General features: G+C 49.8%; 1 protein-coding gene across 2 annotated transcripts; it reads left to right on the top strand.

The window, feature by feature from the left end:
- Positions 1-23,513: 23,513 nt before the first annotated feature.
- Positions 23,514-66,843, top strand: Steap3 (STEAP family member 3, metalloreductase). Of its 2 annotated transcripts, none has more exons than XM_005397680.2 (5): positions 23,514-23,670; positions 47,555-48,054; positions 49,586-50,113; positions 57,016-57,180; positions 63,909-66,843. In XM_005397680.2, the coding sequence occupies exons 1-5, from the start codon at positions 23,583-23,585 to the stop codon at positions 64,188-64,190; spliced, it is 1,563 nt and encodes a 520-aa protein (XP_005397737.1). In that variant the 5' UTR covers positions 23,514-23,582; the 3' UTR covers positions 64,191-66,843. The 2 variants fall into 2 exon arrangements, with proteins under 2 accessions (XP_005397737.1, XP_005397738.1); XM_005397681.2 differs by lacking the exon at positions 23,514-23,670 and adding an exon at positions 27,870-27,967.
- The last annotated feature ends 4,108 nt before the right edge of the window (positions 66,844-70,951 follow it).

The following is a 70,951-nucleotide window of genomic DNA, read 5'->3' as shown; positions in this document are numbered from 1 at the left end:
CAATGTCATACTAAATGGACAAAAACCGAAAGCTTTCACTCTAAAATCAGGAACAACACAAGAATATCCACTGTCTCCACTCTTATTCAACATATTCCTGGAAACTTTAGCCAGAGCAATTAGACAAGAGAAAGAAATAAAAGGAATAATGATAGGAAAGGAGTAAGTTATATTAACATTATTTGAAGATGACATGATACTCTACATAGAAGACCTCAAAAACTCCACTGAAAAACTGCTAGATTTAATAAGCAAATTCAATAGCATAGCTGGATACAAAGTTGACACTCAAAAATCAATAACCTTCCTGTACATGAATAACAAACTCACTGAAAGAGAAACTAGGGAAACAATACCTTTCACAAGAGAATTCCAAAAAAACTAAATACCCAGGAATCAGTCTAACAAAGGATGTAAAAGACCTCTACCTTGGAAGTTACTTTGAAAGAGGAGATTGAAAAGAATATCAGAAAATAGAAAGATATCCCTTGCTCTTGGGTAGCAAGAACCAATGTAGTGAAAGTGACCACTCTTCCAAAACTGTTATACAGATTTAATGCAATTCTGATGAAAATTCCAACAGCATATCTCACAGAATTAGAAAAAACAATCCTAAAATTCATTTGGAATCAGAAAAGACTTAGAATAGCAAAGGCAGTTCTGGGCAACAAAGGCAAGGCAGGGGGTATCACAATCCCTGACTTGAAATTATACTATAAAGCTATTGTGATAAAGACAGCATGGTACTGGCAAAAATGCAGACCCAAAGATCAATGGAACAGATTAGAAGATGCAGAAACCATTCCAGACATACTCAGCCACCTTATCTTTGACAAAGGTGCCAAACGCATTCACTGGAAGAAAAATAGCCTCTTTAATAAATGGTGCTGGAAAACTGGCTCTACACTTGCCAAAGACTAAAATTGGACCCATATCTTTCACCATGCACTAAACTAAATTCAAAATCGATCAAAGATCTAAATTTAAGACAGAAAAAAAATTTTAAAATTAATACAGAAACATTAAATCTACTGGAAGATAGAATAGGTAAAACTTTTTTTTCTATATTTTTTATTTTAAAAATAAAAGGAGGAAAACATTAACAGACAGACAACCTTTTACAAAATAGCAAAAGAACAGTACAGACAATACAGAGTTACAAACAAAGTGGCGAATAGGTAAAACTCTTGAAGACATTGATATAGGCAAAGACTATGAGTAAAACTCTGATAGCACAGAAACTATCACAAAGAATCAACAACTGGGATCTCACCTTATTAAAAAAAACCTTTTGGACAGCAAGAGAAACCACTGACAGAGTGAAAAGGTAACTCACAATGTGGGAAAGAAATGTTTGCCAGCTATTCTTCAAAGGATTACTGTCAAGAACATATTAAGAATTCAAAAGTATCAGACCTCCCAAATTTAAAGACCCAATCCAAAAATGGGTATCTGAGATGAATACACACTTCTCAGATGAAGAAATATAAACAGCAAATAAATATATGAAAAAATGTTCAACATCACTGGTCATTCAAGAGATGTAAATTAAAACAGCTCTAAGATTCTATCTCATCCCAGAAAATTTGGCTATTATCAAGAAATCAACCAATAACAAATGCTGGTGGGGCTGTGGGGAAAAAAGAACCCTTCTCCACTATTGGTGGGAGTGTAGACTGGTGCAACTATTGTAGAAATCAATGTGGATATTCCTCAGAAAACTAGGATTGGAGGATTCCTTTGACCCAGCTATTCCCCTGTTGAGTATTTTCCCAGAATAATTAAAAACATTGTACCACAGCGATATATATGCACCCATGTTTATAGCAGCGCAATTTGTAATAGCTAGATCTTGGAAACAACCCAAACGCCCATAAACCAAGGAATGGATAAAGAAAGATGTGGTCCTTTTATACAGTGGAGCACTACTCAGCCATAAAGAAGGATAAACTGGACAATTTTAAGGGTAAATGGATGCAATTCAAGACCATATTAATAAGTGAAATAAACCACATGTGCAAACATCATATTATCTCTCTAGTATAAGAAGCTGAAAGAGTAAATATGATCCAAAATGTACAATAGATATTGCAAAATGGGAAGAAACTATTCAAAAGAAAAGGGATATTGTGATGAGGGAAAGGAGAAAAGAAGGAAGAAAAAGCAAATATATAGATATAGATATAGATATAGATATAGATATAGATGGTAGTTAAGATAGTTATACTACTGATTTCTCTTAGTTCATTGAAAAGAAAGATTTGTGGGCTGGGGATATAACTCAGCTGCACAAGCACCTGCCTGGCAAGTGCAAGGTCTTGTGTTCAATTCCTGGTACCAAAAAAAAAAAAAAAAAAAAAAGGAAAGAAAGATTTGTGCTAATGTTGTTTGAATGAATGCTTATACCTTGTACTCTGAGTAACTAACTTAAAGACAACAATATGCAATGTATTAACCATTGTTATCCTCCTACTATCTTGTTTTGAAATTTTGTTTTTTTCCCTCTTTAAAATGAAAAGAATTTAAAAAAGAAAATTCTGGTATTCAAATTTTTTGTTTCTTAATAATTATATAAATTCTTTTTTTGTTGTTTTTTTTCCGGTACTGGGAATCAAACACATGACCTTGCACTTGCCAGGCAGGTGCTGTGCCACTGAGCTAAATCCCCAGCCTTATATATAAATATATTTTAGTCTATAAATATTCCTTGAATAAGTATATTTTAGTCTATAAATATTTCTTTGGGTTTCACCCACAGGTTTGCAATTTGTATTTCTCTTCAATTATAAGATTCTATATTTCTCTGTTAACCCTAAAACTATACTTTTTTCTAGTCAAGTTAGAAGTAATACTATTACTTGTATAGGTACAGGTGAGGGTACTGATATTTTTATTGATTTTTAGTTTTCAATTTTTATGTGATCAGTAAACGTAGTTGTTATGTTATTGCTGTTAAGGTTTATTTGCACATTTGGGGGTGACAGAGTTTTGGAGCACAGTGTGTAGTTAGTGTTAGTAAATGGCCCTTATCTACTTGATAAGAAAGTATATTATTTTCACACATATTACTAAAATTAAAATATTATAAATACCATCTAGTTTGACTTACAGGTCTCTTACCTATTTCTTCCTATAAACATGTAAACATTCTTGAAACCATGAGGGTCCCCTCTCTTGTTTTCACATCTAAGTATCTATTTGGTATCTTTTATGCCTTCTCTATCATTGTTTCCTTCTGACCATAGCCCATAAAGGGGAACATTCTGCCCATATTCATTCTGCCCTCTAGAAACTATTGGCTTTCAGACTGTCCAATCCAAGAACCATGCTCTTCTACCATGCCACGTAGACATAGAACCCCTTGGGCCGGCAGCTGTCCCTGCGTTCTATTTAATGACCATGAGAGATGGCAGGTCCCACACACGGAGGATGCAGGGCTGTGATGGATAGATATGAGACAAGAGGGTAACAGGAATTCAGGGAGATACGAAGGATGGTAAAACTTCTGTTTTAGGGGGCAGGTAATAGACAAACAGAAATCAGTCAAACAACTCTGTGACCAGTGAGACTGATTTATTCAACAAAATGCCAGCTGATTGTTTTAAGGGAAAAAAGAAAGGACATACCCAGATGCTAAACTCTGTCATGGTGCAATGCCGTCAGCTCTGAGTACTGAGTTGGCCTTGGCAAGGTGACTCTCTGCTGCTCATCGGCTGTGCGACTTCAGACAAGCCACTCTAGACATCCATTTGAAAAATGGGGCAAATCATAACTGTATCACAGTTTGCACCTTACAGTTCACATATTAATTATTCAGAACACAAAAATCTAGAGCTTCTTGCTCCATCTGAGAGACTTCTGTATTCCCCAGTGAGGTTCAATGCAGGAAGCGCAGTGACTTCAAAGCAATAAAATGTGTGTAGACCCCAGGCAAGCAACTTCTCTTCCTGCCAAGGACTGCAGAGGTACAAAGCATCGGCAGTGTTAGCAGCAACAGTGGTCCAGGCAAGGAAGAGGCAAGTCCCTTACACCTGGCTTCAGGAGTCCTGGTACCAACAGGGCTCCTCCACCACAAAGTACCTTCAGTGGACCCAGTAGCAGAGAGCCACACTGAGCATTAACAACACCAACATCATTGCCTCATCTTGCCTGGAGCTAAAGAGCAAGGGAGCAGCCAGCACCTGAAGAAGCTATCACGATACAGTCCACCCCTTGGAGACTGTTATAATTTGGCTGTGGTTTGTCTCCCCGGGGTTCACTTGCAGAGACTTTGTGCTCAGCAGGACAATGTCAAAGGTGGTGGGCAGAGTCAAGTTGACACATAAAATTAACTGTCACCACAGTTGTCTCTCTACATCTAAAAACTGGGAGGCATAACCTTTCATCAGACCATTCTTTCTTTTTCTAGGAGAGATGGCTGTGAACTCCAGGGCCAACTAGGGCCTCAACTCAGGAGGCTGGGCTCTCAGAAAGGAGACACATTCCTCCTGGCACCCTATCTGTACCTCCCTGGTGTGAAACAGGACTCTCTCTTGTGATAGCAACAGGAGACAACGGCACTGGTGTGGTCCAGGAGAAACTAAGCAGGGGTCACATTCATGCTAAAGGGCCAGGAGAGGAGGTCCTATGGTGAAGCTTTCAACTAAGGGGCAAGTGATCTTTAGCAAAACTCATGGGAAGCACCAGATTCTGACTCTGTGGACAGCTGCTGCCGGGGAGACAGTGCTTACACAGTCACTGGCGGACAAGCATTCACTATGGCATCCTAGTAGCAGGAAGAAGGGCTCTACACATGCTGATGACTCTCGCAAACTTCCTTTACCTCTAGCTCATTAGTTGTACAAAGCCACAGGCACATTTTTTTGCATTTTTCCTTCCTTATTTTCTTTGTTTGTTTTTTCCTTTTTCTCTTTTCTTTTTCTTTTCCTAGAAGACCAATGATATGTTTTGATGAACAACATCAAATGGAAATGGAGATGGGCTAAAGAAAAATTGATTCTATAGAAATCCTCCTTTTCAAAAAAATCCCCCTTTTCATTACTGGCTTGATTATTCACATTTCATCTCCATCTTTAAGTAAGTTGTTTTGCTCTCAATGTTTAACAAAACAAAATGAAATCCTTGTATATCGTGTTTAGAGAATTGCAATGGTTTTCACATTGTAAAACCAAGGACAATTTTGTAAGTCTTTCTGCATGTAGCTATTTCATGTAGGGTAATCTGTGCTTAGGTAAGGATAGGGCATATAATATTTAATATTTTTTTAGAGTGGGAGAATTTAATCCAGGGCTTTATGTATGCTAGGCAAGGGCTCCACACTGAGCTACATTCCCAGCCTGAAATATGGCATTTGGGATAGGTTTGCTTCTAGTCAAGCATCTACTTATTTAAAGTTTTTGTTTCTGGGGATTTTGTTTCTGCAGCCGTGGAGGAAAATCCAAGAATGTATATCTTATTTTATTATATTTTTTTGAGACAAGGCTCTTACTTTGTGCTCAGAGTGGCCTTAAACTCATGATCCTCCCTGATAATCTGAGCAGCTGGGATTACAGGTTATGTGTCAAGAGACCTGAGGTTTAAACAAGTGAACAAAATAAGTCAGTTGCTACAGATACCCATTGCTTCCAGTACATCTCTTTCCAATGTAGTGTGGAAGAATGAGTATAGCCCTGGACAGTTGATGAACCTGGGGAGCTGCTCCTGACTTTTTAAATCTTTTTAAACATATCAGGTGGCTAACGCAGAGCTTGCTGCTGCAAAGTCCTAGAGAAGGACAAGAACAGCTTTCTTCTTTTGGTGCATTTCACAGTGAGGTGTGGGGAGGGTGAGAGGTGGGAGCTTAGGCTATACCTGCTGGGGTTGTTGGAGCCCAAAGCCACATGGTCGGCTAGGTTGAAGTTGTTTAACCACTAGGTTGAAGTTGTTGGGTTTTTGTTGTTTTTGTTTTAGCAATAGTGGGGTTTGAACCCAGGGAGCTCTAAGTTGCAGCCCTAGCCCTTTTTACTTTTGAGACAAGATCTCACTAAACTTGCCCAGGCTAACCCCAGACTTGCAAATAGAGTTCCCTAACCTCCTGAGTAGCTGGGATTACAGGTGCATACCACCATGCACAGCCAGGTCAGCATTTGGATGGAACACTATGGGTTCTCTATAAAGGATGGGGGCGCCAGAGAAGGAGAGGTTGTCATCCATCCTCCCCTTCCCCGCTCCACCTGAAAACCATTCCTCCCAGCTCTGCATGCTGGACAAAAACCCCAATTTTCTGTCCACTGGGGCCCAAGGAGGTGCTCTGGTTTGGTGAGTGTGCTGAGGGTTGACCACAAGGATGTAAACTGCAGAGGTCAGGAGACAGGTCAAAGGATTTGCAGGCAAAAGCATGTGCTGCTCACACACCCCACCTCCAGCTTCCCCCTGTCCCAAGGCCCCTGCCCAGCAGGTCTGTATCAGCCCCAGCCATTCCTTCCCAGGAGGGAAGACATTGGGCCCCAGTGTCATTCAGGACTCACTGCAACTGTCCTTCCTTCCCTCACCTCCTCCTCCAGGAAACATGAAAGACATTTTTTTCCTCCTCCTGCTCAGGAGACAAAGGCTTTTGTTTCTGCAGCTGGTAATTTCCGGTCCTTTTCAAGGCGGAGTTTCTCGTTGCCCTGATCTTGACATTCTTCTTTGCCTGGCTTCTGCAGATTACTCAGAGAACAGGGCACAGACAAGAATAGCCCAGGGAACAATTCCACTCCTTCTGGACAGGGATCCATTTTCCAATTATTTCTTTATCCCATTTACTTAATGACCAAATCTAGTGTCATCCCATATTTTACAGCCATGATGAGGGGAAATGGACCCTGCTGCTCTGAGCCTGGAGTGGCCCAGGGAAGCTTCCAGATGCCCCCACTCCACGTGCCTGTGCACCTGCCACTGCCTCCAGGACCAGTTTCTGTTTCCCACATTCGGTTCTTCTTTGCCCAGGCACTCCGCTCCTCAGAGCGCCCGGAGGAATTGTCTCCCACCTCACAAAGCCCTTCTGGCCTTGCTCTCCCTGCAGTGACACCTGCTGCCCATGACTGGCACTCACCACGGCAAGGTGAAAAGAGCTGCCCAAGAGCTTTTCCAAGTACTGTGTCCTTTAGTCTGTGAGGCAGCCACAGAAGACTAGAGAGGGCAACTGATCCCTCCAGCGCCACCCAGGGAGCAAGTGAAAGAACTACCACTGAGCCCAGCTCAGACAGGAGAGCGTGTGCTCTCAGTTACTGCCCTAGCTAGGCCCCCTAAGGCCAGCAGGGACCCCCAGAACCAAGTCCAAGGTTCCTCACGACCTTGACCTCCTGGATCTTCAAGCAACACTTGATCCCCATGATCCGTCCCTCCCTGTCCCTGTCCTCTGATTCCTGCCTGTCTCTCTGTCCCTCTTCTACCCACACCACCCCTAGACTGGATCTTCAGCCTTCTCTCCCTCCACATTCTCCAGTTGGCTGTCTAGGTTCCAACTCATTTTTCTACCCCTGACCTTGCTAAGACTGAGTGTGCAGTCCTCCCCAGATTCTCACCATTAGAGGTATGCTTGCAAATCTTCACCCTTCTTCCATCCTGTCCCTTCACCAGAAGTTGTGCCATGCATGGTCACTGTGTCCTGATCTCCCTGCCCACTCAGACTGCAGACCCTAGACTTCCGATCTGCCAGACTTTGCACTGCTGGGCTCAGCTCCCCATACTTCTGTCCCATGGATCCCCATTCTCTCTTATACTTAGAAGATGTCCTTGGAAAGGTATCAGGAAATGGGGCTTGCCACCCTCTTCAGGAGTCTACAGCTTCCTGACAGACGTCAGCCCCCAAACTGTGCCCTCTGTGCTTAGCCAGCCAATCACATGCCATGCACGGGGTGAGCACTTAGCTCAGAAGCCACTTTCATGGATGCTGCACCCCATAGCTGTGCACTTTCTCCTCTGTACTAGCCTTGATACTCCTGCTGTTCCACACCAGGTGCTGGGACCGTTGACGAGAACTCATGACCCTTGCTCAGGAGTTCTCCTGTTTTATTGGAGAAAGTAAGTTGATTGGTATGCAGACACGCATAAAACACACAAGGCGTGTCCTAGGTGGGGTTTGCAGGCAGGGAGAGGGCTTTATAAGGGCAAGACCAAGGCAAGGTTGGGCAGAGGAAGAAGTCAAACAGATGCAGCCCCAGCACAGGCCTCAGCTGATCTATGAGGAACTCCAGAGCTGAGTGGCCCTTCAGAGTGTCCCAAACTGAGCCAAGTGGAATGACCTCTGCCACCATCTCACCTACTAGAATATGGGCTACTCCCGGGGGAACATGAGCTGGGGAAATGGGAACCTCTGCACAGAAGGGGAATCTGAGTGGCTGTTACAGTGTCCACCACAGAGCACATGCAACGATGACCAAAGCAGGGGGCTGGCCAAGTTTAAGATGGAGGAAGATGTAGAGGGAGGCAAACATTGGCATTCAATCTCCTCATGCAAGTACGTGTCAGGTTGACAAACTAATTCCTTTAAAGACTCTCCTGCTCACAATGGCTACAATTTTCTCTGCACTTACTATGGGTCAGGCCCAATGCTAAGCTCCTCATATGCTTAGTGTATTTAATCTTCACTGGGACTGGTGAATTAGGTAATAATATTGCCCCCGTGCTACAGAAATGGAAAGTGAGGCTTAAAGAAGTGAAACAGCTTTGCTCAAGGTCCCAGAGTAAATAGAAGGCTAAGTTCCCTCTGCCCTTTCCCTCCCCCAGTGAACTCCTTTAACCTTCTAAAGCTGAGCTCAATCCCATATGTCCCATTCAGCCTTCTTTGTTCCCCCTAGGAAGACCCAACCCTCCACTTGGCCTGCAGAGAACAGGCTGCCTGGGCTCCACACCTTGGTTTCCAGCTCCTTAGCCATCTGACACAAGGGCAGCTAGGAGGATCCATCCAGACCATTAATATTGCTTTTCAGCTCGGCTTCCAGGTGAGCTACACTTCCACAGCAGGTGGTCTTGCTGGGATAAATGGTACTTCATGTCCCTTATTCTGGATTTGAGCTTCGCTTATACCCCTCTCCTTACAACAGTAATGACATTCACTAGGGGAGCTGAACCACAGTAAGGCTCCTTGAACTTGTGGTCTGCTCAGACCATTCCATCTTTCTCTCTTGTGCCCTGCAGAGCTGCTTCTCCTTGGTCTGAGCTGGGCCAGCTGGTCATCTGTCCTACCCAGAGACAAGGACTGGGTAGATCTCTAGGTGCCTTCTGACCCAGCAAAGATAAAGGAAATAGACTAGGCCTCAGTGTCCCTTCTGCTGTGAAACTGCCAGGAAACAACCCCAGCCCCGGAGATTGTCAGGGTAGACAGAAATTTCTGTTTTGTCCTTTCTGAGTGTCAGAGATCAGGTTCCCCAGCAGCAGCCCCTGAGACAAACATTCATGTGACTAATTGAGGGCAGGCTCACAGGAGAATAGACAAGGAGATGGGCAAAACAGGAGAGGGAAAGGGAAGAAACTAAAATGGACATGTGCCAGGCAACATTGATCCCAGCCTCAGCTCAATAGAAATAATCCCAACTTAAAGTAGAGGAGCTGGGCTTTAGTACCCTAGCCCTGGTCAGTCACTAAAGGCTTCCCCAGGAAGCTGCCGGCTCCCTGGCAGCCAGGCCATCCATGCGTGCATGTGGGCATGGTGCCACCAGATGCCCAAAAGTGGTCAGCTGGAGAGAGACCCAGATGTGAGTCACCAGATACTTGGAACCAGGAGCCAGATGCACAGAAACAATGAAAGGGATCTGAGAGGACCCTAGTAGCATCCCCTTTGCTCCTGTAGATATTTTTGTCACCTCATTACCAAGAAGTACCCTAGGTCAACTTTGAGTTAACTGTTCTGTGTTACTCAGCCAGCTAAAATCAGAAGTTGCTGAGATACCCAGGGATACAAGGCACCCACTGGAGGGGTTCAGAAGTCTGGACTCATATAGTCCATGGAGCTACATTTCCTAGAAGGAAAGGGCACCAGGGCTGGAGAAGGTTGGATTCCAGGAAGGGAAGAAGAATTTTGGAGTCTTCCTCAGGGTCTAGGAATAGAAATTTAGAGACTGGGGATGGATCTTCTCAGGTGGCCAGAACACATGGCTCTTTTTAAACCTCTTCCCAAGCAGAGAGCAGATCTCATGGAGGAAAGTTCTTATGGATGTTGAAATTACACCCCAAGGATTCCAACTTCAGTGAAGACCCACAAGCAATATCCTATCCAGGGAGCTGAGGGACCCCTTCAAGCCACCAAGGGGTCATCTTCTGGGAGAGATGCTTAGCAGAGACACCAATGAGAATGGCACAGTAGGGGGCTTTTGCCCAAGTGCTTAATCAGGTCAGTCCTGCCCCAAATCTGACAGATACAGATTTTTTATCCATCTTGACAAATGGGGGCTTGCAGCTACTTTGATTTGATTAAAAGTAAGTAAAATAATGTGACATTCTTTCACCCCCTAGCAAGAACTAATCCTTTCCCAGTGCTCTTCCAGCAGGGAGAGCATTGCCCTGATGCTGGCTCTTTGTACAGCTAGCCTTCCTTCCCAGAAGACCTCAAGCTCCTTGGGGGACACAAGTGTTTTCAACATTTCTATAGCTCACGTGAGGCCTATTTAAGGCCCAGAACCCGGAGAACCTGCAAGAAGGTCTCTTATGGTAAACCTTCTTCTGCATCAGCACATGAGACACTGAAGTGTTGTTCTTTGTTATCATCTCCTACTTTCCCCTCACCTCAAAGCCCCCAAAGCACACATGAGCAGTTGTCCATAAATGTTGCATGAAAGAAGAAATGGTAGGGTGTACACAGAGATGGATAGGATGGAGAGATGAACAGAGGGATGGATGGAGGGATGGAGGGATGGAGGGATGGGGGATAGATGGGGGGACAGATGATGGGATGGATGGAGGGACAGACGGTCAGGGCTAGTAAGCAAGTGAAGGAATGCTTGTCTCCAAGTGGTCTATTTGGGCCAATGCTATTTTCTGTTGGCTGAGCAATGAGCAAGCCACAGGGCCAATCAGTTCCAAATGCAAGCGAGTGTGTGTGCGTGGCCTGGGGAAAGCTCCTGCTGTCCTTCCTTCACCCTGACAGCTATCACCCTGAGGGCTAACAGAGGCTCCTGAGACCAATTCTGCCATCAGAAAGGAAAGCCCTAGCACTACATTTTGCATTCAGAAAATTAACATAGCACAGCGACAGAACTATGGGAGCACCTCTGCATCCAAGCACCAGGTGCTGATGAACATCTGCCAACTTGCTTGCACCTCTTGTACCCAGTCACCCTCCTTCAGTTTCCCCTACATGGAACAAGAGCAGAGGGCAGGCACAGAATGTGTAGTGGAGAGGCCCAGGTCTCAGGATGTTGGGTGATGGTCAGACAAATGGATAGACAGAACTTTGGGGGACCTGAGGGAAGAAAGGACCTGTCTTTTCTAGGACAGCTGGGAAAATACCACCTTGTTCTCCTTGGCCTGGGCAACCTGGGCAGCAGGCACATGTCCAGCCTTCAGTCAGTTGGATGCTCCCCAAGAGACTTTGTGTGCAGTGCCTGAACAGCTCAGGAGTCCTGCTGACTGAGGGGCTGTCCAGCCCCTGGCTACCGAGACAGCAGAGCCAGTAGTGTTCACACTGGCATCCACAGTGTCCTGCTCAAGCAGTACTTGCTCCCTGACCCCAGCTGTCTTTCAGGTGCCTGGGGCTCTGACCTGTTTCTCTTCAGGTGCCCTGAATTCTGTGAGAAGCTTGTGTCCTGCTGCAAGCTGACAGATTTCAGGTCTGTCGTGGTAGAATCCTGGTGATTACGGAAGGGGAGAGGGGAACATGATGTTGGCCTATCCACCCATGGCACCTGGGAATGGAAGCCACTTTCAGCTCAGTTCTCACCATGCAAAGCAGCCTCAGCAGACTTTACCATAACTCATTAATGCTTGTGCCCTCAGTACGCCTCCGCTATGACACTTGTCCCCTGAGCAATTAAGGACCTGCCTACTTCATTTGCTTGTGAGTGTTTGGAGGTAGTCCATGTTTCCTCTCTCTGTGTTTTGGTTTTTGCACCTTTGATAGAGGAGTTTGCACAAGATTACCTCTAAGCCTACTGGTAAAGGCTGATGGCTCTATGGGCCCATGCATTTGACCAACCAGCCAGTCATCAAGCATGCTTTTGTGCAAGGCTCTAGCAGGGTTCCATATATGCATGGGGAAACTGAGGCCCCAAAGTGGAGAGCTAAATCCACTGACGTTAAAGAGACAGAGCCAGAGTCAGGAACAGTAGCAGACTTCTGTAATCCCAGCTACCTAAGAGACTGAGCCAGGATGATTTTATGCTCAAGGGCCCATGAATGGGCCCTGTGTTCAATCTTCAGTACTGAAAGAGGAGGAAAAAAAAGTGCAGGATAGGGGAGGAGTGTTTACTGCAGAACTTCAAATTTTGTCACAAGAATTGATGTCCATTCTTTAAGTGGAGCCTGAACCTTCTACATTTCAGCATTTATTTGCAGATCAATATCCATTAATAATTGGAGAAGATGGGTAAAGATTTTAGCAAAGGCCCCCAGGTCTTCCTGGATGTGTCCAAAATACCGGGAACTCTTCCTCCAGTGGTACCCTCACCAGCAGAGGTGCTGGTTGAAAGCTGAGCTTTTCCACCCCCATCCTATGCCCCATCCAGCCCACGTTCACCATCCCCAAAGTGCCTAATGGAGCATCACTCAGCACATGGCCACCTTTGGAAGTCACTTAACCTCTTCTGCTTTTCACTGTCATAAAAAGGCTCACTTGTTGAGCAAATAAATAAACAGACCTCAATTTTCTTGTCTCTAAAGCAGAAAGTTGGACTAGAATTAGCCAGAGGATGTTCGAAATTCCTTCCAAGCTAAACACAATAGCATGCATGCCTATAGTCCCAGCTACTCTGGAGGCTAAGGCAGGAGGACTACATCAACCCATGATCCTAGTAGTTCAAGCCCAACCTGGACAACAGAGGTAGATCGCTCTCAAACAAAACATAAAAAAAAAATAATGTCTTCCAGCTCTGACATCATCATCCATCCTTAAGTGGCTGTGAAACTGGATTAGACAGTCTTCTCTGGCCTCACCAATTGCTTGGCATATCCAGTATTTGTTCCCAGCTGGATAATGAAAGAGGTGGCTGAGAACAGGGATTGCACTGTTACTGATAGGTGTCTGTACTGTGTGGTCCCACTTGGTCTGTATCATGTGCCTCTGCCTGTCTTATACCCCCTTGGCCAACCTCTGACCACAGCCATGGCCCCAGAAGGCCTTCACTCCCTCTGCTGGCCCAGGGCTTCTGTTACACAGCAGAGCCTTTGCCAGGGACCTCTGGAGGGGCACAGGTATTTGGGCTGCAGAGTAGGGAGACAGAAGCCTACACACTCACTAGAAGCTTCCAGCCAGCAGGACAGAGATCAGTTCAAAAACACACTTAACTTGACTTCTTTTCTTTCTTCATTCAACTCCTACAGAGAGCAACTCAGCTCCTTGAGCTGAGCTCTCCTCCCAAATAAACTACATGCATGAATGTACACATGTGTGCACGCACACACACATACACACAGACGCATGCACACATCCTTTGGGTTCTAGTGTGTGCTGCTGGGAGCTTCAGCAAAGACAACCACGAGAATTTGAGATTGGGCCAGAGAAGAAAAAGAAGCATAAGACTTAGGCTATAGGCCTCCACCAAGGAGGACCTCCCAGATGCTGAGTGGGACCCTGAGAGCATCTGCCTTGACATGGAGCAAGGAGGGAAAAACCGAAGCAATAGCTCTTGGACAGTTTCCAAGGTCTTCCTTGCCACCAGCGGGGCTCCACCACTTCCCTCAGCCCCAGAGTGTACCCACAACAAGGCTTGTGCTCAGGAAAACGCTCACAGAAGTCTGGGAACACTGGGGACACTGACTGGCACGTGGGTCTGGGAATGGCTTCTAGAAAAATGTCCCACACTTTTTCCAGAAGAAAGCTCCTGCCTGGCTGGTGTTTCTGGAACCCCGCCTCTCTCTGATCCTCCCTTCTCCCTGGTTTTGAGCTCTGGCTTTTTGCTTTTCTTCCCTAGCTTGCCTGAAATTCCAAATCCCTGGTACTTTCAGATGTAAGTCAATTGATGTCCTGTGGGGCCAGCCCCTCTGCTCCAGGCTGGGGTTGGGGAGAGGAGGGAAGTCTGCCTTCCTCCGTCAAATGGAGGAAGGCCTGTCCCAAGAAAAGGAGGTTCTGCCTCTCTAGCAGAAATTCTGTCTCTGCCAAAGCCAAGTGGCTCAACTTGCAGCCTGTCTTTTAAAGTAAAATTACTTTGGTCTGGGAGTGTTGTTCAGTGGTAGAGGTGGTGGCCACCTCAGCTAGCATGCTCCAGGACCTCAACATCACAAAAATATAAATAAACAAATATGTCCCTCACTAAAGAAACAGCTACCTGTGCCAATTCAAAAAAAAACAGGGGCCGGGGATATAGCTTAGTGGCACAAGCACTTGCCTGGCAAGCACAAGGTCCTGAGTTCAATTCCCAGTACAAAAAGAAAAGAAAAGAAAAGAAAAGAAAAGATATAGGCCCATTAAGTGGTAAAGCTGGGATTGAGGCTAGGGCTGCCACTGAGAGTTCTCCAGGCCTCTGCCCCGCCACCTTCTGACGCTAACATCTGAGGGCTGCAGAGGGAGGAGTGTGACAGGTAGCGTGGGCACCTCTCCTGCTGAGTCCACAGAGAACCAGGGCGAGCCCGCCTGTGCTCCTCTCCTCTCCAGGGCCCTGACCAGCTTCCTGCAGTGCTGCCACCCCCCTCAGACTCTGGCGGCTCACCCACCATGGCTCTGGTCTCTAACTGTACAGGATGTAACGGCTGGGAAGGAACATGGGAAGGTTAAGGGAGAAATTCAGTCAAGTTCAGGGTGGGACAATCTTTCCATGTCCTGGCTGGAAAAGCCCATAGATTTCATGGGCGATGGCCTTCCCAGTGTTCAGGTAAAGAGCTAGGAATAGACAAGTGACTAAGTCAAATGTACCAGGCCTTTTAGGGAATCCTGAGTCCCTGTAGGACATAGGGTGAAAACCTCTGGCCCCACTATACCAAGTACATGTTCAAAGAGAGAGTATGGCTGGGACAGTCCTCTACCTATGCCTCTCCCCCACCAGGCTCCATTGTGCAGAGCCCAAAAGTTACATCCAAGCCAGCCCACGGTAGCCCTGATGCGCTCCGTGATGCACAACCTGACAAGGGCCGCAGGCAGGGTGTGCAAACTTTGATTTGCAACTTTGTTAGAGAGTAAGACCTACACACTTTCCCTTTAATGGAAAAGAATGAAATGGAGGAGGCTGAGGCAGAAGGACTGCAAATCCAAGCCCAGCCGGGGTAACTTAGTGATGTAGCAAGATGTCTCGAAGTAAAAAATTTTAAAAAGACTGGGAATGTAGTTCAGTGTGAAGGCCCTATGTTCAATCCCCAGTATAAGAACAAAAAAGAAAAAAAGACAAAAGAAAGGAAGGAAGGAAGGGAGGGAAGAAAGAAGGAAGGAAGGAAGGAAGGGAGGGAAGAAAGAAGGAAGGAAGGAAGAAAGAACTTCTATAAAAACCAAATACAACATCACACATAAGGGCAAGTTATGTCTCTTAAAATTTTTGTTTGGATTATAGGCATACACCCACATTTGATTATGTGTGTACAGGGCTCAGTGACACAACCATGTGACAAAAGCATGGAAGCCATTGCCTTATGTCCATTTGACAAATCAACCACCCAACCAAGGCTTTCAAACATGCACGTTGCCAACCAGGGGAGACTTAGAGCCCATAGGAAACGCTACGGCTTGGGTTACTGCAGCGAGGAAGGAGCTGAAGCAACTCAACACATCCAGCCTCTTTTCAGAATAAAAAGCTGGCATTTTTAAAAACCTCAGTGTACTTGTTTGTAGATATAAGTAAGAAACACCTGGAAAAGACTTGAAAATACTATTTTCAAGATGTGTTTAAGGGACTGATTCTGGAAACTCTGTGTATTTGATAGGTTTTTTTTAAATTTTGATAGTATTTTTAACGTTCACTTTTCTTGCAGTTAATTGTGATGTTCTCTTATGTGATCGTGTATATGTATGTTTCTTTCATATCTTTAGGTTTTCCTGGATGCATTGTTTAAACAACACAAAATCTACTTAGAATTGTAGCAACAGCTTGAAGTTCCAGCAAGAAAGAAAGTCATGGGGTTAAACTCTGCATGATAATGTGCAGTGCCCAGCACACACGAGCAGCCCCATAAGCAACCGGGCTTCCGCTGCACCCATGAGGAGCCTAGTGACAGCAGAGGGAGCCCCAGGGCTTCTGTCTCTGGTTCTGTAGGGGCACTCCCCGGAGGGCGCTAGGGTGAGGCCTCTCCCCCAAGAATGAGATTTCAGGCTGAATGATGACAGTGGGCCTGTCTTCAGCACATATGCCAGAGGGGAGGCCCTCAAGGTGAGGGAACAGAGCTTCAGGCAGGGGTCAAAAGTGACTTCCCAGGCCTGAAACTCAAGTGGGCTCCATGCCAGAGACACCCCAGTCCTCAGGTGTACTCCCAAACACACTTGAGGAAATCTGTGCGGGGCTTTCCTCTTCATTCCCCATGTTCCCAAAGCTGAAAGCATTGGCTGTCTCACTGCCTCGGCTCCTGCAGCCACATCATGCTGTCTGAGCGCCTAGGGAAGCCCCTCTCCAAGAGCATTACTGAGGCCTGTGGTTAAATTTTCAGCAGCCACTCACCTTGCTAATGGTTCTGTGAAACAGGCTGAGCCTCCATCTCCGCCCAAGTGGGCCTTCCCCCATGTCTGCCCTGCCTGGGCAGCAGGCCCAGGGCTGCCCCAGAATTTGGCTGTCCACGCCACCATCAGCTCTGGCTTGCCCTCTGCCAAGGACTCAGGGCTCTGCTGTGGGGGTTGGCGTCTTATTTTACCCATAATTGTACCTGCTCCCTGTGTCATACCCTGGGGAATGAAAGTTGTGTCTCGTTGCACATGGATTGAGACAAATCCTCCTATCCATGCTGCTGGGGAAGACCCCAGTGTGCACGGGTTGGTGGGACAGAAGCCTGTGCTGGGCCTGCAGACCCCACGCACCACGAAGATCCCAAGACGCCGGCCAGCTTGGGCCATTTCTTGGTCATTACCAAGTTGGCCTCTGTAGTGCTGTTCCACCATGCTCTGCTGGGCTGGTGCTGGAGACAGAGTGAAGCTGGGCTGTGTGGGTCTCAGAGCCCACTACACGTGGCCTGACTAAAGAGAGCACCGTTGCTTCTGAGGCGGAAATCTACAGCACAAAGTCTCACCACCAGCTACCCAGAGGTGCATGCCCTTCAAAGTATATGTGCTTGTCCCACCCACTACTGGGATTTCCATGTATTTCCCAGAAATTGTCTCCCCAGGCTCTGAATGAGCAGTCTTCTCCCAGCCTCAGGTCTAGTCACTGTGTTGATATCTCATTGATGCTGACAACCATGCGAGGTTGTCACGGGCTGGGCCTGAGGGTCCCCGAGGCTGAAAAATGAAACTTAACCCACTCCTTTAACAGAAGTCTGCAGGTCTGCTGACTCTCCTCATGGAAAAAGAATTTTCAGGATGTGCCAGTAAAAGAAGCACGCGAAAGATTTCTTAGAAGTAGATATAGGATGCCCTCAAGAGCAGAGTGTGGGTGCTCAGGGAAATGAGGTATGATACAGTTGGTAACAGGATCTTTTGTGTGTTTTGGGAGGTGGAAATCTGTGAAATTCCATAATCTGTAGCCTTCGTCTTAGCCTTAGTCTTAATCTTAATGGGTGGGAGAGGACGGCCCACCCCAAGTGAGATAATCGTCTATTCCTATGGGAAATGTCGAAGCCTGGTCCACTCATGGGAAAAAGAGGGCCATTTGCAAGTAAAGGGGAAAGTGCAGACCCCTTTGCAGCTGAAAGGGAGTTGCCTAGGTTTGCTGTTTGGGGAGAAGAAAAAAGAGTAAATAAACCAGCCTTGTATTCTGAAGCCGCAGTTTTTCTTTAAAGTAGAATTATTTAAAATCTCCATTCCCTTGTCTATCTTTATTTCTTCTGTCCTACCTCAAGATGAGCATGCTCTACTGGGGCCCACCACTGCCCTGTTTGCTTTGGAGAAGGAATGGGAACCCTGATTGCACAATCAAGCCCAGCTATGACTTTGAGCAAAATGTCCTCAAAGTTTGGAGTTAGCCCAAGTCCAGCCTTCTCAGCTCCCACAGACCTCGGCCTTGGAGGAGGGCTCCCCTTGGTCTGTAGTTATGGCCATGAGACTTCCTTAGCCTGCAGATGGAAGCAGGTGGCTCAGGGAAAGACAGAGAAGCCCCTTCCTTGAGGGTGGGCAGCTTTTCTTCTCCACTTCTGATAGCTTAAGCTCAGCCTCTCAGACCCAAGAGGTCCTCTTTCCCCATGTGCAAGGCGCACCTTATCCCTCCCATTCCCAACTAACTTCCTTTCTTCCCAAATGACTTGCTGGAAGAACACCCCTTCCGGGCAGCAAGAAAATCTCACCTGTGCCATTTCAGAGTACATTCTGGCCTGGACATGGGCTAATTTAAAAAAACAGCAGCAAAGATCCTCAGTGGCTGAAATAACCTCTAAGTATTCTGAAGATAAGCTTTCATGCATTAAGAAAAACACATCCTGAGCCAGGCACTGGGGCTGGGAATGGAAAGGTGCCCTGGGGCAGCCATGTTAAGCAGAGCTGGGTGTTCGGCAAGGCTGGAAAGGCAGTCAGGGATCAGGCTCTGGAGGCTCTATGCCCCTCTTCCATATTATTTCCAACATTTATTTATTTGTTTACTTATTTATGCTGCACTGAGGATGGAACCCAGGGCTGCGTGCACGCTAGGTACGCACGTAGCCATATTACAGAAAGCTTAAATTAGGCAGAAGCATTATCAGCACTCAGACAGGGCTAGGCCCTCAGAGGACTTAGTGTGGAAGATAAGAACACTTTACAACTGTGGCTGGAGGTGTGTTCACTGAAGTCCAGGCCTCAAGATAAAGATGGAATGACTAGACCTACATGCCACCCCAAGGGATAAATAACATACAGTGATCAATATTCTAAATAAGTATCAGTCACCTGGGTGGGTGATCAGGACCTCCTAACTCATCCCTTCCCAAAAAGCATCCTTGTTTTTTCTCTTAGTTAGCAGCGTGAGGCAACACCCAGAGACCAAGCCTGTGGGAAAGATCAGATTTTATTCACCTACATACAGGCAGGCTGACACTGGAGTGACACCAGGAGCTATCTGGAGAGGAGACTGAGTCTATATAGGACTTTTAGATTGGGGTAGGAATTTCAGAGTCTGGATGAAGTGATTGAAGTCAAACCTACATGGGCAATCAGTACAGGTGTGTGGATAGAACTACTGCCAGAACAGCTTCAAGTGTGGTCCTAAATGTCTTTATTGTCCTTACTTCTTGTTTGCAGCGGCAACCTATTGTCTCCCATTATTTACAAGGAGAGATATGGAGTCTCTCAGGTCAGGCTTGACACTTTCCACATACACTTGCCATGTGACTTGCTTCCCCATTGGATCAACACTACCTAACTGGCTATGCTTGTAATCTTATTGGTTGATCATAGTTTTGTCCTGCATTGTACCCACCTCATGATTTTGCTCTATAAAACTTTTTTTGAGAAGTGGACTCATTGGCAACCCATTTGGGCACCCTCCTGTCTCTCTCAGGAGTTGTCACTCCCTCAATAAAATTTCCTACTCTTAACCTCCATTGTTCCTCAGAACTGATTCTTTGATTTCAGGGACCACAAACTCAGTGTATCGGACATCTAGCAGGTTGGGTATTACATTTATTCCCCTTCTATCATATCATTTGGAGGTCCATTATCACCCATGCATTATGTATTGGTCAGGTGGCACAGCACCCCAGCACCCTCCACAACACATGGTGAAGGCAGCAAGCAGAACCAGAGTCAGCCAGCCGCAGATGGAATTCTGACCCTGACTGCGGAATAGGGAACTCCACTGCACCTCTCCAAGCCTCACTGTCCTTTGTATCCAATGAGGACATTACTGAATCGGTCTGTGCAAAGCCCTAGAATGAGCCTGCAGCCTTCCTCTCCAGTGTCCCTTGGGTACCATGTCCTTTCCTGCTCCATGGGGCCTACTGACAGTGTTCCATCATTCCTTGTTGTCTCCTGCTGAAGCCTGCTGAGAAGGGGGAACGTGCAGAGGGAAGCTCGTGGGTCTGTCCCTACAAAGTCCTCTCAGTCGTAAGGCAAAGTCAGAAATAAGAAACAAGGGCATTTCACCCCAACCAGCTGCCATCCCAGGGTACCCAGCCTAAGGCCAGCTTCATTTGCATGACATTAGCATAAATCTGCATGTGCTGTACATTCTCTGTGTGTCTTGTAGACAGTTACTATGTTCAGGCAGTTCTATGTTCAAGGAAGGTAAATCAACAGAGCAGTGGCTTCATGACATGAGGACACCCAAAGCCCTTCCCTACCCCAGCAGAAAACATCTCCCTGGGCCTGCCTTTTGCTGTCCCCAATGCTTCTTAGGAGCTACTGTCCATTGCCTTTGGTGCTCCCACCAGAAGTCCTGCTAACTGCGGAAGGCTTGGCCTTGGTGCCTCTGATTCTCTAAACAGTCCTAAATTAGCCAGATTAGAAGCTTAGACACTGAGGGGACTTTAGTGATGTCTAACCCAGGATCAACAGTATGACCTCACTTGTACATGACGTAAAGCCCTGGCCTGGATAAAAGGTGGATAGGGCCTGAAGTCCTAGCCTTGTCTATCCCCTCACTCCCAAAGGCATCTGCAGAGACTTCAGGTTCCTTGAACTGTTTAAAGGCTCCTCATTTTACATCAGAGGAAATGGAGGCACTGAGGCTCCTTCAAGGACTGGCACCTGGACACACTGAGAGGCTTTGTAAGCTGCCTCAGAATCAGAGTCCTGGCTTTACCTAGCTTCTGCCCCCAAGCACAAGCAGACACTCTGCCTGGAATTCCCTCCTCCTCCACCTCAGAGGAGTTTCTTCAAAAACAAAGGCAGGCCTGAGGGTATAGTGCAGGGGTAGAGCTCTGCCTTACCTGCTCCAGACCCGGGGTTCCATCCTTGCCAGGCACTGCAAACAAACAAAAAAAAGCCTATTCTTTCTAAGTGTCAAGTCAGTAGGTAAGGCCACCACAGGCCTTGCAGGACTTCCCTCCGTGGGCTTCATGTGCTTCACAGGCAAGAGGCCTGGGCTTGGACAAACGGCCTTTTTGCAACCTTTCACTCTGGGTCAAGGGCCTTAAACTTCGACTGAAAGGCAGCTACTAGGCCTGGGGGAGGGGCTGGCAGCCTACCAAGACAGCTCTGTCTGCCTATTGCTCATTAGGCCTAGCCCACTTTTGTGTCTTTCTTTGTAATTTTTTTTTTTTTTATATATAGTGCTAGGGGTGGAACCTAGAGCCTTGCCCATAGTAAGTACATTTCTTCCTTCGTGGATCAACCTTCCCCACGCTGCCAGGTAGAGGTACCTCTGCAGTGAATGCAGAAGCCTGGACCACAAGGATATAGGGGCAGACATGGGCACTAGAACAGACCAGTGGGTTCAATACCTGGTCTACCACCATTCCAAACTGTCACACCCTGCTGTGCCTTAACTTTCTCGTGCCTCAGTTTCTATATTTGAAAACAGGCAAAATGCACTGTAAAGATTAACTGACTTAATACAGTGCTGACGCTTAGACCGGTACTTGGTATGTGGCAAGCCTCAAAAAAAAACCCTTGCTATTATTATCGCCAACACTCAGGCCGCTCAAGATCTTCCCAGGCTCCACCCAACGGCACAGTCAAGGCTGGCTTCTCCCCAAGGCAAACCAGGCCTCCCTTCATCTGCCCCCACCACTTCCACCCCCAGCCCCAACACCAGCTCCTGCTGTGCCTTTCCAGCCCCCAAAGCCTGCAGAGGCCAGGGCCTGTTCCCAGCAGCTCTCACAGCGGGGATGCGTGTTTCCAGCACCAGGACTTCAGACGCCGCAGCCTGGCAGGAATGTGAGGTCCAGCAAGAAGAGCCTATGAGACGGCCAGCCACTGAAGAAGGAGGAGACCTGGCTCCCAGACCGGGGTGCCCACAGTGTCCACTAACGGTGTGAGACAGAGAGAAGGGGCTGGCGTCCACTGCCCACCTGCCTGGAGACCTATTTCAATGAGGAACTGCCTTTTTCAGCAGTCTGCTTTCTTCTCTGAATATTCCTGCTTTTCCTCTCTGATAGGCTGACTGCCTCCCCTCCAAACTGCCCATACTGGGGATTGAACCCAGGGACTTTGCACTAAGCTACAGCTCCAGTCTTTATCTATCTATCTATCTATCTACCTATCTATTTATTTATTTATTTATTATTTGAGATGAGGTCTCATTACACTGCCTAGGTTGGGCCTGAACTTGCAATTCTCCTGTCTTAGCTCCCAGAGTGCTGGGATTATAGGCCTATACCATCATGCCCAGCTGAGCTGAATGCTTTTTAATGAACACCTACTAATTGCCAGGCTCTTTCCTCATAATGTCTCACCTACTGCCCTGAACCAGCTGATGAGGTATATACCCTCTCATTTTACAGTGGAGGAAATGGTGAAACGCAGTGAAGAAGACCTAGGAATTTGAACTCCAAAGTCTATGCATATTCTTTTACCCCAAGGGCGCTTCCAGAGGCCAAGGTCCTGCTCCTCCTTTTCCCAAGGGGACCCAAGCCTAGCTGGTTGTGGCCCAAGACCCTGAACAGGACCATTATCTCCTTTATTCCCTGCAAGGCCTTGGCTTCTCCTATACTGCAGCCACCAGCATTGTCTAAAGATTGCTCTGAATGATGGCCTTCAGTGTGGTGTCCCTGAAGCTAGCCAGTAAGAACTGATATAACCATTCTGGGCACCAGATTTCTAGCTGGTAGATGCAACCTGGAGCCATTATCTTGCTAAGAGGCTGGGGCAGCTACTGAGATCTCCCCAGACAAGCTGGGTGCATTGCAAGGAGTGTCTGGGATAGAATGATCTACCAGTCATCCTGCTTGTGCTGTGCATGCTAAACTCTCATACCCTGCTGGCCCCACCTCCTTTTGTTAAGAGGGTCACCAAAGGCATGCAGGTCAGCACCCACAGGAGACAGGAAGGAGAAGTAGGAAAACATTTGGGGCGGGGGAATTGGTTTCAGTCCCAGATTGGCCTTTTCCACATTGCATAATGAATGCCAAGCAAGCCACATCATCATCTAAAAAAATGGCATTGATCCTAATTGTTTTGCAGAGTCTCAACATAGCCCAGTACTTGCCACCATGTCAGGAAATGTCACTTCCTAACTCCCCTTGGAGGCCAAGACCAAGGTAGCAAAGAACTCAGCAGGTGGTCACATCCCGAGTCTTATCTCTGCCCTTGACCTCAGTGTGTTTGCAGATGACCCTGAGGCCACTAACCCCCAGCTCTGCCCCAGCTGGGCGGAGCTGTGACCTGTTACCCTTCAGCCTCAGCTCGTACTGATCTCCACCACCCGAGCTGTGCTGAGTGAGCTCCAGCCAGCCACCCAGGGGTCCCAGCAGCACAAGGAGCAGCACACAGACAAATGGCAGCCGAGGTCCCTGGTGACTGGGGCACCTGCCCCACCACCCCTGTCCAGGGCTGTGGAAAGTCATCTGGCAAGGACAAACCCGGTAAGCTGGGCTGATGGGCAGGGAGGAGGCAGGCAGTAGCATGTGGCATGGAGTGAGCACCCCCTAAGTGAGCCCCAGCTGTTGGAGTTTCTTTTCTCCATAAATCCTGGCAGAAGGCCAAGAGATACACTTCTTCCAATTCTCTGGCCTCCTCCCAAAGTCCAGCAGAGGAGATACCATTACTCTGAAAGAGTGAGGGCAGTTCAGGGAGCAAAAGCAGATTTGCCACTGTAGTGCAAGCGCCTTTTGTATTTAGTTTTGCTCATAGAGTTGTTTCAGAGGCAATTTGGGAGAGCTTACATTGGAAAGTTTAACAATAAGTTTAATAATAAACTAGACACAGAAATATCATGAAGTAGGAAAGAAGAAAGTAAAATTGAAATATGTTTAATAAAGATAATGTGTTCAGGAATATAGTTCTGATAGTCCTAGCTGGCAGAGTCAAAAAGGGAAATAACATGCACTGGAAAGGAGTCAGCACAGTTTTTGTTTCTTGACGCTTTGTGCAATAGGCACTGAGTGCTGTGGAGGGTAGAGTCATTGACTCCACATTTATAGAAATTCAGAAGCAGATTACCCGAGTCTATTGGCTCACAAGAACTTTTTGTTTTTCTGGTACCGGGAATCGAACTCACGACCTTGTGCTTGCCAGGCCAGTGCAAGTGCAACCAAGTGAGAATGGTTGTCGCCCAATTAGAGCTTTCTGTTGATCCATCTTGACCCAGGCACGCAAGGAGTTGGCGGTTTCCTCAGCTGTACTGTAAACCTGTGCTTTCAAACTTTCATATGCAGGCAATTTGCTAGGGAGCCTTGTTAAAATGCGTTTCTAATTCAGGAGCTCTGCAACTGTCAAAACTTCCCCAACCGACCATTATGGGCACCACCTTTGGAGTAGCAGGTTTGGAGGCCCAGGTTTCTGTAGTTTCTGACCTCCTTCACTGGAAAGGCAATGCCACATCTATCACAGACACGGAGAACCTATTCCTGGGTTCAGCGCAAGCTTCCTGGAGGTGCTAGGCAGAACTTCTGCATTCCAGTGGGCCACCTTGGTCCAGTCACAAGCTACCACACAAAAGTTTATTAAGTACCCGCTATGTACCAGGGAGCTCCTTTGGAGAAACGGCCCACACTACCTCCTGTCCTTTTCCCACTGTACCCTTAACACCTGCCTCCGGAGCTTTCTCCACACCCTTGCATTGGTCACAGTTAAATCTCTGCAGACACACAGTTTCTCACTACCTTGAGCTCAGTTACCTTTTCCTCCCTGGAGAGTTCAGCTTCCAGTAGAGGGCTGGAAGGAGGGCTATGCTATGCTTATACCACAGAAGGGTAACACACTCTGCAGTGCAGGGATATTAGAGTGCATACGGCACAGTCCCCAAGGCCCCTAAGCCACACTTTATAATGTGATGCAATCTGCACCATGGGTTCACAACAGTGTGCCATGGAAATCAGTTTGTATGTCTAAATCTCAGGCCCCAGTATGATTTGCCAGCCTGGCTCACAGGCCTTTCCCTCCCCTTGCCCTGGGTGTGGCCACGCCCCCTGCACTGGGTCATCACGATCACCAAGAAAATTCCCCCCTTTGCCTGAGTCACCTTCAGGACCCTCTCCATGGCAGCCTGTCCCCATTCCCTCTTTCACAGAAGGGAACAGCTCCCAGGACCCAAAAGCTTCAGGGGAATCTTTTGGTACCTGGTCAATGGAAGGAGACCGTCAGCAGGGAGCAGTGTCTTCCCTGGAGCCAAAGCCCACCCTGCCCAGCTGAGACAGGACCAGATCCAGGTGGCCTGGCTCCAGGCCACGGCTGTCAGAGTCTATCAGGGCCCATGGTTTCCTCTGGCTATCTTGTTTTAACAGTCAATTAAATCTTTCAGTCTCATAAAATGGATGTCCTTTGTCTTGGCCTATAAATGCTGGGTCAATCCATGAGGCTAAGAATGATCCGCGTTCTACTTCTGTCTGGTCCAGGTAGATCATGAATCTAGATTCTCATTCTGACTACTCTTGTCTTCAGGAAAGGGGTGATCCCAGGAGCTCTATAAATAGAATATTCAGCAACTCCAAGTGCCAACATGATGAATGCAAGAATGGATTGGCTGGATCAGCAAGGCATCAGCACTGGGCATACACAGGAGGATAACAGGGGGGCCAGGAGCCCTGTGTCACACAAATGATGATATTTCAGCAAAGATTTGGAGAAAGGGAGGGGCCATGGGGACCCCTGGAGACCAGGCAGAGGGGATGGCCAGATTGGTGGTCCTGCATGAGAACCTCTTCGGAGAACCCTGCCTCATGTGTTTGAAGGAAAGGGAAGCCAGCTGGGCAAGATAGAGTGTGAACAGAGGCCGATAGAAGATGAAGCTAAGAGCCAGTTAATTATGCTGGCCTTGCCACCATTCCCAGAACTTGGCTTCCACTCTGAGACCAAAGGAAGGTTTGCGCAGAGGAGTGACAGGGCCTTGCAAGGATAGCACAGACTACCTCACTTTGGCCTGGCTCCCAGGGACTGGCCTTAAAAGTGTTCAGCAAAACTTAGGGTATCACCCTCCTACTGGAGCAGACGAGGGCTCATCTGAATTGACCCTCAAACTTCAGGAAACATCTATAGAGCTCGAATCCACACCAGATCCCATGCCTACTTTCCTTCCTCTCTCCCTCATTCCTTCCTTGCCTTCTCATTCTGCCTCTCCCTTTCCCCTGGGGAATCCACAAAACACCTACTGTCTGAGGGACAGTAGATAAATCCAAGGTCCCTTCCAAGGATTCTGGAAGATCCCAGAGCATTTCCATTTTCCAAGCTCAAGCTCCTTGCAAGAAGGATGCTCAGAGATCCCCACCAGCCAAAGCAGATATTTAAAGAGCAGCTACTAAGCCAGCAACAATATCAAGGAGTGCTAGAAACTAGATTTTGTTTTTTTCCTAACAATTACTAACAACCCACTACAGAGACTATTCCCCAGACCCAGTATCCCCGGTGCAAGGTCTGGCACAGGGAAGTGACTGAGAACTGTCACAGAAGCTCAGAGAGTGTGGTGTCCTGGGAAAGGGTGGGACACGAGGATCTCTAAAGAAGACCAACTGACAGGTCCTGGGGCTGGCCCACTAGAGAGCTGGAGCAGGGCGTTATGGGCAGGAGGAAGCCATGGCCCTGAGAAGGTACAGGAGCTCCTGGCACTCTCAGAAGCATTTCCTCCACGGGAAAGCCTGAACACCACCTCCTCAGCTCTGCTGTACATTTTAGGATCCAACAGTAGGGCCGTTTTTGAGGCCTGCCTTCCCTACCTCTGGCCTCCCTTGGGCTTATCTCCCCCATGCAGTTTGAATTCTTGGAAAGCAGGACTCTTCCACTTCCTAAGAGTAACCTGAAGCTCCTTATCAGGGATTGGTGAAATGTGGCCCCCAGAATATTTCAGAAAGAGTCCCATGGGCTAGGGAACCCCCACTTGGCCTCCAAGAAGTGAAATTGGTATCCTCCTCAACCATCAGAATCCACATTCCTCACCAGTCCCTGTCAGCAGTAGGTGTGGCATTAGAGGATGCACTGGCATTAAGGGCAGGTGTGGGGGTATTAGGGGGTAGTGTCCCAGGCCCAGGGGCACTTTCTCTAGGGCACAGTGCTCTTCTGGGGTCCAAGATGCCGAGCCAGGGCTCTCGGTACCCAGCAGCTCCTGGAGGGCCAAGGCAACCACCAGACTTCTTCCTTGCCTATTACAGGGAAGGGTCGAAGTCCTCCCCAAGGGTGAAAGGGGACACAGGTGTGTCAGACCACAGAAGCTTGGCTGCACCTTCAGAAGAGGGGTCTCCGGTGCTCCCTTCATGGCAGGGGAGGGAAATGTCCAATCCAGACGGCCTTGGCCTCTGTCCACCTGTGCGTTCTCAAACTGCCTCTCGACCTGCTATGATGGCCTTAGCCATAAAACGCTCTTGGAACAGAAATGTCCCACAATTAAGGAAGCGTAGAGGTCACTCTGTCCCCCAGCCCCAGCGGGTCCTGGTTAACAGCCATTGGGAGTTCTGCTTACTTTAACTGTGTGCAGACGGAAGTGGTGGGGCTGGCTCCGAACCTCCCGGGGGAGGAGGATAGGGACCAAAGACCCTGCGGCACTACGATCGCAGCTCGGGGGAGGTAGCCGAGCCGGATAAGCCGCGGCGGGCTGGAGGGCGGCCACCTCCCGCGCGCAGGTCCGGCCCCCGGGCGCACGGGCGGGGCGCGGGGAGGGAGGAGCTCGGCCGAGCCACCGCCTCCGCCTGCGACCTGCTCGGCCGAGGCTGCTCGGAGCGGCGGGCCGCAGAGGTGAGTGACCCTGCCCGGCCGCTGCGGGGCTGTGGGCCGCGCCTTGTCCCCGGGACCCCACCCGCGTGCACCCTGAGCTGTCGCGGCACGTCTAGCGACCCGCGTGCTTTAAGGCCGAGCCACGTGCCCCGGCGCCAGAGGATCCCGGTCCCGGTCCCCAGCCCTGTGGCTTCCTCCCCGAGGGACGGAAGCCGCTTGTGCGCGGCGGCCTGGGCAGTGCTGGGGACCCATGTGGGGAGAGTGGCGCGTGGAGCCCGGGTGCAGACGTACGTGCCCCTCCCAGCGGCCCTCGCCAGGACCTCAGGTCCGGTGTGCCCGGCTCTGGAGCCCTGTCCCGCCCGTCCGAGAGGAAGGCGGGCGGCTGTGGGCGGAACCTTCCTCCCCAGTCCTCCCAGACTCTTAGCCAACCGTGGCAGGGTCACCGGACAGTCGTCCCCAGAACGCTGGACTGTCCACTGCCGGCTGCTGCCTGCAGTGCCGTTGCCTGGGAAGTTCCCTCTCCTCCCTTCTTCCCTGAAGTGTGGGGGCATGCTTCCCGGACAGGTGTGGCTAGAACTTTGGTCACTCTGTGTAGATGAAGGCTGTTAATGTCCTTTGGGAGCCGAAAGCTCCATCTAGGGGGAAAATGCGAGCAGGTGCTAGCATGGAGCACCAAGAGGCCTCCCGGGTGACCAGGGCCACCTCTGAAATAGGCTTCAAAAGCGGGGGGTTCTGGAAATGACCCCGGGGAGGTACTTCTGTCCATCAGAGCGCAGCCGTGATCTAACTAACAGCAAACATGGATTGTGTGTTTGTGTGGGCCTGGCCCCTTGTTGCATCAGCCTCTGCACCCAACATCTAGCTAATGCTCGCAGCAGAAGACACTGCTGCTGTCTCTTGTTACACTGGGGGTGCTGAACCTCAGAGAGCCCCAGTATTTTGCGAGTATACATAGGATGCAAATTGCAGAAGTAGGATTTGCACACAGGTTTGTCAGACTTGAGAGCCCAGCAGAGCCTGCTGGTGGAACAGACAAGCTGTGTGTACTCAGGATGCCCACCACCCACAGCATTCAGTGCTGGGGGCCGTGTGTCTGCAGGACCAGAATGTCTTACCTGGGCGTGGGACCTGAATGGTCTTACCCTTCAGTCATCTGCAAGGTCTGTTAAAAATGCAAATGCCCAGGTCTGTCTTCAGCTAACCAAATCTGGACCTGGACGCTCATCTCCGTCACCGATGGCCTGTAGAGGGGTGCCAGGGAGCAGCTACTTCATCAATGTCAGGTGGATGAAGAGACCCAGTGGGACAGAAGGTGTCACGGAGGGAGTTCAGGAAGGCTTCCTAAAGGAGACCTCAGCCAGGCACCCTAGGAGGATGGTGTGCAGTTGACATGGAGGAAGTGGTGCTCGCCTCAGTCAGCAGGGAGCCAGGCTTGGCGAGCTGGTCAGCTGAGGATTGAACAGCCTGCACCAAGCCTGCTGAGGTCCCCGGGACCCAGCCCAGCCAAGCAGATGTGCCCTCTGCAGCCCAGTGACATCAAGAGGGAGACACTGCTATCATTCATGGTTCCTGTCCGAGTCCCAGGGCTCCTCCCTGATAGACTTATCAGAGATCAGAGTGCTAGGCAGGGACTCAGGGAGTTTAAAAGTGAAAGTTCTTGACCAGAGTCCAAAACGGGACACCTGAGCACCTGGTGAGGCAAAGACTAGCTGGCTGGCTGTAGGGAGAGCCTGGCTTCGGAGCTGGGTGGGCCCGAGCTGAATCTCAGCTGATACTGAAGTCCTCAGCCCTCTGAACTTCTTTATTGCTGAGCCTTGCCAGGGGCTTGGGACATGACAGCCCTGTTGAGCAGGGACCATGGTGCCTGTCTGGGGGTTAATTATGTTGAATGCTGAATTGTGGGAGTTCGTTAAATATCACCCTCCTCTCTTTTCCCCTAGTGTTGAGTGTTAATCTGAGGGGATCTTTTATACTTCTTGCTATTCTAATCTGAACCCCTAGGTTCCCTAGAGAAGACAACTGAACCCCAGAGAGTCCAAGGCCTCCAAGGTCCTCAGTGTCTGGTTCAGGAGGAGAAGCGTAGCCACCTGCTTCTTTCCCTGTGCTACCTGCAGATGAAAAGCTTAGTGGGCAGTGATTTTCAGGCAGATTGTGGATAAGGTTGGAAGCAGGCGATTGGGAATTAGAATTCCTCCTTCCAGCTGAAGCTGGGTCCACCCTTTCCTGCCCTCCCTAACATGTACAGAGGCTCTAGCTTCCTGGGCTGGGCAGGCAGCAGCTGAGTAAGTTTAAGCACTCCATGAAATTGCTTTCTAGTATCACGACCAGGAATGGGTTTCCTGATTTACAATGGGGAATTTTGCCAGTGTAAGTAGTTATTAAAACCTAAGGCCAAGTTGGCTCCTTCCCTCCCTTCTGGGGTTGCAGTGGCATGTGCCTCTTTTCCTACTTCTACCCATCTCCATGGACCCCATCCAAGTTAGCGAAGCTGGGTGATTATAGAGCCTGAAGGGGCGAAGGCAGAGGGTCAGGTGGGGCACCAGGCAGCAAGCAGAGCTGCCATAGAAGCCTCACTTCCTGTGCGTCTCCCAAACTGGACCCTCATAGTTCCTAGGCCTAGTTCCTAGGCACACTCCAGCCTGCTGAGCCTTCCCAATCTGTGTGTGTGCACCAGCGCCATCATACCTGAAATCACAGTTCTCATACATGAACACTCAGCCTTCCATGTGCTGGGTCCTGGGCCATGCCGTGTATTCATGAGCTTTTGTGTGAGTGTGTGTGTGTGTGTGTGTGTGTGTGTGTGTGTGTGTGTGCTACTAGGGATTGAACCTAGGGCCTTGAACTATATTCTAGGCCTTTTTTAAAATTTTAAGATGGACTCTTGCTAAGTTATTAAATTCCCCAGGTTGGATTCAAACTTGCAGTCCTCCTGCTTCTGTCTCCCCAAGATCTGGGTTTACAGGTATGTGTCACCATGCCCAGCCACATGAGTTCATTTGTACCTCGAGGCTCTTAGGAAATGGAGAGTATTATTCTCCACAACCATGGAACTTTCCTAGGGACAGACTCTTCTTTCAAGCCTTCTTCAAACCTGAGACTCCTAACCACAAACTCCATGCCTGTCCAAACTCTGCTTCATTATTTATTTATTCAACAAACATTTACTGAGCACTAACTTTGTGCCAAGCACTCTAAAACCAGCTGAGTCCCACTTCTGGCAGGATCAGTGTCTTGGTTGTCGTTTGTCACCCCCAGACACCCCACCCCTCCCTATATTTCTGAATATAAGTACAGAAACCTCCCTAGCAGAGCTCAGGACCCAAATGCTAGCAAGGATTAAGAGGCAACACTTCTCCTTCACTGGAGATGCCCAGTGCTGTGCTGTGTGCAGGGCCGCCGGGAGCTGCTAGTGAATCATAAACTCCTGCCCTATTGCTCAGCCCAGTCCCTCCTCCCATGCTACCAGCTCTCAGAAACACTACCTTGAACCAACCATGGTTCTGTTGCTGGGGAATCAGTCCTTTCTCGGCTTTTCACAGTTTGTCCTCATACGACACCGTCTCACCTGCAGAATGTGCATCAGGTGAGCAGCAGTTGTTCTGAGGTCAGGTGGTACTTTATTCCTACCTCTGTCTTCCTCTTAATGACAGTGGGGTTGGCATCCAAGCAAACAGCCCATTTAAAAAAGAAGTGCCCTACTGTGCTGGGATGGAAACCCCTTGGGCTTCAAGCATGCCAAGGCAAATACTTTACCACCGAGCTAACTCCCGCCCCAAGCAGCCCATTTTTAAAGCCTTCTTGAGCTATCAGATTAGGAGATTAAACTTGATAGAAAAAAATACAGCCCCTGGGTTATAGCACAGGCTGGTGGCATCACTGTAAAGGAATGTGGGGATTGGCGAAAGGCTACTAAGTGCAGGTGTGGTGCGGGCTGTCACAGCAGGACTCTCACGCTGGAGACACTTGAAGCGACCCTTCCTGTTACTGTGGGCATCTGATGCTTGTAGACTGGCTGTTGAGTAAGGTTTGTGATTTTACTGATGGGCTAGAGGGTGATGGGTCACCTGCTATCGGGGTGAGGGTCTCTCAGGTGAACTGGCTCTGGGTGCACAGCTGGAGGACAAGGTGGCTGTACACAGGACCCTCCAGGTAGAGTCTCGCCTGCTACCATCGGAGAGGGCTCTGCTGAGGCTCCCCGGTGGCTGTCTGGAGGTATGCATGGGTCAGGAGCATATTGCACTCAGTGGCAAGGAGAGGGGGACCCACCAACCCCAGTCTGGATGTGAGGCCAGAGCAGCAGAGGGGGTGAGACAAGGCTCTCTGTGACAGGCCCTTAGAAACTGTTCCAGATTGGCAGAAATAAGGTGACACCAGAACTGGAAGGAAAGGAAGCAGGACAGTGCTGGGCCCAGCAGTCATGCCCTGTGATGTGGGGACCAAGTGGGCAGCCACCTGGAAAGCTCTGTCCTCCAGTGTCCTGGATCAGAGGGCGGGGACTGGAGGCCACGCCTATGCTGTTGTGAGTTTGAGTTCTGGGGAGGCTGCTTCTTGTCCTCCTGTGGCCCTTGCTCAGCTTCTGCTGAGCTTCTGATTGTGTGAAATAGTGAGGGAAGGCGTTTTCTGAGAGTGAGAGGGCTCAGGGTTTCTCAGGAAACCCCTGGGAGCAGGTCCACAGCCCACCTGGAGTCCTGAGGAACTGCATGCTGTCACAGCTCCTTTCTGCTTACACCTGCAGCTCTAGTGTCCGAGGGAAGTGTGGCTTCTGCACAGGGCCGCTTCTCCAAGGGGACCTGGAAGCCCCCTAGCAGCTTCAGTAGGAACAGTACTGAGCACCTCAGGCTATCGAACTTGGGAGCAGGGCCTGGGGCTGCCCAGACATCTGAGCTATTCCAGTGGGTTCTGAGATTCCCTCACAGTTGAAAGCACTGCCTGAGCCCCTTTGTCCCATCAGATGTCTGCCAGTGTCATAGTGAGCAGAGACTGGGGGGGCTGTGTAGACTCGAAGGAGTTGAGGATGGGCAGATCCCTTCCCTTGGCTGATGCCACAGTGACCCCAGCTGTCCACAGCAGCGGTTCAGGGAGCTGCCTGAGCAAAGCAAGGCCATGTGCAAAAAAAGAGCAGTTCTAAGGAAGTCGTGTGTTTGGAAGCTTTCCAGTTCACTGTTTCACTTAATCCTCAGCACAGAGACAGAAAGCACCCTGCCCAAGCTCACACAGCTAGCATGTGGCTGAACCTAAATTTGTACTTGGGTCTGTCTAAGTGCAGGCACTAATAGCTGCCTCTCTGAATTCAGAGCAGAGAGATGGTTAGGAGCTGCAGGGGAAGACAAGTGCTTCAGCGCCCAAGAGCTTGGGCCGCATCTTCAAAGATAGAAGATCCAGATGGCCCAGGAGGATGTGAGGACAAAAGGTGGAAGTAACAGTGAAAGTGGGGAGGGGGCAGGGCCTGGAATGAGGCAGGGAAAGTCAGTCTCTGCATGCTGGCCTGTGCCGGACTTCAGAAAGATTCCAGAATCTACCCTTGCCCTGGGCGGTTTCTCTTTCACAAGAAAGACAAGAGTAGGGGCTGCAGCAGTTAGGCCAGTGCAGGCCACATTGCAATTTTTGGTCATTCTGGGGAATCTTAGAGGAAACCTTCCTGGAGCCTAGGGGGATGTGTTCTGGTTATCAAATGCCCTGGGTTATTCTGAGTGCTTTACTCTATGATCACTACGTTTTAAACAAGTTGAAAACAATCAAATATACATTCCCTTGAAGTGAAACCTGGTATAATCCATTGCAATGATACAGAGCTCTCCAAACCTCAGGCTCCTTTGGGCTTCACATGTGGCCTCCAGGGCCAACCAAAAGGCGTTGGCAGCAGATGGGCACATGCCTGTGCCTTCACCATTTTGTGTGGTTTCCCCTTCTGGAAGTGCTGTTTTTCTGTCTCTCTTTTTTTTCACTGTGGGCGCTGTCTAACAAGTAAAGATGACAACGAAACCTTTGTGGGCACAAAATGCTTGGAGAATGATCACTAAGCCAGTGGCAGCGGTGGTGATTGCAATAAATTGCCCTTGAAGAAATTGATAAATTGCCACTTTCTGCAGCCATTATGATGTTTGGCTTTGTATCTGAGGAGTCAACCCTTCACACACACACACTGCAGTCTGCCCTGTGTTGGATGATATTTATTCATTTTATGCATCCTGGCTTCTTCTGACTGTCCTGCCTGGGTTCCTGTAGCGAAGACACTGGAGTCTGAGCCACTAATTATCCCCAGCCCCAGCAAGGTTTCCTCCCCAAACAGGAAGTCTCAGGCCAGAACTGCTCTCCCTCAGTGCACTCTCTAACCAAGCATCAGTCACCACTCCTGGTCAAGTCCCTGCGGCCAGCAAGTGGAGTACAGGCTGAGGGGGAGGCAGCCAGGCTGCCCAGGGCCCTGGCAGGCCCCTCGTCTTCTGAGCAGCCAAAGTCAGGCTGGATGTAAATTGGGGATCTGAAAGAAGCGGTGGCCCAGCTCACACTGCAGTTGCCAAAGGACCAGAGAGCTTCTCATCTCACTGGCCAGATGTCGCACCTGCCCATTGGTGAGTCCAGTTAGGGCACAGATCCATGTCCAAGGTGGCCAAGGGAGTGGTGGCCCCTCTCATCTCCATGGAGTCCAGACAACTGGACAGCTTGCAGAGGGCTGCACCACCTCAGGACTGGTAGCAAAGAGTACAGTATGATGAGGTTCTTGCAAAATAGAGAAATTGTCTCATCTACACATTTTTGTGGCCTCTTTTTGAAGGGTGGGAGTCCAGGCAATTAAGTCATGAGCTTTTTCAGGGTAAAGTGTCCAAGGATTTATTGCACCCGGCGCCTGCAGGGAGTGAGAGCAGCAGCTTTGTGGATTCTGGTTTGTGTTGTTTAAAAAACATTAATGTTTATGGTGCATTTCTGTAGAATGCAGGCCTGTTGGGAATTGTACACTTTACTTATTGGTAACCATTTCTACATTGGTTTATCACAGAACTGCTGCTGCAAGTAATGGAACCGGATTTTTCTAGAGTGATTAGAAAATCTAGATGTTTGTAAAAAGCCCTATAAATCATACATTCACTTTTATTTTGTAAAGTGGTGCGGGGATAAAACTGTTTTCCATCAGACAGCACATGCACGTGTGTGTGTGTGTGTGTGTGTGTGTGTCTGCACATTGTGCATGCATTGGCTTGTGTGTGTGCACCTGAGCTTTCTGTCTTCTATGGTGGGAACATATCCGCCTTCCTTTTAAAAATATAATGATTTTTTTATGATGTCTAAATAATGATTCCAGGCAGTATTACAAGAAATGTAACAGTAAAATGTTTGTAAGAGTCCATCAGAAAGGGAAAATGTCCACAGAGAAAATAGAAATGCACCAATTAAGATGTGTGTGGCTGTCACACAGCTCTTAAAGTCTGATTTGAGACTGGAATCTTCTGTCTTCTCCCCTGCTTTCAGCTGTAGGAGGATAGGGGTCAGGCAGGGAGAGGGACACAGGCGCTAGGTCCCCAGACCTGAAAGAGCAAGACCTGGGATGGTGCTGCCTGAGGCTTAGTTTCTGGGATAGACGATGGCCACAGATTAGAAAAACAGCCCAAGAACCAGCTCAGCAAGGAGCAGGGTGAGCTGATGGGAAGAGAGTAGGCATGAACCTTGGGCCCACCAAGGGACCACCTGTAACACCCATACAAGAACCCACCCAACCTCACTACCTGGAAGGCACCTTGAATGCAGGGACTGGGCAGGACTAGGGTACAGTGGACTCAGATCAGGCCAGAGCCAGCCCATGCGGTCTGAAGAAAATCCTTTAACCTGCCTGGGATTCACTTTTGTCACCTGCAGTGGAAGTACTGATAGCCTTCCACAGGCCACACCCCCACACACACCCCCACACACAGCCATCACCTCTCACTACAGGAGTGTGACCTGGCATCCTGGTTTCGCTTGCTGATTGCAGATGTGTCCAGGCACTGGCTGGCTGCTGGGATGTGCCTGCCCACTTCCTCTGTGAGGGAGACTGACCTTGTGCCCCGGGGAAGCCCTGGGTTACTACACTGGGCAGTCACCGGGAATTGGAAACTAGGCAACTTCCCTGACAGCTGCTTCTGTTTGCATAGAGGGCCCTGATTTTTGTGTAGATTGTGCTAACATTTCCCAGTTTACAGTGGTTTAACTTATGACTTTTAAAAATACAATTATGAAAGCCATGTGAATTTAGTAGAAATCATATTTCAAATTTTGCTTTTTAATTTACAAAGAGAAGGGTTTATTTTGGCTGAGTGCTTCAGGTTGTGAAATTGATCTTTTCCTGGCTTAGCATATGCAGATGCTCTTCCTTGATGCTGAGCAGTAGCTCCAGCTCCTGGCCACTCCCTCCATCCCTCGATCATGTGGGGGAAACAACTGACGCTCTACAGTGTGCTGCGAGGCTGAGCAAGGGTGTTCGGGAGGGGAGGCGGGTCCCATGCATTTCCAACTTGCTATGGGCTTATTTGGATGTAGCCCCATACTAAGTAAAGGAGTATCAGTATATTTCAGATCCATAGGTTGGGAAGACTTTATAGAAATTATTATTCATTTCACCTGTCTGAGAAATGTGAATTATTCATATTAAAGAGTGTTAGGTTTAACATTAATATTATCATAAGAGAAGTGATGGAGATTATGGGGCCAGGGCCCCCTGATATTCACCCCCCTGGTCCTCTAAGGGAAGATACCAACAACAGCTTGCTGGTGACATCCTCTTAGCTGTGTGCAGAGCCAAGGGGGCCACAGGAGGGAGATCAGTTCTGCCTTAAAGATCTGGCCCTTCCTATTTGAACTTGAAATTCCTCAGTTGGAGGGAAAGAACTTGAGGTCTGTATGACCTGAGCAGGAAAAAAAAGCCTCAGATCTGGGTAGAAAGTGGCCAGAAATGAGGCTGTAGACCAAGTTGGTCCCAGCTGGGAAGAACCAAGGAAGTGGCACATCTGCCCTTGGCCACAGCTGGTCTCCCTTTCCCTGGACACCCTGCCTGATAGAACTAGGCTGGCCCCCCAAATGGTTGCTGTGCCCCAACCCAGCCCGCAGGCCTAGGAGCCATTGATCCAGCAGCCCCACATCCTCCTTCCGTGTGTACCCCCCACCAGGCTCCCCAGATCTGGTGTTTGATTTTCTACTTTGACCTGAGCTGCAGGAGTCTATTTGATTAACCATATTTGAACTTACCTGTAGGGAAGGCCTTGTGGTAGTAAGTTTCTCAAACAGCAAAATAGTTTGCCAAGTCTAACAGTATCACAGGCTGAAATCAGGTTACAAATTCCTGATGTTGCTTCATCATCACGGGTGCTGAGGGCCCCAGACAGGTTTTGGGAAAACAGCCAGGAGCTACAAGCACACTCTGCCCTCAGCCACAGAATCCAGAGGTTACATCATTCAAGCTGCAAGCAAAATTGAGTACCTACTGGGTGCCAAGACCTGAGCTGGGTGTACGAGGTACCGAATTGAATGAGAAGTGGCCTCTATCCAGTGAGGTAATAGACAAGTGAACAGTTGGATTCAGTCAGTAGTGATGGAAAGGACTGCAGAATGAGTCCCAGAGCATGAGGTCCCCTCTGTCCCAGCCCAGGAGGAAGCCAAGAGCTGCTCCCAGACCCAGTCTTTTGAGGTCTGCAGGACTATTTTAAAAGTTGGAGCTGACCCACGGCAGAGTTGGAGAGTGAATGCCTGGCCCTTCCCAGGCTGAGCAACAGGAAAGGAGTCCAGGTGCCATGCTCCCAAGAGCCCAGAGGAAGAGGCTGCCAGCGCCCAGGAAGGGCCCCCAAAGGCTTCCTGGAAAAGGTGACTCATGACTGGCCAGAGGAGAAAGTGGGCTTTGCGGGGCCCAAGACTCAGGCACTGGAGGCCCGCTGAGCTGCTGGACAGAAACCCTGGAGCTGCCTCTGTGTGCCTCAGCTGCCTCTGCCCTTCCCTTGCCCCTGTGCCTCCCTGCTCAGGAGCGGGGCCAAGGCTTCTTTCTGATTCTGCAAACCATGGCAAGGGGAGAGGCAGGCACAGCCACAGCCCACAAGACCTACTGGCCCCAGAGTTTGCAGTTCCAGATCTCCCTGGAAAGCAAGAAAACAGCCAACCCCAGACACTGAGGCTGAAGATTCAGCAGTGGGCTTCCAGCCTGGCTGGCTTAACTGGCCCGCGGGGAGCTGGCTGCCCCCACACACCCGAGCCCTGTGGACAGAGTTAGCCGCTGCTCCCTGGCTCCCACAGTGCCCAGTCCTACCCTCCTTGGAGCACTTTGCTCCTGTCCTCCCGGGTAGCCGCCTTTCTCCCGAAAACCCACAAAGCCACTGCGCTGCTCCAGAGGGTGCTGTCTGCGTGGATTCCTGTGTGAAGGAGGCCGGCTGGAGATGCAGTGAGGGGACTCTCAGGCATCCTTGCTGCTCCCAGTCCCTAGCCTTGGTGCTGTCCATGGACCTCCTTTCCCTTTCCAATCAGCACTGACCACCATCATCCCCTGCCCGTATGCTGGCATCAGGTGGTAATAAACTGTTCCAATGAACCGTCCTTCTGGACCAGGCTGTCAAATTAAGGCACTGAAATGATCCTGAATAGGAGTTGGCCATCTGGAGTATAGGTCAGCCAGGATACCCAGTCCTCTGGGCATATCCTCTTAAGGTAATGGTGGGCACCTGGAGCCCCAGGACCTTCTTGATCCCCAACGTCATTCCTCCTAGCCCTCCGTGGGCTTGCCTACCTTCTCCTCACCAGAAAGACCCTATTCTGGGCAGCCAGGGCTGTGCAGTGGGGAGCGTGTGCAGCTGATCCTGAGGACTGAGAGGAGCATAGGAGAGAGAGATACCATGGGTCACTATGTGGGTGGGGACTGGGAGCTGGGTCTACAGTAGGGACCTGGGAGAAGGTGGGTCTGTGGTGGCTCTTGCCTAGAGGTGATTCACTAACCCACTTGCCCCTTCCATGGTCCTGTATTGAGCACCTGCTGCAGAGGTGTCTAAAGTGTGGTTCCAGGACCAGCAGCATCTAAGATTCAGTTATGGAGCTCAGGAGTAAGTTTCACAAGCCTCAAGTGAAGCCAGTGCACTTCAACTTAACCGAATGTGTGCAGGGCAAGTGACCGAAGTGAGTTCCGCTCAGTTCCCACCCCTGAGGAGCTTGGGGAGTGGAGAGAGACAGCAAAGGGGAAAGCACCAGCCAGTGGAATGGGGTGGCTTTCAAGGGCTGTGGAGGCAGAGTGGCCCCCAGTGTGGGCTTGATCCAGGAGCTGGGGTCTTGGTAAAGAAAGGGGCCCTGGGCACCCCACAGCATCAGGGATGTCCCGGACAGGGAGCCCAGTGCCTCAGTCCCAGGCCACCCTGGTGCTCTGCCCCTACTGTGAGCTTCTCCCGACTCTGTCCAGTCCCCGGTTGCTTGGCCACCCCCTCCCCGGAGTCCTGCCCAGACAGCAGCGTCTCCTCTCCCCAGCTGGCTTGGGAGAGATGTGTGTGCACCTCCAGGCCATTATCTCAACACACTTTTAGAAAAAATTTAAAATGCATTTTTCCTTTTGGAGGAGAACACTATATTGATTTGGCTGCATCTACTTCTGCTTTATACAGACCAAAGGGTTTTTCAAAAGTCCTAGAGAGAGAGGAATAAAATGCAAATTGAGTGAATTTAACAGACCCACAGCATGGCCCTTTGCTTACTTTCCTAGCATCCACACTACAACTCCTTAAAGTACCATCACCCCCAGGGCAGAGGAGGGGACTGGGCTCGGAAAGGTAAAGTGACTCCCAGGTGACCTGGCTGGCAAGTGCTCAGACTGCATCCAAGCTGCGCCCTCGCTGGCTGACCCTGTAGCTCACTAAGATGACTGATCCTGAGTAATCCAGGACATGCACTTATGATCCTAAGCTCACCTCTCCTTGCCCTTTTCCTTCTTCCTCTCCCTCCTCTTCTTCAGCCTGCTCTTTCTCCCCTTCTTCCTCCCTTTCTTCCTCTTCTCCTCCTCCTGTTTGTATTAAGGATTGAAGCAGAAGCCTTCACACTAAGCCAAAGTCCCATCCTTTTAAAAACTTTTTTTAAAAATTTTGAGACAGAATCTTGCTAAATTGCTGAAGCTGAGTTCAAACTTGCAATCCTCCTACCTCAGCCTCCCAGAGTGCTGGGATTACAGGTGTACCTGCACACCCAGCCTGAGCCCATATTCTGATGGTTACATGGGTGCTGCAGCCTGGCCTACTTAGCCAAGTTCCCAAAGACCAGTTGTGGCTCCGGGGGAATAATTGGGAGATTCCTAGGTTGATCTGATCCTCCACCTCATTAGGGAAAGGATGAGTTTGGGGAATAAAGGATGTCTTATTTCATTTTCTGTTGCCATAACAGAATACACAAGGTGGATACTTTATAAAGAAAAGATTCTTTCGGGTTCCTAGTTCTGGTTCAAGGTCTAGGGGCTGTATGTGGTAATATCCTTCTTGCTAGCAGAGTCCTGAGGTGACGGAGGGCATCACATGGCAAGAGACCTAGTCCAGCTGGTTTCTAAGCAAACCCACTTTGGAGAAAATCCACTAACCCATTAATCACATGAGTGGCTTTCCCTCTTAAAGGTCCCACCTGGTCTACCTCTTGAGGGCTCATAAAGGGGATTAAATTTCAATGTGAATTTCAGAGCATAGCAAGGAAGTGATCAGACCCAACGCCCCGGCTAGCAAATTTGCAGCTGTGTGCTTGTTTCCAACCACATATCCTTATATAAACCCCAAGATTTTGGGTGAATAGATGATGCCTCCGGCCTCCCCCGACTGGAACACATCTGTTCTGTTCACTGACCACCCCAGGAGAGGCTGGGTGGGCCCAGACCTCAGTGCTCAGCAAGTGGCTCCGTCACAGGGTCCTGGCATTTCTGTGTGCTTACACGGGTGGGTGCGGATGGGCTGCTGTGGGAACAGCAGCCATGGGCCCTCCGAGGCCAACAGGATCCTTTAGCCCAAGTCACCATCTCTCCAACTACAACAGTTAATAGTGCCAGTTACAGACATCTCGCTTCTCTAAGGGCATGGGCTTAGGAAGCTCAAATTTGTGGAAAACTAGGAAATGGCTTCAGAAGGTTGAAGAGCCAGCAATATTGAGGTCACAAAATCCGTGCGCTAAACTCACGGAATATCCCTAAGTGCTCACCCAAAACACACTTGCTCTTATTTCACACATACATCTGTGGCACCTAATTTTCTAATAGAGGAGAATTTTTTTTTTTTTGTACTGGAGATCAAATCCTGAGACTTCTGAGCTATGCCCCCAGCCATTTTTTTTTTTTTTTATTTTGGCTCTTACTAGGTTGCCCAGGCTGGCCTTGAACTTGCAATCCTCTTTCCTTAGCCTCCCAAATAGCTGGGATTATAGGTGTGCATTACTACAGCAGGCTAAATAAAGGCTTTAATAGTAACTTTTCCTTTTCATATCAGCTTTTTAAAGCTATCATTCACATACCCTACAATTTACCCATTTAAAATATGTAGTCAGTGGGGTTTTTTGTTGTTGTTTTGTTTTTGTTTGTTTTTGAGACAGGGTAGCTATGTAGCTTAGGCTGTCCTTGAACTCTTGGTGATCCTCCTGCCTCAGCCACCTGAGTGCTAGGATTATAGGCGTGCAGGATGACAGGCATGCACCGCCACACCAGGCCTAGTCAGTGTTTTTAAGGATATTCAGAGCTGTATGACCATCACCACAATCAGTTTTACAACATTTTCGTCATCTCCAAAGAAACTCTTCATTTTCCCTCAGCCCTTCATTCCCTGACAGCCACTACTTCACTTTCTGTCTCTATGGATTTGCCTTGTATAGACACTTTCTATAAGTCTGACCATGCAGTATGTGGGTCGTTTTGACCGGCTTCTTTCAGTGAGCATAATACTTGCAAGCTTCCTCCATGCTGGAGCAGCATTAACACTTATTTACTTTTTATGACTAGCAAGTCTTCCATCATCTGGATACACCACTCCTGCTTAACCATCAGTTGGTGGTTTGGTTTATTTCTACCTTCTGGGTCCCCTGAATAATGGGCTACCAATAATACACGCTTTCATATGGATATGTTTTCTTCTCTTGAAACTGTAGCTCAGAGTGAATTGTTGGGTCATAGAGAAACTGGTCAGACTTTGAGGAACCACCAGACCCTGTCCCGAGAGGTGGCACCATTTCACGTTCCCACAGCACTGTAGGAGGGCTCTGGTTTCCCCACATCCTCACCAACACTTGCTGTTAGTGTTTTTACTATCACACTAGCCACCCTAGTGGCTCTAAATCAAATTGGTATCATTGTGCCTTTTTTGGTATGTGTGCAGGAAATTGAACTCAGGACCTCGCACTTGCTAGGCAGGCGCTATGCCACTGAGCTATATCCGCCTCATTGTGCTTTTAATTTGCATTTCTCTAAGGGCTAACTATGCTAAGTATCTTTTCCTCCTTGGAGAAATGTCTGTTCAAATCTTTTGCCCATTTTTACGTATGTTATTTGTCTTTGATAGATTTGTAAGTTAGGAGTTCTTTATATATGTAGAAATCAACCCTTTATCAGATATTTGACTGGCCATATTTTCCTTCTATCCTGTGGATTATCATTTACTTTCTTGATAGTGTGCTCTGGGAATTTCTTGTCTGCAGAGAATGAGCAGGGACCTGGGCTGTGGGGAAGGGTCTTGCACAGGCAGACAGCTTTGACAAAGTCCTGACAATGAGGGAGGAAGTAGAGAACCTCTGAAAATGTTGCACAAAATCATAATTTAAGCCAGGCGTGGTGGTGCACGCCTGTCATCCCAGCTCTCAGGAGGCTGAGGCAGGAGGATCACTGTGAGTTTAAGGCCAGTCTGGACTACACAGTGAGTTCAAGACTAGCCTGGACTACATAGTGAGAGCCTGTCTCAAAAAATAAAAAATTATAACTTAGCATACACAATGCCCTGGTTTCCACAGCACTGAAGGGGAAAAAAAGGATAACATAGTGGACCGTCCAAGCACTTAGGGTAATCCCTGAATTCTGGGTGAGGAGGATATGATGACTTCTCAAAGTATATGCTGCATTTTGGTAGTTTCCACCCCCAGAGGATAAACAGCGGCCTGCCCAGGCAAATCCATGTCTGCAAGGCTGTTGCTGCTCAAGCAAAAAAGATTGTATCACCATGAATGGCCTGGGCTGTTACTGGCAGGCAGGCCTGTGGGCCAGCCGTGGCTCCTACCACAATTGTAGCCTGTTTTTTGCTGAGGAGGTAGGAGGGATAGACAAGCCAGGGCAGGGGCCAAAGGTTACAGGCCCAAGCATCAGTGCCCTTTAACCACAGCCTGGAAAGGTGGTTTGCAAAGGTGGTTTAAGCCCAGGTTACCTGCTGCAATTTGATCCCATCCTCACTTCCTCATGGATCTCTAAATAGAACCTCCTCGGGCGTGGAGCCTGGCCCAGACAGTGGCTCAGACAGGATTAATCACACCCTAATTTCAGGCCACAGGCTCAGGAAGGGGGCTGTGCTGGGCCTTGGGGACCTCCAGGACATGGGCCACCTGTCCTGTCCACCCCCCCACACCAGCTGGGGGCTGGGAAGGCAGATGGATGTGACATCACTCCCCCACGTAGAAGTCAGAGGATAGTGCACATTGCACACACACCGGTTTTAGAGGACAGCTCTGAGCTCATTTCATCTCACAGCAGCCCTCAGGGAGAAACAGTCAATGTCCCCACTTTAAAGGTAGGAGAACTAAGGCACACAAAGGCTAAGGAACTTGCTCAAGAGTGCCAGCTAGTTAGTGGTGGTTATGGCCATGGTTTAAGCAACAGCCTGGCCTGCATCCAGTGTCTTTAACCACCTGCTCAACTGGTTCCCCTACCCAGGTGGCTCTGTCTTTGCCTCAGAAATGACGAGGAAAGAGCTAGCCCGGGGTTAGAGGGAGGACTCAAAAGGACGCATGACAACCTGGGGTTTTCTTGTCCCAAGGACCAAATTTGGTAGCGAGAAGGACCTTAGAGGTATGTTATGTCAGGTTCCTGTTCGTCCTGTGGTTGAAAGTAGGGCCCCTTAGGACCTAAGTCTGGACTTCTACTAGATTGCTTGAGTGCTGGAGCTGAGAGGGACTTGGAGATAATCTGGTGCAGTGACTTGTTTCAGAGAAGCCACCTAGAAAGGCTCGATGATACTCCTGGGTCTCATCACTGGTTGGGGGCAGAGATGGGGCCAGCCCAGGCCCCCAACCCCTGCCTGTGACTTCACTATGTTGTGATGACCTCTTTCTCAGCTAACCTTAAAAGGACCAGAAATCAAATCAGATTCTGAGCAGTGTCTTTGAGGGCCAGCTTTACCCAGGATGCTAAATCTGGGGTTCATCATGGGTGCTAGGCAAGTCTGAGGCTGATGCTGTTCCTCACCTTGGGGGGCTCTGTGTTGACTTGAGGTGGTAAACCATCAGGCCTCTTCAAGTACTGTCAGATGACAGGTAGCCTCGCCTCCGTGGACCAGAGGTCCAGCCGGGCCTGTCCTGCTCCTGGGCCCCAATCCCCGCAGCCAGTGTCCAGTGTTCAGTGGACAGAGCGTATCCATGCCCCTTGTACACACGCTACAACCCATCCGAGCGGGGCCCAGTCTCACCCAGCCTTACAGCCCTCTGTGCTCAGTGCAGAGCTAGGAGATGGGAAGGAGAAAGCGCAGATAGAGGACAGGCTTCATCCAGGAGGGGAACGTTTAGAACCCTTCATACTTCTGGCAAATGTGGCACCAGCAGTCTGGAAGCCTTCATGTTCCTCTTTCCCTCCCCTTCAGGGCAGGACTTCCCCTCACTCCAGGTGGCCTGGCAGTGACCAGGAAAGGCCTGGGTGTGCCTGTCCCGTTCTCACTGACCACAAGGGAAACCTTGATCCTCTGAGCTACAGGGACAGTGGAGGCCCTGGGAGGATCCCTAGTGGTGGCCTGCCCTGTTCCGCCCACATTCTCCTCCCACCCAGCTCTGGCTGTCTTCCTTAGGCAGGGCTGGAAGGGCACAGGCAGGGTCTCCCACTCCCTTTCTCTACCACATACCCACTGCTGGTACACAGCTCGCCTTCTGCTTCTGGGAACGAGGATTTGCTTCGTAATTCCTGAATAATCCTGGCCGAGTGCTTATTGTGTGCCAGCCTTTGTTTTTTACTCCTACAGCCTCCCAGTAGGAAGACAGTACTAGGACTGTCCCCCTTTTATAACTGGGGAAATCGAGGGACTAACAGGCCCGAAGTCACTCAGCACTTGACAGAGTCAGACTCGGAATCCAGGAGGTCTGGCCTACCATGCCTAGCACAGCCCTCTCTGCCCAAGCACACAGCTCCAAGGCTGCACTGGGTGGGCATGGGGGTGCAGCAGGAGGCTTGCTTTCATCCACAAGGGGTAGCGCATCACCCCCTTGGAAAGTGCTCCCGGAACTGGCAGGAAGCACCCTCTCCCATTTTGCAGTAAGGTCAGGTCTGTCTGTAGCAGGGTGTGGTTGTGGCTGGTACCTGTCTGTGTCCTTAGACTCAGGAAGTGTGCTCCCCCCGAAACAGTTCCAGTCCCTGCTGTCTCATGACAGAGGCCGGATGATGTTTCAGAACCACTTTAAAGATCTGTGAGAGGTTAAGGGGGCAGACGCAGGATGGGAACTGTTTCCTCTCCCTGGAGGGACGCTCAGTGCAGCCCCTGCCACCCTGACCTCTCTCCTCAGCCCAGGTGTCCCTGCCTCTGGAGCATCTGTGCAGACAGCTCACTGTCCCCTGGGCCACAGGACTGAATGAAGCTGGGGCCTGGAGGCAGACAGCCCTTGCTCGCAGTCTGTGCTGCCTTGAGCAAGGCCTCAATGCCAGCCTCCATTCCCCTCTCTTTACACTGGGAGGAATAGCAGTGCCTACTCTGTGGCGTCACTGGGGAGGGATCTTGGTCGCCATCACTGAGAGGATGTATAACCACGTCTGGCACATGGCAGGCACCCCGTAAACAGGAGTGGCTGCTGCTGCCTTTTAAGAGATCCATATCTCACTTTTTAAAACCTTATAAGACTGCAATAGTTGTCATCTGAGATCGGAACAAGTGATTTCTGTAACAAAGGTGGAAGCTGGGCTCAGAGAGCCACAGGGACTTGTCCCAGGACACGGCCTCACCTTCTGGTCCTCTTACTCCACGACCCTAGAGCCTGTGGTCCCTCTGCCTCTCCCAGTGTTGATAATTGATGGGTCCCAGGAGGTTGCCATGGAAGAGTGGGAAAAGGTAGACACGTGCGAGATGTTCACAGCCACCCCTGTCGCCCCAGAGATTCCAGGAAGACTTTTTGATCTCTTTTTCCTTATTCTTTTCTTTTTCAATGCTAGGCATGAAACCTACAGGCATCTCTAAGCTACAAGCCCTCAGCCCTTTTTATTTTTTGTTTTAAGCAGGGTCTTGCTAAGTTGCCCAGCCTGGCCTTGAACTTGTCATCCTCCTTCCTCAGCCCCCTGAGTAGCTGGGATTGCAAGTGTGCACCGTAGCCTAGGGCCGGACATGGCTTCTTAATCCTTCTGTGCCGGGAACGCCGGTGAACCCACAGGCTGCTAAAGCCCCTGGACTTCTGCTCACAATAATGTGATAGGCACAAACTACAGTGCTCTGGGGTTCCACAGGGGCTCGACTATGAGGCAGTTACTAGTTCTTTGAAGAACATGCACTTTAATAATATGTATACTTTTGTATGAACACATTAATTAATAAACAAGATCTAGTGGTAGGTCTAATATTTACCATAAATTAAAATTAGTGATGGGTTTAAGTAGCATTCAGAGAACTCTTTTGGGGGTTGGACCTGGGTCTGTGTTGGTGACAAACCCATGTGTCCTGCTAGCACTGTGGTTTGTTTCTTACCTTCACCCTCAAAGAACGTGGCTAATTTCTGGCAGAAGTTGGAGAAATTACAGTGTGGTTCCTCCATCTGAGGTCACTGTACTCTTCTTCTCAGGCCCATTGGAGGAGAGCCCGGGGCACTGTCCGTCTCAGTCCTGTTCTTCTTCATGTCTCCCAGGACTCTTAGGGAATAGGCTTGGTTCACCCATCCATTCATTTGGCAAACATTGAGTACCACGTCTGTGCCAGACCAGTGACAAACGCTAAGGTCCTGTCAGAAAGGGTCCTGCCACAAGGTGTTCTTGGGGAAAAGCAGGAGCAGACTCACTGCTCCATGGTGCACAGCGAGGGCACCACAGGAACGTGTTTGCGTTGCTGCTCATCACAGACAATGCCCAGCGGCGATGAGCTTAGGGTTGGATGGCCACTCCCAGCCAGGGACACCATCTGTCCACTGCATAGTTCTGTGCATGGTGCTGCACAGCATCGGGCACAGAAATTCCACACTCTCCTTTCCCAGCACTCTCCCTCCTGCCCGGGTATCCTGAGGAAATAATTCACAGGAGGGACAAAGGGTGGAGGGTAGAAGTCCTTCCCCTGCTTTTCTGTGTCTCTGCCTTTGCTGGGGCAGGGCTGGCCTTGCTCGGTTTGCTCCTTGTTGCTAGCACCGCATAGCACTTCATGCTGGGCAAAAGTTGGACAAGAGGAAGAGGGTGACAGGAGGGGCAGCCCGGGAGCCCTCCAGTGACCAGGTTCCTGTCTTCTCTTGCAGCCGCCAGAATGCCAGGAGAGATGGATAAACCCCTGATCAGCCACCACCTGGTGGATAGCGATGGGAGCCTTGCTGAGCCCCCCAGTGGGGCCCCCAAAGTGGGCATCCTGGGCAGCGGGGACTTTGCCCGCTCCCTGGCCACACGCCTGGTGGGCTCTGGCTTCAGCGTGGTGGTGGGGAGCCGCAACCCCAAACGCACAGCCGGGCTGTTCCCTTCATCCACCCAAGTGACCTTCCAGGAGGAGGCAGTGAGCTCCCCAGGGGTCATCTTTGTGGCTGTGTTTCGGGAGCACTATTCCTCGCTGTGTGGCCTCAGTGACCAGCTAACCGGCAAGATCCTGGTGGACGTGAGCAACCCCACGGAGCAAGAGCACCTCCGGCATCGCGAGTCCAATGCAGAGTACCTGGCCTCGCTTTTCCCCACCTGTGCCGTGGTCAAGGCCTTCAATGTCATCTCTGCCTGGACCCTGCAGGCTGGCCCGAGGGATGGCAACAGGCAGGTGAGTGCCAGAGAGATCACCGCCATCATAACAATAAATACAAGTGGCTCATTTTCCTTGAAGGCCATTAGTAGGCCAGCTTTTTTGTGTGTGCTTTATCCCAGCTAATGTCATGTTACTGCAAAATTCCATTTTACAGGGCAGGAAACGGAAGGTCAGAGATATTAATGATCATACCCAAGAACCCACAGCTACTGAGCTGGGAGTTGAGCCCTCTTCATGTGGCTCTAAATCCATGTTCTTTCTGTGAAGGGGTTAGGTTTCCTAGGGGCCGAGGTGGAAAAGGTAATGGCTTGTTGATTATTTGAAATTAGAGAGAGACTTTGCTTATAAAACTGGACTCAGAAAGAGGAAAGTAACACACTTAGGTGCCAGGCCCTGAGGAAGGCAAGGAAGTTCCAAATTTTATTTGGCTAATTCTAAGAGCTTCCAGGAACAGTGAACTCTTAGAGTGAATTTCTCAGAACAGCCCAAAGCAAGTTTTCTGGAGCTGGAAAGTGGCTTCACAGCATAGCCAGAGTCGCACACACTTCTTGGCAGGGGGAGTTTTCCTAAGAGAAAATGGTGTTTAATGCCAAAGGCCGCCTGCCCCTTCCTATGGAAGAATGTCAGATCCACACACACATCCAGGAAGTGCAGGCAGGTGCTAGGCTCCAGGGGAGAATCCACAGGGGCTCCCTGGCTCTGGCTTCAGGGCCTGGAAAGCAGCCGCACCCTGGGGCTCACACATGGGGGATGGCTGGGTACAGGACCAGTTGGAGAAGACTAGGAGGTAGGCTTGTACTTCAGCTCATCTTGTGTGAGGCTCACGGAGCAAGGAAGGTATTCCGGCATGAGGGGACAGTCTACAGAGGCACAGAGGTACGAAAGAGTGCTCCCAGGTCTGAGTTTCTTCATCTGAAAAATAAGGACAGCAGTATCTACCTGTGGGCCAGCAGATCATGTGTGTGAAGCCTGGCTCAGACTAGGTGCTCAGGAAGTTCTGGGGACCAGACTGGCTCTAGCAGAGTCAAGCAAGGCCCACAGAGAGGTGTGAGGACACTTCTGCTCTTTCAGCGGGAGCTCATGAGGAACACTGGGCCTCTGGGCTGAGAAGGCAGGCAAGACTGGCTGGTGGAGGGCTCCCTGTGAAACCAAGGGGACCCTTTTGTACTGAGGGATGGAGGAGCGGCCAGAGCAGGCCACAGTCCTCGGAAGCTGCCGCTCCAAGAGCCAGGGGGCTGCCTGGGTGGGCATGTTGCCGTGGCTGTTGTCAGCGAGCTGGGCTGGATACTTACTGTGAGTGATGGGCCTTCCTAGGCACATTGGGCCAGAGGCTGGAGGCCACCAGTGCCCTGCAAACCCCCTGGCCCGGGAGTCAGAGCCTCCCTGTGCTCCCAGCTGCACTATCTCCTGGCAGTCACTCGGACACGGCTCTGGGCCTCAGTTCCCTCAGCTACTCAATGAGGAGTTGAGCTTGTGTGGTCCTGAGGCCCTGCCTACTCCAGGGTCCTATGACTCTACCTGATTATCCTCTCCTTTCACCCTACAGGTGCCCATCTGCAGTGACCACCCAGAAGCCAAGCGCACCATCTCAGAGATGGTTCATGCCATGGGCTTCATGCCCTTGGACATGGGCTCCCTGGCATCAGCCCGCGAGGTGGAAGCCATGCCACTGCGCCTCCTGCCAGCCTGGAAGGTGCCCGCACTCCTGGCCCTGGGGCTTTTTGTGTGTTTCTTTGCCTACAACTTCACCCGGGACGTGCTGCAGCCCTACGTGCAGGAGAGCAAGAACAAGTTCTACAGGCTGCCGGTGTCTGTGGTCAACACCACGCTGCCGTGCGTGGCCTACGTGCTGCTGTCCCTGGTGTACCTGCCCGGCGTGCTGGCGGCCGCCCTGCAGCTGCGGCGGGGCACCAAGTACCACCGCTTCCCCGACTGGCTGGACCACTGGCTGCAGCACCGCAAGCAGATCGGGCTGCTCAGCTTCTTCTGCGCCGCTCTGCACGCGCTCTACAGCTTCTGCCTGCCACTGCGCCGCTCTCACCGCTACGACTTGGTCAACCTGGCCGTCAAGCAGGTGCCACCCTTGCCCTCCTCCCCTCGTCCCCAGGGCCTGCACATACACCAGGGGCCAGGCGCAGACTCTGTTCCAACTGGGCAGTACCCCCATCCTGCTGTCCGGGCTTCTGAGTATTAGGGAGTGGAGCAGAGAAAGACCCCCGCCCTCCTGGGTACAGACTTACACAAGAACAGGTCAAGAGAGAACAGACATTTGGTAGGTCATGAGCACTAAGGAGCAAAGCGAAGCTGGGAGGGTGGAAGGGGCGGTGTTAGCAATGCCAGGGAGGCCTTGCTGGTGTGACACAAGGGAGAGTGAGCTGGGAGTGTTGCAGACCGAAGAGGCAGCAAGAGCAGGGCCGTTAGGTAGGAGCAGACCTGGCATCCAGGAGGCCTGTGGGGCTGGAGCCTGTGGAGGCCAAGGCCTGAGAGGTGGAAGCCAGACTGGGGGCCTTGAAGGCCAAGGAAGGGCTTTGACCACAGCCCCTGAGGGACCCAGGGAGCCGGTGAAGGGTTTGAGTTGAGGACTGATGATGTGTCTGATGCTCTTATCTGCTCACTGTGGCTGCTGGGCTCAGCACTGACAAACAGGTAAAGGCAGACACTCTGGGACCAGGAAGGGGCAGTGTTGGAACCCATAGTCGAGGCTGGGAGGCTGGGAAGCTGGGAGCAGGCTGGGTGTAGCAGCAGGGCAGGAAGCTGTCGAGGGCCAGCTTTGAAGCTGGAGTGCACAGACTTAGTGACGTGATGGGTGTGGGCTGGGGCAGGGTGGTCAAGGCAGAGTCTGGGCTTTGGTCTGCGCTCAGGGAAGGACGGAGCTGCCTCACTGCGATGGGGAGGGCCTCAGGAGTGGGTGTTTCTGGTGCTGGGTTTTTTATTTGGATGGTGGTAGGTGGCATTATTTATTCATTTAGAAAAGCCATATGGTACTCCCTCACCAGCAGGATTCCTGGGAAACTGGGGGCCATCAGGCCATGCCAGGTGGGAACAGAGACGGCGTCAGCTGGCAGCTGTATGCACAGAAATTGGCATGATGCTCCCTCCTGGTTTCCAAGCACCCAGGTTCTTGGGTCTCAGTCCTGAGCTAAGGATTGCAAGCAGTGGTGTGACTGTCCTTCTTTTTGTCAGCCTACCAAAGCCCCTCCGGGCGCCAGCCCTGGACCCCTTGGTGTGTGAGCCCTGCCCAGTCCAGCAGCCCAGGCCAGCCCAGGTGCCCGTCTCATCCTCACTCAGTCCAGCCGGGTGGCCCTGCAGCACCTCATCCTGCCGAGGATGCGCGGGCCTCCCTGCGCACACCTTCCACAGGCCAGCCCTCATGGGATGGGGGCCGAGGGGACTGGTGGGCAAGGCTGGGCCGGGCCTGGGAACATCAGACCTCTGCTCCTGCTGACTCTGGGCTCCGCTTCCCTGCTGACAGCTTCTCAGAGGCCCTCATCTCCCCACCCACGGACACCTGGCATCACCGCCTCTGTGGGCTCCAGCTTCCCTAGGAAAAAGCAAGAACCCCAGACGTCAGGAGCAGAAGCAAGATGCCTGCTGGGAATGAGAGGAAGGGAGAAAAGAATAGTCATGAACCCTGAAAAAAGCGCTTGATATATTCCAGGTGCCATTCAAGAGCTCCCTGTACCCAGTCTGAATTCATTTAATGCCCGTCTCATTCCATAAGGCAAGGGCTGTACTACCCTCATTTTATAGATGAGAAAACTAAGGCATGGAGAAGTTAAGTTACTTGACCAAAGTCACACAGGCAGTAGGTAGTGGACCTGGAGTTCAGAACCAGCCGTTCCATTCCAGATCCATGCTTGAACACATCCTGCTTTCCGAAGGAAAACCAAGCCAAATTGCCAGTTCCGTAAATGGTCTCAGAACTCAGGTGAGTAATTCATTTACTCACTAAGCAGCTACCCTAACCGGCCCTGCAGCCGCAGAGAGGAGGAAGAAAGGCAGAATCTCCTCCCTCGCCTGAGCTGGGGTGGGTGGATTGGAGGCTGGTAGACCTGAACTGGGAGCTCTTGTCCTGCGGCATCACTGATTAGAACAGAGATATTGACCTGGAGCAAGTTCTAGGCCCTCTTTGTCCTCGGGCCCCTGATGTGCAGCTCAAGGTCTTTCCCACTGCTAATGTATTTGATGATCTTGGGTGATGTTTTCTTACTCGCTTCTAAAAAAAGCCAGCCCACTTGGCAGGGGGTTCCAGGGGGGTCCTGGGGGATTGGGACAGCACTTGTGGCCCAGGAGGTGGGGCGCCCTCTGCTCTGAGTTGGTGGCTGTGTCAGGCAGTACTTGGGAAGAAGGTGACACCATCCACCCACACGGCATAAGATCAACCACTGCTTCCTGCTCATCCCCGAGGATAGTTGCCCAGCTGCTTTTCTCCAAACTCTCCGCCAAGCTAAGCTCGCCTTGATATTCTGTTAACTCAATTCCACCCCATGCCAATGCCCAGGCCCCTGCGGGGGTGGGGGCAGCTCTCCAGGTTCCAAAGCCCTTTAGGGCTGCAGGCACCAGTCCAGGTTGCCAGGCAACCGCACCTCCCATAGGACAGCTCACTCTCAGAGCTGCGAGGAAGCTTGTCTTGCACAGGGGCTTCGCCTCTTCTGCAGAGTTCTCAAGGGCAGAGCCAGGGGATAGGTTTAACATGTAACAGCCCTGAGGGGGCATTAAGCAGTTGCTGCATAGTCCGGTGAGCTGTGCCCTAGCAGCAGGTGGTCCCCTGCCGTGGTCCCCTTCCATGGTCCCCACCTAGAGGGCTGCTGTCCCTCTGCTCTCTCCCAGCTGCTCACTGGGCCCTTTGGGTACCGTGCTTGTGTTAGCCTGGGCGCAGGAACCTCCTCCAGGGTTTCCTTGGAGCCCCTGAGTCTGCAGACTTGAACACAGACCTGGGTGCCAGCACTAGAGAAGACTTTTGAGACCTTTGTGGGCCATATGATTACCAGCGACTGACGTTTGTATGGCCCTTGCTGGCTTATGTGTGCTGTTCCCTAGAGATGCGTTTCAAGATCAAAATCAAGGACAGTTTTTAACCTGGGCACTGTTTTCCTAGTCCCCTCATCCAAATCCAATCGGCACGTGACTGTCAAAGATCAGTGTAAAACCCACTAACCATGTCACCCTGAGAAGCAAGGACTCCCCGCTGCCCTCAGGATAATGGTGGGCCTTCAAGATGAAGCCACATTCCCTCCCCAACCTCATCTCCCCACTTCTCCTGTGACCTATCACCCTTGCTTCCTCGCTGGCCACCAAGTGTCCAGAGCTCACTCATCTTGGCCTGGAATACCTGTACTAGGAAAGCTTGACATCTGGCAAACTCTCATTCCTCCCCAAAACCCTACTTCTGTAAAGATTCTCCCAGCCTATCTTCCCACATCCCATACCCACCTCGGTGAGCTGCTGTATTTTATACACATTTCTGGTCTTTTTTTTTTTCCAGTACCAGGAATCGAACTCACGACCTTGCCCTTGCCAGGCAGCCACTGTGCCGCTGAGCTAAATCCCCAGCCCCTTTTGTACACATTTCTATCGTTTTTCTTATATACCACTCAGTCTGGCTCTTCCACACCTTGAGGTCCAGGATTCCTAATAGAGGGTGCTTCCCAGTGTATGTCCACTGTGAATGACTGAAACTGGCTATGATGAAGCCGGTACCAGGCATCTCTTAAGAAGAATATGAATAGAGCTGGGGGCAAGAACTCAGTTAACTGGCCAGCTTCCACTAGAAACAACAGCACCAGCCATTTATTATATTAAGCACTTATGATGTGCAAGTCATATGGTACTCATTTCACAAAGAGCATCCTTTTGGTTTTGGTTTTCTTTCTGTCTGTCTGTCTTCGTTCCTTTCTTTCCTCCCTCCCTCCTCTGTCTCTCTCTTTCTCTTCCTTTTTCTTTCTTTCTTTCTTTCAAGACATAGTCTCACTAATTTTCTCTGGCTCCTCTTGAACTTACAATCCTCCTGCTTCAGCTTCTTGGATATGTGGGAATACAGGCAGACATCATCCTTTTATAGTCCTTGCTGTAACAGTCAGAGAGAGACAGTGGCACTGTTATCAAGGTGACAACTGCCCAGTGGTGAGTTGCCTGGGCCTCATGACTGCCCCCAGGGCAGAGCTGGCACCAGAATCCAGGCTCTGGGATGACACGTTGGCTGCATTACCCAGGCTGCTCTTGTACTCCCTGCCCTTCCTCCCCTGGGTGGGGAGACTGGGTACCACCCTCTTCCTCCCTGCCGCCCACCATGGTGACTGGGAGAGGGGATGGTGCTGCAGCCTTGCTCCCCGCCCCCACGTCCTGTGGTGTTAACCTGCAACCTAAGTGAAAAGAAAATCCCACCTCTGGATGCCATCTTCCCATCTCTGGTTGACAACCGCTTTCCTGAAGGAGGAAAAATACCGCGCTGTGGTTTTCACCCCTGAAGACTGAAGCACACATGGCCACCCCATCTTTTGCTCTGCTGTGGACGTGGGAGCATCCCTAGGGCAGCATGTGACACTCACTGGTGTGCAGATCCTCAGACGGCTTCCTGGCCAGACAGCACGTCATGCCTTCTCTTCCCTTCCCAGCATCACCGCAGAGTAGAACTGTCCAGAAGAAACAAGCCATTCGCGAGCTTGTGTGTGCATGTGTGCAGTTGTGCGGACCCTGACTTGTGACTTTACCGGCCTGATCTGACTCAAAGGTGGCTAGGAGTGACTAATGGTGTAGAGTTGAAGAACAAACAGCTGGCCACGCGGAGATGACTGACTTAGCAGCGATGGTTAGCACAGCCGCCAGTGAGTACGTCTCTTTTGGGCACAGATACAGAGGAGACCTGTGTCCTCTGCGGGTCACCTTGGCCAGAGCTTGGTCAGCGCCTTCTAATGAAAGCTGCCCTAGCTGTTTCCACTGCACAAGGCACACAAGCAAGGTGGTAAAGTTTCAGACATGACATCATCCGAATCTCCCAGAGAGGGAAACTGAGGCACAGAGACATGCCCAGAGTCACACACAACTCGTGGTCAGGACAAGAAGTAGGGTCCCAGACTCTTGGTCCCTCTGTGGCTTAGAGATGCCAACGTAAGCCAGCCTGCTCTGACAACACAGCGGGAGTCGTCGTTCACAGAGTACAGGCAGAGTGCCCAGAGGGTGGTGTTTTCTCGGTTTCTTTACACTTCCTCTCATAAGCTTGTCAACCGCCTTTGCTGAGGCCCTAGATTCATCTTTAATATTTCCTCTGGTAAGCGGGCTTAACTTCCCCCACCCCTCCACCCCCTGCTGTAGTCTTTTCTCAAAAAACGCACAGGAGTCGTCCTGTTTTGAGAGGTGGGGACCAGCCTGCTAAAAGGAGAGTCATATTTTCTGAGAGAAGCACTGCCCTGGCAGAAGAAAACCACCAGCGCTTCCCAGGGCTTCTCAGAGGGCACCCTGACTTCCGGGAGCTCAGCTACCTGAGCGAGTTGGGAGATGGTGGTCCCACCAAAGGGGCTGACACACTCCGCCCTGTGCTTGCTGTGCTGCCGATGTGTTGCCGCGTGTCGCCAGGCCAGAGGGCCTGGTGCTGGCTGTCCACGTGGGAAGATGGGGATGGGTTTACAGTCTTGTAGAGCCATCCAACTGCTTCCCCACTTACGCAGCCTGGAGCTCAGCAGGGGACCCCAGAGCCCTGAGGGGGTCATTGGTTGCAACCCCAGGCAGGTACCCACAGCAGGTACTTCCTGGGCGCTCACAGAGCTGCTGGACAGCAGCCTCTGTGGGTTTCCCCTGCCCGCCACCAGTCCAGCCAAAGCCGTGTGCCCCAGCAGAAACAGACAAGCAGGTGGGAAGCGAGGGGCTGGGGGCTTCCAGTTAAAAGTGTTGAGGGTGAGTGTCTGTGTGTGTCTTTGTGGGGTTTTGGTTTTGATCTTTTTCCTATTTTTTATTAGAATGTATTTTCATTATGATTACATTCCTTGTGGAGAGCTGGTTCTTTTTTTTCATTCCCTTTCCCCTCTTTCCATCTCTTGATCCTCTTGTCATTTAAATAAAATCTGTCTCTCTACTTCCTATTACCCCTTTTATTTTGCTCTTTATTTATATTTTGAGTTTCTCATATAAGAGACACTGTGCAGTATTTAAACGTGGGTCTAATTTATTTCACTTAACATTCTGTTCTCAGTGTGCATCCATTTTCTTGGAAACAACTCGTTTATCCTTCTTTATAGCCAAGTAGCGCTCCATTGTGTGTAAATACCATCCTTTCTTTATCCATTCATCTGTTGAAGGACATATAGGCTGCTTCTAAGACTTATCTATTTTGCTGCTATAAACATGGGTATGCAAGTATCACTATAGTATGTCTTTCCATCTTTCAGGAAGATACTAGAAGGGGAATAACTGATTCAAATGGAACTTCTTGTGTGTCTTTGTGTATTTTGAGCCAATGATGGGGCAGACTGAGTGACCAGAGTGCCAGGGGCCTGCCCACCTAGAGGGGACATGGCCAGCAGAGCTGGCCCATCTCACTGAGGAGTTCCAAGCTGTACAGTGTCTCTCTGTTGTCCTATGATCCGGGGACCAGAAAACCATATGGTACAGTCATGCTTGGAAGGTCTGTATTTCCTGTCAACTTCCCTGACTCCTTACTTTCAGCCAGTGTGACCCTTCTGGCTGGCTCTCCCCCAGGCAGATAGACGTGTGGGAGCCTAGAGAAGCCCGTGGACTTGGTCTTTGCCTTGGCTTCCTCATCTGTGTAGATTGGGTTAATAATGACCCCTCCTGGGCTGGCTGCGAGGTGAAATGGGTCAGTAACACCCAAGCAGCACTTCACACATAGCCAGGCGCTTGTCGGATGTCAGGTGGGACATAATAGGCAGCTCTGGCTGACTGTTTCTTTCAGCACTGGCTCACCACATCCCAAGGGTTCCAGCCGAGACACACTGCTGATGCTGTTCCTTCTGTCCGTGCCAGGTCTTGGCCAACAAGAGCCACCTCTGGGTAGAGGAGGAAGTCTGGCGCATGGAGATATACCTCTCACTGGGAGTGCTGGCCCTCGGTACGCTGTCCCTGCTGGCCATCGCCTCATTACCATCCATTGCAAACTCGCTCAACTGGAGAGAGTTCAGCTTCGTGCAGGTAAAGCAGACATCCCCAGAGCATGTGAACAAAGCGAGGGGCCGCCTACCTGTCTCATGCAAGCGCCTTCCTCTCCCCAAATTGCCTTGGCTTGAATCATGGGCACAGCAAGGCCACTGCTTGGATGCTGGGCTTCCCATCCGCAGTGTCCTCTCAGCTTCCTGGTGAAGAGCTACTGCACAGGCTCGTTTCCTGACATCAGGGAAGCCAGACAAAGGCACATAGAAAGATAGAGGAGAGCTCTGGACCCTCACCAGGCACGCTCAATTTCTATCATCCTTGAGTTTTCCCAACAGATTCCATTGTGTGCTGTTACCTGACAGATTTGTGGTCTAGATGGGAGTCAGTGAGCTCTGAGTGGCTTGGGCCACCACCTGCACCCCCTTCTCAACCTGGTGCTCATGTTGCCTTTAGCGCTTGATGCTTGCGGGGTGGATGAGAGGTGAGCATTAGGATCATTGTATAAGGGATGAGGCAGCATTTTCCAGCGGACATCATTCCTGGAGAAATATCCACGAGGGCTGGGGCTGGGCGTGTGGCTCAGTGGGGGTGCAGGTACCTAGTATGACAAGGCCCGTGTTCTACCCCCAGCACCACGAAGGAATAAAAAAGGAGGTATGTCCTGCTTCCCCCTAAAAGGTTCCAGGAACATCTACACCATCCAAACCTGTGTTCACCAGACTCATTAGGCATTGGTGCCTCCCCGTCCTGAGCTCTCGGATGACAGCCATCAACACTCTCCTGTGGCACATTCTGGGAAATGCTGGCAGTGGCCCAGAGGTCTCTGTGCACTTCCTCTTGCAGTAAACATTTACTGAGTACTTGCTGCATGCCAGGCGCCTCACTAGGTCTGGAATCTGAGAGGGCACAGGACAGGCAGAGCCTTGTTTCAATTGTAATGGAAATAACTGGGATGGGGACATTTCTGACCCTTCTTCGGCACCTCCCACTGTCCCCTGCACCAAGCACGAGGCCAGTGTTGGCGGATTAACTCATCCCTTCCTGTGGAAGAGGCTGACTAATGCTGGATGCCGCCTCGGATTGTATCAGGGCAGAGAACAGCCATCGTCTCCACCCCCACTGTCAACAGAAATCTGTCGAGTGTCTTCTGTGTGCCGCATGGACTCAGAGGGACGGTGACAGCACACTGCTTTTATGTAATCCAGATTAATTATTCGTGACTGGGGACCCTTAGCGTACCACAGAACAAAACGGGCTTGGTTGTTTTTCTAAGTGTGCCTATGACTCTCACGGGCTCTGCTCGTCTCAGAAAGTCCCCAGAGGAGGGCTCAGGCTGGCACATGCTGGCATAAGAAGGTGAGGGAAAGGCGTTTTACTGATCTGCCGCTAATCCCCCCGTGCCTCACACCCAAATCTAGGATTTTCCTGTTCCCGCCTGGAGTATCCGGGGTGCACAGTTTGTCCACAATTAAAGCAGACTGCAGGCAACTCCCTCACCAGAAAGTTGCTCCCTTAAGCAGTGTAGATTACATGCCTGGCTCTGGCTGCTGCAGAAAGCCTGTGGATTTGATTTTGTTAGAAAATGGCCTGGGACCCCAGCAGCTGGGCTCTGCTTTGCATATTGAAGAGCGCAATGAAAACGTGGAAGTCGTTTTGCCACTGCAGGAGCTGGGTGGGGGAGTGGATGGGTGAGAGGATGGGATTTTATTTGTGGAAATTAAATGCTTGCACTCCATCCACAAAAGCTAGCTTTGTCTCTCAAGAAAATCAATATGGAAGAGCCACTGCCAGGTCCCCGGACTATGTGTGAAAGAAAAATAGCATTTTGCTGTTATTCTTAGGGGGTCTGGCCACACTCTATTATCCTTGACTAAGCTGCCACCCACCTATTTCTTGTTTTGCTTTGCTTTGGTGGTGGGGGTTGTTGTTGTTTGTTTCTTTGAGTCAGGGTCTCACTATGTAACCCAGGCTGACCTCAAATTCACAGTTATTCTCCTGCCTTAGCCTCCTGAGTGCTGGGATTACAGGCCTGTGCCACCACACCCAGCTTGTTTTGCTTTTTGAGACAAAGTCTTGCTATAATCCCAGCACTTGGGAGGCTGAGGCAGGGAGTTCAAGGCCAGCCTGGGCTAAATAAGTGAGTTCAAGGGCAGCCTACACTACATAGCATGACCTTGTCTCAAAAAACAAACAAACAAAAAACATCAAAGAAAACATCAAAGTTCTTTGCATGATGTACAGATAGATGTGTTAACTCCATTGATTTAATAGTTGAATATACATATGTGCTAGAGCTGGCAGTGTACTGGGCACTAACATGCACTTCTTATCATGAGCCTCCATCAGCAAGGTCTGAAGCCACAGAGCACTCCTGGAAGGATACAGGTGCCCAGGCCTGCCTCCCACCTATGGACTCAGATGTTCAGAGATGGCTCTAGGACTCTGGGTGACCCCCAGGGACACACACTGCTTTGCATGGTGCCCTCTGGTGGCACACTGGAGGCAGTGCAGTAGAGCTGGGTCAGCCCCTAGATCTCATTTATGGGCTCTGCACCATTTGATTTGTTCCTCGGCCTCCCAGGACCACTGTTTCCTGCCCGCGCCTGTGTTCTCCCATGTAGTCATTGAAACGAGGTAGAACACTGGACCCATGAACCCAGGAATGGCTGTATGTTTTCTTCCTGAGTGGTACCAGGGATTGAACCCACAGCCTCCCTACATGCTAGACAAGTGCTCTACCACAGAGCTGCCTCCCCAGGCGATAATTTCTGAGGGAAGATACAACCTTCTGTGAAGTTAGCATGGCCAGTGAGGAGCTATCCGGCCCCTACTTCCCCTCCCCCACCATGCATGGCCACACTGCCCCGGGGCCTAGAAACTGGTTGTTAAGGGCCTGGAATGAACCCTGGGTCTGTCATATTTTGTTTGCAATGTGTTGATTCCACAAAAAGGTGACTTATGCTTCCATTTATCCTTTTGTGTCCAAGGCTGTTTTCAGAGTTTTAACTCTTAGTTTGGGGCGGGGTGGGGGGGTGGTTGTTGTTGTTTTGTTTTGTTTTTGGTGTTTTTCGTGTTTTTGGTGTTTGGCTTTGGCTTTGGCTATGCTAACTGTTTGCATTTCAGCCAGTTAAACATCATTAAACTGCAAAACCTGGGAGTAGCTGGCCCACACAGAAAGCTGGGATTCAGCTCTTAGCACCTAAATTCTGTCCCAGCGATACAGGAACATTCAGTGACCTTGTTCCCTCCAGCCTCTCGCCTGAAGTAATGACAGAGCAGCCTGACCCCAGCTTGGTGAGCGATTGTCAGTGCCCCTCGCGCCATTATAATTGAGCACCAGCAGGAGCCACCCACGACCTGGCTGTTCCTTTTTTGCTAACAAGCTTCCGTATAATAAAAATGGCCCTAGTTTGAGGGGTTATTAATTGCCCCATGACAATCCCTCCTCTTCGTTTTGGTTCCTTTCGGCAATACTGGGATTTTTAAATTGTTCCCACGGAGAGAGAGTTTCAGGAATCATTGAGGCTTCCCACCAGGATTGGGAAGTCAAAGGGCTTTGTTATTGGCTGGTCTTTGGCTGTGTGGCCTTGCTGTGCACCATTAGCTGGAGGCTGGGGCTTCTGCACTCCATACCTTGAAGTTTTGGAAGGCAAAGGATACAAATGTATGAGCGGGAGGATCTGGCTGACTCCAGAGCAGAGTGCGTCCACGTCTTCCCACTGTAGGGCTGCACGTGTCCATCTGTCACTCTCTAAATGAGGGGCTGGGGACAGTGGCCCACATGGGTCACACTGGAGCCATAGCACGTGTCCCCTACGGGAGACGCTAAGGCCTCAGTGGGGCTACCGTCCTAGACCTGGGTGGGTTCCCATTGCTGTGCATCTGGGAAAGCCCATGACACAACATGTGGGAACCAAAAGGCCCTCAGTGGGTGTTTGTCTAAAGAGCAGACAGGTGCAAGTCCTCCCTAACCAAACAGCTGGGCATAGAGACCTGTGTGGACTTTTCAACCTCAGACTAGAAGGGCGTGGGTGATAAGCGTTTCCAAAATTAGTGGTTTAGTCCTGGCTGCTCATTAGCATCATCTGCTGAACTCTGAAAAACAACAGATGCCTGAGCCCCACCCCAAGCTGATTTAATCTGAATTTCCAGGCATGGGGCTTGGGCACTCATATTTTTCCAAGCTCCCCAAGTAATTTTAACATGTAGCTGAGGTTTGAAACCAGTCTCAGACTGAGCAATTCTCAGGGATTAAAGGTACTTTGCAGCCATCTCAGCAGCTCCAGAACTCACCAAGGAGTAGGAAGATCACTAGCCGGGGCTGGACACCTGCCTAGAGAATGTCAATTGGCTGTTCAAGGCTTGTTCTCTATGGTCAGCACTTGGGGTCTTTTTAAAACAAATCCCACCCCCACCAAACTTCCATGCTGAGAAATTAGAATTTAGAAAAATTGGTATGGCTCAGAAGTTGCAGGTTCGTTTTGTTTTGTATTATTTGCCGTACTGAAGTTGAACCAAAGGCCTTTGAACTGAAGTACATCCCCAGTCCTCCTCTTTTTATTTTGAGACAGAATCTCACTAAGTCACTAGCCCAATACAGGCTCCTGCCTCAGCCTCCCAGAGTCCTGGGAGTACAGATGTGTGCCACCATGCCTGGCTCAGAGTTGGAAGTTTTGACAAACACTTCTGAGAGTGACAAGGGTTTGGTTCCATGTGACTTGCAGTCAGGGAAGCTTCCATTTGGGGATATGGCATTAAAATGTCATATAAATGAATTGTAGGGAATATCACAGAGTCAACCACGGCTTCCCAAATGGCCACACTGAGAAAGTCATTAAGAATGAAATGAGAGGGGCTGGGGATTTAGCTCAGCGGCAAAAGCGCCTGCCTGGCAAGCGCAAGGTCGTGAGTTCGGTTCCCAGTACCGGAGAAAAACCAAAAAAAAGAATGAAATGAGATCATTGAAGCGGACACAAAGCCAAGAACAATCGGAGATGGCCAAGAAGGACAGAGACTAAAGGAAGGAGAGCTTGTTTTATTGGGGTATTTTATTTGGGGCAAAACTGTACCTGCAAGGCTGTGAAACTATAGTGTATAACCATTAGAAAATGCTTATTATTATATCTAGCAAAAGCATCACAAGCAATTCTTCTGACTGGTAGTCTTTCATTCTCCAGAGTTCATGGTCCTGGTGTTTGTACAAGTGCAGGTACCACAGAATACTCCCTCCTTTCCAGGAAGTAGCTTAAACAAGACAATGCTGAATCAGCTTCATTCATTCATTCATTCATTCATTTTTACTTACTTATTCTGCAGCGGTGGGAATTGAATCCAGAGCCTTGCATATGCTGGGCAGGTGCTCTACCACTGAGCTATATTCCTAGCCACCCAGTCCCATTTAGAAAGGTGTCTGAGGAGAGCACAGACAGACAGCCTCTCTCAGCTGGACTCCTTGGTTGATACTGACACAGTGCTAGGAATGTAGGTGACCCAGTTGTAGCCTTTATAGAAATCTCCAAGCCAATCTATAAAGACCATACTGAGGTATCAGCTTACCGCAACATTTAAAGTAAACCTCTGCAGCATCTCCTTGGAGAAAATGTATATGTGTCCGTTGCTTGACGAGTCACTGTTATTTTCATTTCTGATATCATAAATACAGGTCTCTCTCACCCCAGATCTTCAGTAACTCCAGTGCTCACAGAATACAGTTGAAGCTGCCAGAGCTGCTCCTCCCCTCCCATTCAGCTCAGATTCCCAGCGCCCTCTGCTCCGGTCCTGCACTCTCTGAAGCTGGCTTTTGGAAGCATTTGCTTCCCACAGAGGCTGATCAAGTAGGGTCATGGCAGTCAGAACTAGCACCAGCGATAGAATCTGCCTCTCCCCTTTGTGGTCCATGAGGCTGCTTGCGGGCAAAAGAGGCTGGAGTTGTCTGAGCAGCCCTTCCAGGGTATTTCACAGTGCAGCTCAGGTACAAAGTCCTGTTTGGAGCAAAGACAGAGGAGTTGCTCTTCTCGGGCAGTGACTCACAAAAGCCTCCTATGCCTCAGGCGTGTGGAGCCCGACCGTAACAAAGCCCAGGCCTTTCCACTCAGAGTTGCTAGTGCTCTTTCCCCCCACAGTCATGCATCCCTGTCCAGGCAGAGGGCAGGCCTGGTGGTGGGGATAGGCACCCATCTGGGGCACATATAACTCAGTGTGACATGGCAGAGAGTGTCCACTGGGTGTGGTGGGCTTCTGTGTGGTGCCAGGTTACCCAGACTTGGAGCCACTCATGTGTTGGGGCTAAGTCCACGTGCCAAGTGTGAGTTAGTTACTTTGTGTTTCTCTTTAAGTCAATATAAAATCAGTTTCCTTTTCTGCTCCACCTTTTGCTTTCACAGGCCACCCAGTACCTGTGAAATTGTGATTTGGGTACGCCAGCAGATATATTACTTTAACCTACATAAAAGTATACACAAAATTAGTAAAATGCTTTTGAACCCTGAACAAAATTCCATCTAAATTCATCCAACAGCCACACGAGCTGCTGGGGAAAAAAGCATCACTATTCGATGTGCAAGAGTAGATCCTTATGCACCTTCAGTACAGAAATATGATTCTCATTTTTTTGCTAGGGATCATGAGGCTCTGAGAGTTCCAGAGCAGTATGCAGAATGATAGGGCTGGGGTTCGAATCTGAATCTCACCTGTCCCCCTCACCCAGGCAGCAGAAGGCCCCTATCTGACCTTGCTCGGCCTCACTCCGGCCTTCTTTTCTTCCGCAGTCCACACTGGGCTTTGTAGCCCTGGTACTGAGCACGCTGCACACGCTCACCTACGGCTGGACCCGCGCCTTTGAGGAGAGCCGCTACAAGTTCTACCTGCCGCCCACCTTCACACTCACGCTGCTGGTGCCCTGCGTCATCATCCTGGCCAAGGGCCTGTTCCTGCTGCCCTGCATCAGCCGCAGACTCGCTAAGATCCGAAGAGGCTGGGAGAAAGATGGCGCGGTCAAGTTCATGCTGCCAACTGACTCTGTCCTTACAGAAAAAACGAGCCACGTGTAAGGCGCCTGTGCCCAGCGCCTTAAACCAGGTGCAGGCAGCTCAGCCCCCTGAGTCACTATCAGTTTTCTTTTCTGGATGGTGCAGAGCAGAGTAAGTGTGCACACATGGGTGGTTCAAGGTGGTCCTGGTATGAAAATGTGTCCAGTAATAGTCAGAATGACACACACATACATGCAATTGGTATGTACATATATTTCATATATATATAAAGCAGAACCTGAGGTTATACTTACTTACCTAAAAGTTGGGTGCCTGAGATTCCAACTTGTAGATTTAAAAGCAAGTGCCAGATGTTAGACAGCGGAGCGTGCTATTGTGACCTTTGCAGAGATACACACACACTTTTTGCCCAGAACAGGCTTGTGGACCCTGGTGAGTACCGTCCTTTATCTACCTCCTCCACTTCCCTTTGGCTACTTTCCCAAGGCTCCAGGCACCCACAGAGTTGTGACTAAGTGGTGGCAAAGCTGATAGCTCTGCCTGCAGCCCACCTAGGCCCCCAGGACTGAAGAGACACCAGTGCACAGGGGCCGGAGAACTAGCTCTTCCAGTCCTCTGAGTGGGGAGCGGTGTAGGGCGTGAACCTGGGGTCTGTGCCGGGAGACACTGAAGGCCGGGCTTTTTCCAGGTAGAGTTTTTTCCAGATGAGAGTTAGGGACTGAAGCTGTTTCACCTGATCCTCACTGAGCTGGGGAGATTCCTCCCACACCCCTGAAAGTGAGGAATCACCACAAAGCCTGCAAATGGATCCTCCTGCGTGGGTGTGAAGTCACCTCCTCCTGGAGCCGCTAATGAACCTGCTTTCGAGAACAAGTGTAATTGCTCTCCCTCCATTAGGTTGGTGGTGAGAACTGCTTAAGCCGCTGTGCCTTCTCACCTTTTCCCTGTTACTCTGGATGTTTTCCCAGAAGCTGGAGAGTAGACCTCTTACCCATCAGCCCAGGGGAGGGCACACAGTCATGCTCACTGGGCCTCACAGCTGCACCCTTTCTTGGCCCTGATGGGGCTGAGGGCTGTCTTCACTAGGTTGGCCTTGTGGAAAGATCTCAGGGTAACAGGGACCCCTTCAGGTATCCTGTGCTGCCTCAGACCACCCAGAAAACAACATGGACTCCAAGCTCCTCCCACTGGGATACAGCAGCCTCCCCCTTACCCAGTGTTGCCTTCCTCGGTTTCAGATACCCAAAATCAACTGCAGTCTTGAAAATATCAGTATTTGTCCTGACTCTTTCAAGAGAGACACCTTGTCCACGTATTTTATTATCGTATATTGCTACAACTGGCCTATTTTACTACTTACTAGTCTCCTATGTCTAATTCATTAATTAACCCTTATCATAGGTCTGTATGTTTAGGAAACCTAGAGCATATACAGTGGGAGTTCAGTAGTACTCACAGTTTTGGGCCGCCAATGGGGATCTTGAATAGGGACGGATGAAGCGGGAGATGGCCACGTTACATTTCACACAGCTAGGAGGGACTTTTCTGCCAAAGGTACAAATGGAAAACACTACTGGCCCAAAGCACAAGAGGCCAGACCACAACCAGGGCCACAGGACATCTGTCTTCAGTCCCATGACACCCGTCACTGATTAATATTGAAAGTGGATAAGCAGCTACCTATCCTCAGGCCAAGACCTCAAACCCCCACACAACCAGGGTGATCTGCTACCAAAAATTCACCTGCAAATATGTAGGTCCCTGTGGGGCTCTTCCTGGGCCAGCAGGCGTCCTCTGATAGAACAGGGTGCTGAGCAAAGGCCAGCCAGAGAGTGGGGAAAAGGAGATGCCTTGCTGGCCCCAGGAGCACTCCATGCACTTGTGTCTCCTGAGAGACTTGGGCTCCCTCAGAGAAAGGAGGAAGCCCAGTGCAGAGCCTCTCATTAGGCCCGTGACTGATGGGGAAAGGCCATCCGGTTCCTGCAGGTGTTTCCAGCTGCCACTCCCAGCTGGGTGGCAGGTGCTTATCTTGAGGCATAAATTGGCCCTGATGGGAGCGCCAGCCATGGGCCATGAGAGACTCACTGAAAGGAAGAAAGGGGGTAGCTACTTCAGCATTTTTTCAGAGGTCCCATGGATTCCCTGCTAATGGAAGGAACAGGGAAACCCCCCTCCAGAGATCCCGACCCCAGTGGGTGTTGGCTCCTGTCTTCTCCAGCTTTCCCTGCCCAGGGATGGTTCCTTTTACCAAAGACGCCAACACAGAGCAAAGGCCAGGGTACTTCCTCCCTTCCCCACCCACCCCCTGCTGAAAGTGTTCATCCGGGCAGCAGTGATTCTAAGGCAGGTGGCGAGAGGGAATGGGTGGAGCACAAGATCTGTCATCTGCCAACCGAACAATCTTCTCATGAAAGGCAGGTGGGCTGTGCGCTTGGCCCTAACCCCGTGTCTCCTGCTGCTCCTCCCTACCTCACCAGGCAGCTGGCAACAGCATCCTCAAGATGGAGAGTCACTCGCTGCAGCCTGGCAAAGTCTACTTGCCTCTGGGTACAAAAGTGCCTCAACCCACATACTCTGGGAATCCTAAATGCCACAGTCTGAAGTTGGCTTGTAAACATCTATGCTGTTGAAAGAATCTGTGTGTTTTATTCTTACCTTGTAGAACTTGTCCAAGAAGCAGCAAAAATAAACACCTAACCTGCCATAAACTTCAGGCTTTCATGTATGGTGTGTGGATCACGTGCCCGAGGGTTCTTTGCCTTCTGACGGAGCTAGCTCTCAGTTGAGTAGCACATAAAGTGCTAGGAAGTGATCTCTGCCAGGTCCAGCCACTGAGGAAGGGCAGACACGCAGACACAGTGACAGGCCAGTGGGAGAAATGGGCGGAATCAGGAGACTCAGGCTGAGTTGGAGATGACACAAGTAGCCCAGGCCAGTGAGGCAGCACAGGAGGCTCTGGGGGTGCTCCGAAGGCTAAGGCTGAGTAGTTAAGGACAGTGGGGCTCCTCACCCCATAATGTGCCTCTGAGGCTCATGACTGTGTGGTTCAGATGCACGCTGTGATGCACAAGCCTGGGAGGAGGCCCCAGATTGTTCATCTCTGACAAGCTCCTGGGTGACACTAATGGAGATGACCCTTGGACACTGAGGAAGCAGGACTCGGTTGGCTCTTTTGTTTCTGCTGTGCTGTAGTCTGTGGCACACAAACCAGCACACACACGGGTCTTGGCCCCTTCCCCTTCCCCAAGTCCCCGTCTCGCTGTGGCCAGCTGTTCTTGTGCACTGAGCTGTTCCCATGAAGGCAGAGTGAGAAGGACCCTGGCCTCAGATGCACAGCCTTGCACTGTGTGCCACATGGACAACACCCCTGGGATGCAGCCCTGGGTCCATCAGGAGACCACTTCCCTGCCATTGCAGCCAAGCTTTCCACAGAGGCACCAGATGCTCTTAGTTGGATGCAGGAAAATAAGAAAACCTATGGCAGTCTAGTGGCTAAAAACTGTTTCTAGAAAGAGAACAATAACCGAAAGAGGGCTTTGCCATTATGGGTCCATTGTAAGAGCTTTCCATAGAAAGACCTGTGGCCAGGAAATAACTGGGAGAAAATGTTCAGAGTGAGAAAAATCTTGGGCTTCAGGGTTCACTTTCCTATTCTCTGTCCTCCCACACTTAATGCTAGAAGCGTGAAGCTCATAAACATAATAAAATCAATGGGAAATACCCCTACTCAGCCCCACGTAAGAACTCAGGAGAGATCAAAATAACTCATCAGGAGTTTTTGGTCAGCTGTTTGGAAAACTGAATGTTTTCCAAAAGCAGTGCAGTTGGCCCCGGGTAGAGCAGCTCTTTGCGGCTGGGTCACTTCCTGGTCTCTGGACAAGAGGAAGTTGGCACCAACAGAGCAGAAATCCTCAGTCCCATCAGACCAGCACCAACCTCTGCCTAACAAATACACTGAAAATCACTGTTTACTCATCGTAAATAAAATTTAGAAATAATATAACATATCTGCATATATGTTTTCTCAAAGGGTTTTAATTGAAACATAAAGACAAAGATTAAATTATTAAATCTATTAATCTATTAATAGTAATAATAATATATTAAATAATGAAGTTGAGGTTAAGATAAATACAGTGATATTCAAGTAAACAGTATTAACCAGCCTAGTGAACTGCCTCCCTCTCCCCACACCCCTGGCTGCCATAATGTCTGCAGGTTTGTTCTCCCTTGACATAGGTGCAAAACCAACAGACCTAGCTAATCATGGACTAAAACCTTTCAAACTCTGAGCCAAAATAAACCTTGCCTCCTTATAGATTGACTATTTCAGGTATTTTGTCACAGTGACAACTGATTAATACAACCCTCTTGCTTTATAACTGATATTTTGGGATAAATGCTAAAGCCCTGTGTGTGTGTTGACTGTAAGTGCATGAAACTATGTTAAAAGTTATATAGAAGTAGAGCAAAAGCTAGGAAGTGTTGAGTACATCTGGCAACATGGAAACTTAGTGGTGAGAAAGTCAGTGTATTGTTAGGGGTAAAATCCAGATTGGAGATGAGTAAGAAGAGATGGAGACAAGAATCCTGGGCAACTCTTTTGCGACCAGGCTAAACAGAGAAGAGTGGAAGGGTAGTAACTGGAAGCGGGAGGGAGAGACAAAGAAGGGTTGACTATTCTTCCCTGGCTCTGAACATGTTTTAAACGTTTCTGGAAAAGAATAAGAGGAACAGCAGTGGATGAAGGCATAATACAGAAAAAGACCATGTTACTCAGCTTTCTTCCCTGTGACAAAAATCCCTGAGAAAAATCAACATAAAGGAGGAAAGGTTTCTTTCCACTCACAGTTGCAGTGGTTGCAGGCCCTGGTTCACAGGCTCCATTTCTTTTATGTCCGTGTAGAAGCAGGAACATCATGGAAGAAGGCATGGTGGAGGAAAACTGCTCAGCCTATGGCAGACAGGAAGCAGAGAGGGTGAGAGAGCCAGGAGGAAGGGGACAGGGACTAGATGTAGTCCCAAAAGGCACACCATCATGATCCACTCCCTTCAACCAGACCCCATCTCCTGCTTCCATAACCTGCCATAATGCCATCCAATTATGATCGCATCAACAGGTTCATCTGCACATGAAGTCAGAGCCCTCATGATTCAATCACTTTCCAAGAGTCCGTCAGGAGCCAAATCTTCAACACAGTGAGCCTTTGGGGGAACACACCCTATCCAAACCCTACCGGACAGACAAAGAATGAGCATGAACCAGGGTCCGAGTGGGTATAGGAGAAGCTGAGGTCCAGAACAGGACACTTACAGTGCAGGTGGGGGAGCTTTTCCATTAAAACTTAGGAGAGAAGGAGAAAAGGAAAGGTGCCAATGAGGGTTTTATCTTTGATAAAACAGCCCCTTCTGTATCCTTCATGAAGAATACTGCCATCTGCCGAGGATGACAGGGAAGGAAGAGGGTTGGGCTTTGAGACTGGAAAGGAATGAGAAGGTTAAAATTAATTGTTGGAGAAGATGAAAAGGCATCTGATAAGAAAAACATACAAGGGCTTTAAAAAACTTAGTTATAATTTTTTTGGGGGGGTCTACTTGTCTTTCCCGGGAAGAGTGCAAGTGGGTTTTGTTCAGTGAAATTCTGTTTACCCCCCAGATTTCTAAAATAAACCCAGATAGATTTTCTTGGCTCAGTTTGATCTCTAATAGTTACTCAGAAATACTTTGGCTTCAGTTTTGGTTCTTTTCTGTTCAGAAATGAACAGTCACAAATGGAACCTGGGATGAGCCAAGCAACCAGAACATCACCACTGCCAACCGCCCATGGAGGGTATAGGCAGCCTCTGTCTAATGAGTATCGATTTCATTTATTGAGCTAGAAACCTAGCTTATTTCTATAATTCCCATCCTATGCAGAGCCTACCCTTGAAAATATAATTTTAGTGAACAGGGAACACTCTCCACCAGAGAATTCATTAGGGCTTCCACTTCCTAAAGGGTCTTCCTCCTACAAAACAACTAGGTCTTACACAAAAGACATACTTTTTAAGGCACTGTTGTACTCTCACGGGGTAAGGGAAGTCAGCAGGGCAGAAAATAAATGGGAACACACAAGTAAACAAACAGCTCTCCTTGGCTCCTGGCAGAAGTAAATTCAAGTCCTTTCTAGTGGAAAATAACCTCAGTTCATACCAATTGAATAGGAGCTTTATACCCACAATTAATAAACCACAGATGAGAATCAGCAGAAACTACCTCCAAAGACGTAAAAGAATAGTACCGTCAAACATAGGATAGTGACATACTAAAAATCTAAAGAATTAAAAAATAGAGTCTCAAAAAATAAGCAATAAGGTGCTAGGAAGGACCAGGCCCAAAGAAATAAACAGAACTTTCAGAAATGAAAAACTGTTGGAAGTGGTGGATTTAACAGAATACTGAAGGAAATTAGTGAATTCTTAGCAGAGCTGAATAAATTACTCAGAAGGCAGAAAAGGGTAAATGGATAGAGAATATTAAAGCAAAGTTAAACGGCATAGCAGATATAAGACTTTTAAAAAGTCTAGCACACTGATAACTGGACTTTCAGGAGGAAAGAATGGCAGAGAGGCAAATTTTAAAGAGATAATACCTGAGGGCTTTTTAAAATCAATGAAAGGGCTGGGGCTATAGCTCCAGCAAAAGTGCCTGCCCGGCAAGCACAAGGTCCTGAGTTCGATTCTTGGTACCAAAAAACCAAAACAAAACAAAAAAATAAAATAAAATCAATGAAAGACTGGAATCCAAAAGACCAGAAAGCACAATGTATACCACCAGGCAGA

This window comes from Chinchilla lanigera, unplaced genomic scaffold (genome assembly GCF_000276665.1).
Source record: "Chinchilla lanigera isolate Chin_1 unplaced genomic scaffold, ChiLan1.0 scaffold00058, whole genome shotgun sequence".
Classification (NCBI taxonomy): Eukaryota; Metazoa; Chordata; class Mammalia; order Rodentia; family Chinchillidae; genus Chinchilla; species Chinchilla lanigera.
This window is presented reverse-complemented; position numbering and strand designations above follow the sequence as displayed.

Coding starts and splice junctions, on each gene's coding strand:
- Steap3 (XM_005397680.2), top strand. CDS start 23,583: ATGGCAGCCGAGGTCCCTGGTGACTGGGGCACCTGCCCCACCACCCCT. Junction 50,114..57,015: donor TCAACCTGGCCGTCAAGCAG/GTGCCACCCTTG, acceptor TGTCCGTGCCAG/GTCTTGGCCAACAAGAGCCA. Junction 57,181..63,908: donor GAGAGTTCAGCTTCGTGCAG/GTAAAGCAGACA, acceptor TTTCTTCCGCAG/TCCACACTGGGCTTTGTAGC.